This window comes from Triturus cristatus, chromosome 11 (assembly GCF_964204655.1).
Source record: "Triturus cristatus chromosome 11, aTriCri1.1, whole genome shotgun sequence".
Lineage (NCBI taxonomy): Eukaryota > Metazoa > Chordata > Amphibia > Caudata > Salamandridae > Triturus > Triturus cristatus.
In genome coordinates this window covers 454,393,324-454,465,412 of record NC_140594.1, presented here as the reverse complement: position 1 = coordinate 454,465,412, position 72,089 = coordinate 454,393,324, and positions in this window count along the sequence as shown.

Below are 72,089 nucleotides of genomic sequence, written 5' to 3'. Positions count from 1 at the left end.
ATGCATAATGCTTTACGCATCGTACTATATTTAACCTATGGCTAAGATGCAAATAAAGTGCCTGCACTGCATTATAATGCTACAAATGCATTGGGTAGAACTTAATCCCTATACATGGGAAAATACTCCTCCCCAATACTGTGCAAAAAACGCAAATCATGTGCAAATATAGCAAATTGTTGATCTGTGCAAATACAGCGAACTGTGCAAATCTGCAAAATAAGGTGCAAATCTAGCAAGTTTTTGATATCTGTGCAAATACAGCAAAGTGTGCAACTCTACAAAATAATGTGCAAAAATTGCAAGACATTACATTGAGACCCACTAACATCGTAACATAAGGGACTGGAATTATACTTAAAACATATCTGGATAGATGTGAAAATATATACAGCCACATTATGTCTTAAAGAACACACTGGGTATCACACATAAATAACAAAATGCAATAAAAACGCAAACTACAAAAAATCAAATTTTTATAAATATTAGCCCAGAGGAAGCTAAGTTAATAAATCACCCTTATCTATATTCAAAAATATTGTAATGTAATAAAAAAGGATTCTTCAATATCTAAAGGTCACATATTCTTACAATTCATGAAAACAAAGGACATCATCAAGTATGTGAGCATTTCTGAGCTTATATATGACGGAAAGAGAACCTAACTTACATATCTAGCTATATTACGTACCATCCTTCTATGTAATGTGACTACCATAAGCATTCATAAAAAATGGTGTAAATCCTCCCCATTATTCAAACCTCCTGGAATACGTGTGTCCAACTCCAATATATACTTGCATTCCAATTGCCTTAGAGCTTTTTCCCGGTTACCTCCTCTCTTCAGTTTGGGTACTGAGTCTATAATAAAATAGCTCAAGCACCTCAGATTGTTATTATGGCAAGCTTTGAAATGCCTAGCTACCGGGTAAGTTGGATCCGAATTAACTATGGCTCGTAAATGCTGCAAGATTCTATTATATGCTTGCAGTTTTGTACTCCCAACATATTTAAGTTTGCATGTGCATTGCAATACATATACCACATGGTCAGTACGACATGTATAGTGTCCTTTTAGGCATTTAGGGCTATCACTGAAAGGTGTGGTATATTGGTTAGTATTTATTCCAAATGTACACGCTCTACAGGAGGAGCATTTAAAGAATCCTTTTACGGGGGTTAACCAGGTACCACTGACAGATATTTACGGACTGCTGGATACCAGTTCATCCCTCATAGAAAATGCTCGCCTGTATGTAATAGTGGGATTATTGGGAAGCACTGCCTTCAGGGTTGGATCTGTTAACACAATGGGCCACTCTTTACAGATAATGTTCTTAATTTTTTTAGCCTGTCTACTGTAAGTAGTGATAAGTCTCATTTCACTTCCATTTGAATCATTGTCAGGGATATTATTGGTGGACGCTAGAGTTTCCTGATTTATTATATTTTTAGATACCAATAGGTCATTTCTATTCCTAAGATTCGCTTTCATCATCGCTCTAATCAAGCTTTTTTCCTCATAGCCTCGCGCTAGTAGCCTATTTTTGGCATCCAACTGATGTTTGTCGCGCGCTGCTATGGTACTACATGCTCTGTGGATGCGCAGAAATTCCCCATATGGTATACTATTTATTGTGTGTTGCGGGTGGAAGCTCTCTGCATGTAACACCGTATTCCCTGATGTGCTTTTACGAAACAGGCTCGTCTCCAAGTTTCCGTCTTTCAAATGAACTGTTACATCTAGGAAGTTTACAACACTGGTGCTGAGTTTAGCTGAAAATTCCAGATTCAAATCATTATCATTAATATCATTAACAAAACCAAGTGCCTCTTGTTTAGTTCCTTTCCAAATGACAAAAATGTCATCTATATAACGCCACCATGATATAATATTGGTGGACCACTGTTCCGCATGACGGGCCATGAGGACATGCCTCTCCCACCAGCCTACATGTAAACATGCATAGCTGGGAGAGAAGCATGCCCCCATAGCCACGCCTCTCAGTTGTTGGAATATCTCATTATTGAATTGAAACATGTTGTTACTTAAACAAATACGGATCATACTCACTAGCATGGTATTGTGTTTATAAAATTCGATGTTTCTTTCACCCAAAAAATATTCTACAGCCCTCAAACCATCATTATGGGCTATACTAGTATACAACGCTGTGATGTCCATAGTCATTAAAATCACATCAGGAGGTAGGGTGAGGTTATTGAGTATATATATCACAATTTTCACCAAAGCTGCCGAACTCCAGGATGGGTGCACCGCTCGTGAGGGTGAAACTCATGCAATATTTATTTTACAATTCTGAAAGTAAAGATGGGCACTCACAGGGCAATATTGCACTCATTTATCATTGAAGACAGACAGACGCCTTTCAGCAATCTCTTTATCAATGCCTGTTAATTCCAAATGAGCACCATAATGCTTGATCCATTTATACTTTATTACTGCACATTCCCAGTGGCTCATCTTTTTTAAATAAACAATGAAGAAGGGCTACCACCATCCCACATAACCTTCATTTTCGCAGCCGCCATTGCTGTGTGGGCGTAGTTGTTAAATACATGTAGCAACACCACGTTATCCACTCTTGATGTTCACAAACCAATGTTCACGATAAGTCATTAGCCTCTCATAGGCATATTGTAATGGATAAAAGGCGGTAATGACAAGATGTTGATGTTGATCCAGGATGGTGATTGCAGTAAAGTCGATCTCCAGCATCAACCCCCGCAGTGTCCTGCACTGACCTACAAGGTAACTGTAATATTGGCACATTAGATTTCTCAACATCTCTTTTCTTGACGGGGAGCCAGTGGAGGTCTCTTAGGTGCTGGGTGATGTGCTCATGTCGTGGGATGCTGAGGACGAGTCTGGCTGTGGTGTTCTGGATGGTCTGGAGTTTGCGTAGCAGGGATTTGTTGATTCCAGCTTAGAGGACATTTCTGTAGTCCAGTCTGCTTGTTATGAGTGTGTGAGTGATGATCTTTCTAGATTCGGAGGGAATACATTTGAAGGTCTTGCAAAGGATGCAGATGGTGTTGAAGCAGGTAGAGGTGACAGCGTTGATCTTCTGGGTCATGGTGAGGGAGGAGTTGAGTACGATGCCAAGGTTTGAGGTGTGGCCTGTGGGGGTGGGCGGTTGCCAAGGGTGGTGGGCCACCAGGTGTTGTCCCAAGCTGAGGGGGTGGGTCTGAGGACGAGGAGCTTTGTCTTCTACGAGTTGAGTTTCAGATAGCTGTTGCTCATCCAGGATGCGACGTCTTTCATTCCTTCCTGGAAGCTGAGTCTGGTGGCTTCGGGGTCCTTCATGGTGGCAAGGTGAGCCATGTAGATGTTTAAATGCGTGGGACTAAGTGATGATGCTTGGCGTACCTAGAAAACAAATTCCTAAAAAGCAAGCTCTTAAGGGATTTTCAAAAAGACAGCTCATTGATTGTGGATCAGATGGCCAAGAGAGGGCACTCCAGAACTTCGCTGCTTTAAAGCAAAAAGACCATCCTCTACTTCTAGCTCTTCTGATAGTAGGGACGGGGGCCAGGTATGAGTTGGTGGATCTAAGAAGCCTTGTGGGGGAGTAGGGGATAACAAGTTGGCAGGAAATAGGGTGGCCAGGTGCATGGAGGGCTCTGTCAACTATGCACAAGGATTTGAATTCAATTCTTTGGGCAACAGGTAGCAAGTGGAGTTCCATCAAGCCCTGCCAGGCTGACTCAATCCTACAGTTCCCTAACAGCGTGCATGCAGCAGCATTTTGCCCGACTTGTCATTTTTGAGTAACTGCCTTAGGAGCATCCAGGTAGAGCAAGTTTCCATTGTCCAGTCAGGAGAGAATCAAAGCCTGGACTACCAGCAACCACGCGCGCCAAGGGAGCAAAGGCAAAATCTTGCACAGCATATGCTGGATTCCAAAGCAAATGGCAGAAAGTTTAGTAGTTCGGGTCTCCATAGACAGTGTTTTCCAGCCACACTCCCAAACTTTTGATAGCTGGTTTCGGCGTCAGAGGGGAGTCGAGACAAACCAGCCAACCCAGAGCCCTAGAGAGAAAGGAATTGTTCCCAAGGATCATGAGTTCAGTTTCAGCTCCATTCAGCTTAAGCCACAATTTATTCATCCCGCTGGCTACTTGCTCCAGTAGCTGGCTATTTGCTCCAGTAGCAAGTAGCTCTCCCCTTTGGATGCTTTTTGGTTACAATCCTGTATCAAGAAGGGCTTTATTTGTGCCAATGGTTTCAAGTCAGGGGCGCAGGCACTAATTTTGAAGGACCATGACTTATTTTTCATCATCAAACTTTAGCAGAGATCAAAAGAGAGAAGGCAAAAAGGAAGAAGCGAGGAAGAAAGAGGAGGAGAGGAAAACAGTGATAAAGGGAGAAGCAGGGATGAAAAAGAACCTGCAAGAGTGGAGTAAATAAACAATACGTTAAGGGTAAAAATAAGAGGCATGAAGTGGTATGAAGACATCACAACCTTGGTATTCCGTATCACTGGTATTCATAAGGGCTAGTGCAGGCCTCCAAAGTAACACTTGTGCCATTGCAGTTATTTTCTTATTTTCAAATTTTGGGCCAGGTGTACTATCCATTTAGGTGGTCGCATTCACTTAGAATCGAAGTGTCACAAGCGACCCCTTCACTTTTGCGAATGGGTTGTCACCTCCTTTGAGGTACTGGTCACAATTCAATTGAGCTCACAAACCACTGAAACATATTATACTGAGTTGCAATTTGGAAGGGATGCCCTAAGCGCCACCCTTTCAAATTGCGTTTCGTTATCCATTTCTAATATCCTTTTGCGGTTTACTAAGACTTTACTGAGTCTCAAACTGCATTTAGGGAATACAAGTAAGCCATTTTGTGATCATAAACCATCTAATTTTGTGGTTCACAATGTTTTCAACCATAAAATGACTCAGAATATTTGGGCCCTTGCACTGGGTTAATGGAGATGGTTGGTCTGAGCCTGTGTGTGTGCACACCCTCCCTCACAAATAAGGTAGTTTACAGGTGTTTTCCACTATCGAAGAGGAATTATTTTCTTGGTATGGGTATTTTTTATATTTGCAACTTTTATGCCTGAATAATTTTCCTCTGTTAGGGTGATGCATCATTTATATAACAACTATACTCCTTTGTTACTCCGACACAGGTACTCTTTCTGAGTGGTCTCTTGTGCCTGATGGGAGAATGACAACTCTGGCCATATCCCCCGGCTAAGAAGTGCCCCCATTCAGCCATTCATTCATGATTGTGGCACAGAACTACATGGGAAACAAGAAAATGGATTAGAAGTAACTCAAAACAAACGAGTGGCGCTAATTAGCATACCCAAAGAGGGTAATTATAACATCTGTTATTACCGGGCTCAGGCACTGGAGGGTTTGAGCGAAGTATAGAAAACAAAACTAGTTATTTTCATTTGATGCAAGTACAGCACGAGGCTAAGTGCGTCTCAGCGTATTCCTGAATGGGAGCAAAGCCCAGGTGCCCAACGCACAGGCCCCCAGCCGCCTCTGCAGTATGCACTCTGTACCAATACGTGATCCATACTGCTCATCTGCAGTGTTGATGCAGCCCCCAGTAGGGGTCCGCCCACAGGCACATAATGATCCCAGCGACGCTGCTGTTTTTGAGTTGCCCCGTGGGGACTTCCGCTTAATTGTCTTCTCCAGCCCTCGGCGTCTCTTTCGTGCTTCCGCTGAGACAGCCACATAATCACTTGCATTCGCCTCACGTGTGGGTGCTAGGGCAGTCACTCACTGGTGCACTTGTTCCAGTTCCATGAATAAGCCACCAGAGTCTGGCCTTGTGCAGCCCTGGATGAGAAAAAAAAATCCTTTAATATTGAAATGATAACATGTTTTATTCATAGGTTTCTGTAACCTGTGGTGGCTGGGATTTAGACCTCCTATTTTTCTTGTTTGCCTAATTTCATCATGTACACTTTTATAATTTTTCATGAAAAATAGAATAAAGTTCTACTTTACAGAAATTATGGAATAAAGTTATTTGGTGGACTTTTTGTCAGCATGCTTTCCTTATGACTACGTGGGCATCCTCAAGGAAGCCTGGCCACCTGGAGAGTGTGAATTATATGTTTCCTCTGCGCTCCCGCCCTGCTTCAATATAGGCTCATTCTAAAGTACTTATGAATAAATTAAAGTTTCCCCGTAGCACTTGTGAGCGACTACCTCACAAGCACGCAAAAAAGGCAAGGACGTACGGCCACGCACAGTTACACAGAAGTGTACAGGCGCAACCTCCTGAAGGGGGCGCCCCACACCCTGATGGTAATCTTTACTTTCAAACTCTTACTTTTGTCTCCACTTTTTAGGTCTAATTTTCTTCTCTTGAGATATATGCTTTACTTTCAGGACACCACTATGAAACTCTCAGAGGATAGAAAAATGGGAAATCTTGTATTTTGGCATTACGTAATCCCGGGCGCCCAGGCGCCTTCTCTCTGGCATATTTGATTCCCAGAGATGTAGCTCAGTTGGTTTGAGTGCCCTGAAGAAATCAAACAGTAACCTATCTGGTGCAGGTTTGAATTCCAACAGGAAGGACCCCGGTTCATCCAAAAACATCCGGCACCCCAAGCCCTCTCCTGCAGACCCGGCTCTGCTTGTATGGGAGAAGCGTTCTCAGCTAGCACCACCAACTCCCCCTCTCACAAACCTGGCACTGGCTGGAGGGATCCTCAGCCAGTACTGAGCCCTCACCTGGCTCCCCGAACCCTCCCTGAAGTCCCGGCTCAGGCCAGAAAGGAGAGGAGCCCTCCGCCAACGCTGAGCCCTCTCGTGCAGCCCAGGCACCGGAAGAGGCTGGGGTCTGTGTGCGGCTCAGCTCCCCGTCGCCCGGGCTCCACCGTCTCCCCCTCTGCACACATCTCTCCATCTCCCCCTGCTTCCAGCAGGACTATATTGAGTGGAGAGGCTCTGCAATCACGTGGTCCGGAGGAGCCGCCCCCCCCCAAATACTTTTGAAAAGCCCTGGGGGGTGGTGGTCCCCGGGGCTGGGGAGCCCCTTAGGGCCCCCCATTTTAATATAAACATTGCCCCCGGGACCCTGCCCACCCGGGGGCTTTAATTAAACGAAGTGCAGGAGCCCGCGCTTCGTTTTCAAAAAATTTCCGGCCGAAATTCGCGCTGGGTGCGCGAATCTCGCCGATTTTTAAAAAAATGCTTTTTTTGCCCTAGGGGTCCTTGTGGGACCCCCTGAGCAGCCCTAGGGGGTCAGGGTGATTCTACCCTGCCCCCTTGTCTTGTTTTTTGTGTTTCTTTTTCTGTTTTCTTGTGCCTCGGTTCTACCGAGGCACAAGATGGCTGCCAACACTTCCTGGTTTGGAGTGTTGACAGCCAAATTAGAATAAAGCTCGTGGTCAGGAGGGTGCGCGGATCCACCATGCCTCTAGATAGCACTATCTTTATTTCTTAATTTCTCAAAAACGACTCAACGGATTTACACCATTTTTAAAAATGTCATTTTCGGAGCCAAGCAGTTCCTTTTTGCCACATTTGGTGTAATTCCGTTCGGCAGTTTTTGCTATAACCGTGTCTAAAGTTTCCTATGGTGAAATGATTTTTTGACCACTATTTATTGAATTTCTCAGGAACTACTGAACGGATTTACAAAATTTTTTTTTTTTTTAAAGGGCACTTTCTGAACCAAGGGCTACCTTTTTGCAAAGTTTGGGGCAATTCCGTTCAGCAGTTCGGGCTGTAGCCGTGTCTAAAATTTTCTAGGGGAAATAACATGGGGAAAACGCATTTTGGGACCCCCCCTTTTCTCTCGGCCCCCGCTTGACGAATCACCCCCAAACTTTCAGGATAGGAGCTGACCGAAACAGGCCCTTAGTTTTGAAAATTCCGCGAACATACGTCAACCGGCGCCAAAGTTATTGGGAATAACATGTTACCATTTTCCTATGGATAATAGGTCCTAACTATAACTACCTACTGGCGACCGCCAGTTGGTTATATATATATATATATATATATTTATTATCTACTGGCGGTCGCCAGTAGATAGTTATAGTTACAACCTATTTTCCATAGGAAATCTCAAAATTCTATTTTGAATAACTTTGGCGCCGGTTGACGAATCGTCGCAAAATTTTCAAAACAAATGGGGCGCTCCGTTCAGCTCCTACCCTGAAAGTCTCGGGGTGATTCGTCAAGCGGGGGCCGAGAAAGAGGGGGGGCCCAAAACGCGTTTTCCCCATGCATTTTTCCATAGGACATTTAGTCGCAGCTACAGCCCGAACGGCTGAACAGAATTACGTGAAATTTGGCAGAGAGGTAGCCATAAGGTCAAGGAAGTGCCTTTTGAAGGTCTCGTGTAAATCTGTTCAGTATTTCCTGAGAAAATAGCATTTAAAACCATATCAATATCTATACGCGCGCACCGTGCGCGCACCCGTACGTGCGCGAGCGCAATTCTGATTGGTTGTTAGATGTCGGTAAACATTCGAATCGGTCGAAACCAGGAAGTGTCGGCCGCCATTTTGTCTCTCGCAGTCTGAGGGGGTGAAAAACAAAGGTGGAGAACGTGGAAAGGGGGCAGGGTGGACAATTCCTGCCTTTGTCAGGGGGTCCCAGAAGGACCCCCAAGGGCAAAAAAAAGATTTATTTTTTTTTCGAAAAATCGCGGAGTGCACGCACCCTGCGCGCACGGTGAAAAAACGGAAAAAAATCCGTGAAGTTAGCGAGTGCGCGCACGGTGTGCGCACGGTGCGCACAAGCTGAAAATTCCATTAAAAAAAAAATACATACATAAATTAGCATTTAAAAAACCTTTGAAATTCACTGAAAAAACCATAGGTTTCACACACGTTATAGTTATGAATTAGCATTTAAAAAACCTTCAAATTCACTTAAAAAACCATAGGTTTCACACATGTTATAGTTACCTGGACATTTCACTCGTAAAAAACCAATAAAATTCCCCCGTTATAGTTAGTGCAGGCAACTATAACTCACGCGACCGCAATCTTCTGCTGATGACGTCAGATATTACATCACTGATGACATATGTGTCTTTCTGAAAAATAAATATTTGTAATATATGCATAGCTAAAGATTAATGGAAGAAGACATGGGTAAATAAGTGTCTAAATACAGTGATGTAATATCTGCGATAATTTGACATTTTTGCGTTCCGTGGAGAGCGCGAAAATGTCAAAATTTCCGCAATCCGCATGTTACCGGAAATTTTTTGCTTGCTCGCGCTGTAAAATAATACATTCTCGCGTGCGCGTGATCGCCTTACCTGAATCCCCGCGTTGGCCGACAAGTTTTCCCAATCCGGTCGCGTTGTATTGTTGGTAGCCATTTGCGCTGTCTTGTTTTATAAATATAATATATCTTTGTACATTATATTTACCGAAAAAAAAAAATCTTAGAAATTAGGTAATTGTTAAGAGAAATTAATTTTTATTTGTGTGATCAAGGATGATTATATATTTCAAATGTTTTATAATGAATGCATTGTATTTTAAATATATAATCTGAAAATGGTCTGTAATTTTGTATTTGTTTATTCATTTTTAATGTGTCACTTTATGTAGTATTTTTAATAATCTATAATTATCTAGTTAAACTAGATTCTGATGTTAATTTATTTGTTGTTTGCAAATATTTCTTTAGATAATTTGTACTTTTGGTTTTATTATAAATATTTATAGGTGATAGTGAGTTATACGTTATTTTGTTTGCATACTATTTAAAAACTTATGTAAAATGTCTTACTAAAGAGTGAAGATAGTAAATGTAACCCCTTTAGTGTCTCACACCTTCTCCAAAATGGTTAAGATTGTAGTGGGAATAGTAAATATAACCCCTTTAGAGCCCGATTATGAGTATAACGGTGCAGAGGCAGGTTCACCTGGCCGCCGCATTGTCATATCTGTTGTCAAGTCGCCCACCAGATTTCGAGTTTAACTCATGTCTTGGCGGGCTTTTTTTTTGGCGTTCTCATGGTGGTGCCTTTAAAAATAGACACTGTAACGGGAACGAGAAAAAACAGTTCCTGCACGACATGGACTCGAAAGTCCATGCCATTTTGGAACTGGTGTACATGCACACAGGAGGGCACATGAACATGGACTTGAGGCCATGCCATTCAGGAACTGGTACCCATGCACACAGGGCATGAGGCACAAGGAGCCATTTCCTCTCCGCCAGGGTTTCCCTAAAATGGTGTAAATTGCAGTGTGATTGGTCAATGAAAAAACCCTTCAGTGTCAAACATCTTACCCTAAATGGTTTAGATGGGAGCTGGGATTGCATTTCTCACATAATTTATTTTTATTTTTTTTAATAATAATGTCTATAACACAGTTTGTAATTTTAATTTTTTTAACATTCATTTAATGTAGATGTATAAATATTTAACTACATATATAAAATTCATTCTTATACCTAAACAATATTTTAGTACTTTAATATTAAATAAAACATGCACATAACTTTTAAACAATGTTGTTCATATCAAAATCATTCTTTCATTTTTTCCAGTGTGGTACATCTATTTTTATACATATATATACTTGTTTCACATAATTGTTTTGTTACAAATGTTTTATTCCTTTTTAAATTATATCATAAATAATACTATATTAATTATTTCTATAGTATTATTTATTTTATACTTTACATGAGTGCTTCCTATTTTCGTATAACTTTAAAAACTTTTTTTACATTATTTAAACATTTGTACATTTTTATAAATATTTTTTTTTCTTTTCTATTTATATCCCCATTGTTTGATATAGAGAGAGAGTTTTTTTTAACTTCCTTTTAATGGCCACTTTTTTCCCGCTAACAAATTTTGTACTCAATTTGTGTAATTTTTCAATCATTTGGCTGGAAGTCAGTCGTAGAAAGATGTTGCTGTTCATCGAATCAGGTAACACCTTTTTAAAGGTTTGCTAAAGGCTTTTGTGGGTTGGGGGCTGTAGGGAGTACTAGTCAATGATAATTTTAGTGCTTCTTTCTAGTTTTTTAAATGCTTGGGAGCCTCTTAGGATGGCGGGCGGATCGCCCCCGCCGGGCCGGCGGTGGGCCACCGCCGGCGGGGGTGATCGGCCTGCCATCCATGCATGAATGACCCCCCACCATATTAGGATGGCTGGGGAGCCCGCGGCGGACAGCAAGACCGTCCGCCGCATTTCCGCCCGTCGACAAGTCGACTCGGCGGAAAAGGGGCATAATATGGTGGCGGTGTCTGCAAGACACCGCCATCCAGATTATCATGCTGGCAGAGATTGGCCTTTCCATGGCGGCGACTTTTGGGAGAGTGGGGGCTGCACATGTGGGGTACCTATGGTACCCCCCTGCATTTGCATGCACAAGGTGGCAAGCACCGCGCAGTGCCTGTCACGTCGTGCAGGCAAATGCCCTACATGCTTTTTTACATTGCTGCGGGTGCTGCTTACAGCACCGCCCGCCCCAATGTAAAAAATGCAGGATGCGCCTGCCAGTGTGGCAGGCACATCCTAATGTGTATGGTGGGACCGCTGCATCTATGGCAGGCAGTCTCTTTTGCTGTTGCGGCGGCCCGCCATTGTAATAGACCCCTTAATTGTGGTTTGTGTTATTTTATTTATTGGTGTTTTGTGTTAGGCCTAGTTAGAGTTTGATAGTAATGTATCATTATTTTATATTCTGTTATGCTGGTCTATATGTGTTATATGGTTTAATTCTAATGTTTATAACACCTTTGAAGATAGTGTTTTTTACAGGTTTACAGATACAAAGTTATTGTATGGATGTTTGGATGTTGCATTTTTTTAAAAGAAATAATTTTGGCTTCTATTAAATCAATTTGTCGTATTGTGATTTCCTTTGATGTTTCACATAATTGTTTTGTTACAAATGTTTTATTCCTTTTTAAATTATATCATAAATAATACTATATTAATTATTTCTATAGTATTATTTATTTTATACTTTACATGAGTGCTTCCTATTTTCGTATAACTTTAAAAACTTTTTTTACATTATTTAAACATTTGTACATTTTTATAAATATTATTTTTTCTTTTCTATTTATATCCCCATTGTTTGATATAGAGAGAGAATTTTTTTTAACTTCCTTTTAATGGCCACTTTTTTCCCGCTAACAACTTTTGTACTCAATTTGTGTAATTTTTCAATCATTTGGCTGGAAGTCAGTCGTAGAAAGATGTTGCTGTTCATCGAATCAGGTAACACCTTTTTAAAGGTTTGCTAAAGGTTTTTGTGGGTTGGGGGCTGTAGGGAGTACTAGTCAATGATAATTTTAGTGCTTCTTTCTAGTTTTTTAAATGCTTGGGAGCCTCTTAGGATGGCGGGCGGATCGCCCCCGCCGGGCCGGCGGTGGCCACCGCCGGCGGGGGTGATCCGCCTGCCATCCATGCATGAATGACCCCCCACCATATTAGGATGGCGAGGAGCCCGCGGCGGACAGCAAGACCGTCCGCCGCATTTCCGCCCGTCGACAAGTCGACTGGGCGGAAAAGGGGCATAATATGGTGGCGGTGTCTGCAAGACACCGCCATCCAGATTATCATGCTGGCAGAGATTGGCCTTTCCATGGCGGCGACTTTTGGGAGAGTGGGGGCTGCACATGGGGGTACCTATGGTACCCCCCTGCATTTGCATGCACAAGGTGGCAAGCACCGCGCAGTGCCTGTCACGTCGTGCAGGCAAATGCCCTACATGCTTTTTTACATTGCTGCGGGTGCTGCTTACAGCACCGCCCGCCCCAATGTAAAAAATGCAGGATGCGCCTGCCAGTGTGGCAGGCGCATCCTAATGTGTATGGCGGGACCGCCGCATCTATGGCAGGCAGTCTCTTTTGCTGTTGCGGCGGCCCGCCATTGTAATAGACCCCTTAATTGTGGTTTGTGTTATTTTATATATTGGTGTTTTGTGTTAAGCCTAGTTAGAGTTTGATAGTAATGTATCATTATTTTATATTCTGTTATGCTGGTCTATATGTGTTATATGGTTTAATTCTAATGTTTATAACACCTTTGAAGATAGTGTTTTTTACAGGTTTACAGATACAAAGTTATTGTATGGATGTTTGGATATTGCATTTTTTTAAAAGAAATAATTTTGGCTTCTATTAAATCAATTTGTCGTATTGTGATTTCCTTTGATGTTTTTGGGTATCCAGGATTGCTTTTTTAGTTTTTTAAACTTTTTTAGTTTCTTTTATGGTTACGGATGAAGATCGACATCTATGGAACAGTAGGTTTATTTTAAGTTATATTTTTGGCTAAGAAATATTATATTGTATTATGTATGTGTATTTGATGTGAATGGTAGTTGTTCTATTACATATTATGTGCTGTTTAATTGGTTACATTTGATTTTATTTGTAGTTTTGAGCTCTCTGGTTGTTGACCTTTATCACTTTTTAACTAATTAATATACAAATTATTTTGATGCATCACTCTTATTTGCTATTTTAAATGTATGTTATTTTGATTGATGTAAAAAATAATCTGTTCAATATCCAGTATTTTTTTTTTACTTGTGATGGTTTGAATGATGTTTTATGTTTATTTGTTACAATATAGATTGGTTGGTATTTTTTAATTACAGGGTGTTGGCTATTGATGATAAGCAATGTGTATTTGGTATTTGAGTTGTCATCTGTGTCCAGAGAGTGCGGTCTGCCAACCCAGCTGCCTTCAGAGTAGTCCATTAGAGGACTTAGTTTGTGTTCATTGTGTTGGTAGAATGGACTTTCTATTTGTAAGATATAGTGGTTAGCTACTTCTGTTACATGGACATAGTCTAGTGCAATCATTTTTTTATTTCAAAGACAAATTGACTTTTTGTTGCATGTTCCACACTTAGGGCCTTATTATATTCTGTCAGTCTTCGTCTTGGACCGCTATCTTGGGAATTACAGTAAGACTGCCAAGCCTGTGTTGCACCCTCCCACTGGATTAGTAGTTGAAACCAAGGCAGGACGGCGGTGCGGCAGCGGTGTCACAGCGGGGGTCTGTTAGACTCATAGGAGAACCTAGCAAGCAGACTGACTCTGTGACAGCACCTACTGCACATTCCTCCATGGTATGGCATTCACCATGGCATGCATGCCACACAAATGTGCAATTGCAAGGGGGAACTACATATGCCCCCCAGGATGCATGCCCATGCCCATATGCTTCTGGGGTCCCTGTCTGGGCCTCCTTACCTGATTTTCCACCACCCTGCCATGAAATGGGCGGTGGAATAGCAGCTTTTCCACCACCACTGCCATGTAATGGGTGGTGGAAAAGTAGGTTGTAATATACTGGCGGTGCCGGCATTGGCACCACTAGCATTTACTGCCCTTTTCCACCCCGCCACCACTGTGGGATCCTGGATCCTGGTGGCGGACTTGTGACAGTCCCACTGCCACCTTGGTAATAAAGTAGGTCGACCTGCCATGGTGGTGGTGATCAGACCAAGTCAGAAGGTACCGGAATCTCCACGGAAGCGGAATGGATGCTAATTTCCCAATGCCCTCCCACAGGTGCATCCACCAATATTTCCTGGTAAGATTCACCAGCAAGGGGGAAAGGGGAATGGGACAGAGTAGAGACAACTCCTGATGGACAACAGCATTCTCTCTTGCCTGGAATCTCACTTGGGTGCTTTTCCTTGGTGACAATCCGTATCAGTCCCAGGAAGGGGGAAAGACCTAATGCACAGAGGAAGAAAGAAGAAAACACGTATAATCCAAACTACTGTAATATTTCACTATACCTCTCGATGTCTCGATATTATTCTCCTACCAATGTCTGCTAGAGTTTTAGCTTCTCTACTGGATGAGTCTGAACTAGGAGTATAATTCACAACTGATAATTTCTATATCTCCTTATGGATCTTAAGCAACAAAAATCAATTTTCTTTCTTGATCCTGAAAGTTTCGATCAGTTCATTTGAACAAATTTTACTTCTCCAAGAGAGTCATCACTAAAATTAAGGAGGGCGCAAAAAGGAACATGGGAAGGGAAAATAGGAAGGAAAGAAAAGCAAAGGGAACCACAGAGAGGCAAGGAGATAACAGGTCAGAGATGCAATCCTCAAAAATGTTTCTAAGAATATTACTGACTTTTCAGGCTCTGAAGACCTCTGGGGAATTCCTGTCACTCACTGACTGAGCCGCTGTGATGAATAACTTCACAACTATGGATGACAGCTCACTCAGAAGTTCTTCTCTCGACGCTAGGAGACTGCACAGACAGAACTTTGCCACACAAGACAGTGACGGCTCTCTAATCACAGAGGCTGCGCCAACTGAAGACACAAGTCACAAGAGACTCCGCATGTGCAGCAGAGACTGCACTGACAGGAATCTTAGCTTACAGAAGAAAACCCTGGAACTGGAATGAAAGTTGCTAAGACTAGAGCGACTTTCACTGGAAACTGTGATTCAGAGTCTGAATTAGTCCTCAGACCACTCAGAAGTAACTGAGGTGTAACGGACACTAAAACAGTCTCTCCTCAAGGAATTCAAAATTGAAGTGCGTGTAGGAGCGCGCATGCGCTCGTCTTGAGCCACAAACTCTTGCAAGAATGTTCTCAAAGAAATGACTGCTCTGACTTGGCAAATGCAGCAGCCATCTTGCAAGGTTAACCCCTTCCATGCTGCGCAGATTCCGCCGCTGTGCTGACGGAATCTTGCGCGGGCGTGGTCATGACGGAACGGTTCCGTCATGAGCACAGCTCAACCGTGGCTCATGACGGAACCGTTCCGTCATGAGCACCGAAGGGGTTAAAACCCAATCTATCTCTGCAGGTTCTTCCAATGATTATTCATTGAAATCTTTATGAAAATTCTCTTCCCCTCTGATTCTTTCTCAACCTGTTCTGTGCAACAGAAACTACATTGATCTGATTCCTGAAAGTCCGCCACTGCCAGTATGGCAGTCCCAGGACTGCCATACTCATAGAAAGGCCCTTGCTGCAGAGTGTTGAAGGTCTCTCCATATGTTTTGGTTAAAATGGCAGCAACAGCATTGTATAGCTGTGTATGGGTAAAGTTTTAGGACAGTTTGGATCATGGATTAGACAATATCTAATATTATTTTATGTGGAGATTAGTTGTTTGTTTTAATTTTAATGTAGTTTAGTAGTTTGCAGTAAATGCTACTTTGTTTATTAGGTAGCAGGGCATCTGTGAAATGAATATTATTGTCCAACTCAACTCCGACAAAACTGAAATACTGTTCTTCGGGAAGAACACCTCCACATTGGAACACAGCTGTTGGCCTGCAGAACTCGGACCCTCACCCACTCCAACTGACCACGCTCGCACCCTTGGCATCATCCTTGACAGACAATTGACCATGAAATGACAAGCTACTGCAGTTGCCTCCTCCTGCTCCCACACACTTCACACAGAACCTTCAGATGCATATCACCCAACACCAGAAAAACCGTCACTCAGGCCCACATCACCAGCTGCCTCAACTACAGCAACGTCCTCCATGCTGGCATCTCCACTTAGCTCCTCAGAAGACTCCAGACCATACGGAATTCTGCAGCCAGGTTCATCCTGAACCCACTCAAATGAACCCACATTGCCTCTCAACTGAGAGACCTCCACTGGCTCCCCATCTGGAAAAGATGCCAGTTCAAGCATGCATACAAAGCCTCCTACGACCTAGGACCTGCCTACCTCAACCATCAACTGAACTTCTACCAACCCACAAGACACCTGCACTGCTCTTCACTCGCACACATTCCCCGCACCCATCTCAGCGGTGGCCGCTTCTTCTCCTACATCACTGCCATGACCTGGAACAATTCTTCTTCTCCAGCTCCAAACAGACCGCTCGCTGGCAGACTTCAGAAAGAGACTGAAGACTTGGCTCTTCAAAGGGGACACAGTGCCCAGATATCCCCAGGGTTGAAAGTTTTGCACTTTACAAATGCTTTCATTGTTAAGGTTATCATGTAAGAGGACGTTTTCCTAATTTCGGGTGGTGGTCAAGTGTTCAGGAATTTGGATATCTTGATATATTCTTGGGAAGAAGGGATATCACTGGTGGCTTTGTTAGTTTAGCCTTTTAAAGTGGGTATAGCATTTAGTTCGCCTGTGATGTGGTCATGGACTGTATTGAGCATATATTTTAGTATTTTAGATGTAGGCTCTTGGGAGCTAGTTTTTGCCTCTCAAATCTTGTGCTACATGCCTTACTTCAATTACGGTGTCGTTTGGGGGTGGTTGTATTATCTTACATTAATAACTGAATATTCTTTCGTACTTGCAGTCCCACAGCAAGCATTAGAATAATATTTATTGTACTTTCTTGGCTGTTAGTGTAACTTTTGTGAGAGAGTAATTATTTTCCTTTCTGTGACGTATCTTACTCTTTCTGTCATTAGCTCTGAAAATAGTATAATAATGCAAATAAATAAATGTCAAAATACTTATATTACATTTGCTATTGACATACAAATGTATGCTATTCATTTTCTGCTTTATACTTACATACGTTTTCTTGCTGGTAATTGCAGTTTTTGTTTTCGGGTTTTCCATTCGGGGTGTTATTATATGGGTCAGGTGGCTTCTTTTCTGTTTGGAAAAGTTGTTTTAATTTAAATATTTGTGAGTTGCTATCTATTGGGGGCTGATGTGTTTAGTGTTATTTTTAGCGTTTTACAGTGTGTTGGTCTTTAGAAATATGCTTTAGTTACTTATATTTGTATGCCTTTTTCCAGGTATGCATATGCTTTACTTTTTCTGTAGATTAGCTGTTTTTAATGGTGTAGTAACTTGTCTATAGGATTCTACAGTTTAAGAGATGAAGTAAGTGGAGAGTTTTGTTAATTAATTATTATTTCCGATTTCTAATTACTTGATTTATAAGTTAGTGCGAATAAAGGTTTTACTTACTTTAGAAGGTAGTTGTATGCATTTTTTCACTTCTGTTTTCAGTTTATCTTTGGCAAAACTGATATAGTATCGTCGTCTACCAGGTTTCGTAAATTTTGCTGAATTAAGTTTTTACATTTTTTGCGCCTTTAATATTGTAAGTTTAATTGATAATGTAAATGTATTGGTTACTTTGCAGTTTGTTTTTATTGATTAGTACTTGTTTAGTTCGAATTTTTTTCAGTGTTCTATGGTGACTGTTTATTAGTATTTTTTTATTATTTTGAATTCATATTTCTATTTTTTGTGTTATATTGGATGTAATGTCCATTTCTTTGGAATATTTTTATTGGCATTTCAGTAAAATACATTTCCAAATACTGCTAGAAATCTATGCACGAGAACAAGAACAAAGGACACCCTACTCACAAGGAACCAGGGTAATTTATAAGTAACAGAAACAATGGTTCCCCCGGAATAGTACAATGATCTATATTGATAAACATATGCATGATCGCAGTGGGTAAGGGTTAGGATGATGCCAAAAAAAAGAGGCGACGCAGGTGTAAATCTTAAAATGAATAGTTGATAAGGATCTGTGGGGCATGCCTCCGCTACGTGCACCAGTAGAACTGCAGATGTCCATCTACCGTGGTCATTCAGGCCACGGTAGATGAACATCTGCAGTTCTACCGGTGCGCGTAGCGGAGGCACACGCCACAGATCCCTATCAACTATTCATTTTAAGATTTACGCCTGCACCAACGGATTGATTGAATCCTCGGTTACACTTCAAAACGCACAGGTTGGAGCTGTCGCACCTCCTGAGCAATCAACATTGTCCTTGAGATTTACTCCGACCGCTTTGAGGCCGAGTTTCCACGTTAGTCTTCCGTTTATTCATTGGCATTCATCACGCAGTGCACACCCTTGGTTGCCAGCCCTCCCACCCCGACCTTCACACTGGGCACCCGGCTGGTTTACGTGTGAGTATTCTCTCTTCTTCTCGTTCACTGTACCAGTGTTTCACATTCTTCACGTGGCTGTGCAACCCCTTTCTCAGATGTCCCTACACCCTTAGGTCCTGAAGAGACACTACACTGCACAAAGGGTCGAAACGTCGTCGACAGATAGTTAAAGCGAACCATTTAACCAGCTCTTATTATTGTATAGAGAGGCTGCTCTTACTGTTGATTAATGGATGGTCGACTTAAAGAAATTGGTGAAACCTATTACATTTGTCACGATTATGTCACTCTAGCTTTAAGGTTCCAATCACACTGGGGACACTACGCACTACTGTTTTTCTTTTTTGTATATACTTGTATAAGTATTTGAAATATATAAAACAACTATTGTAAATAGAAACAGAGGTGTATATGGTCTCTTCTTCTTTTGGGATCATCCTAACCCTTCCCCACTGCGATTGTGCATATGTTTACAAATAACAAATAAGTAAACTTGGTCCCTCTGACACCGAAAAAAAGCTTCGTGAGGAAATGCTGATCCGGCTGTCCAGGGAGGAGGAGTCAATTAGGAAACGGAAGGCTTTCAAGTTTCAAAGGGACAAGATCGATTATCAGAACGGGCAAATATTTATGTTTGCACGAAAATTCGCTACCCTTAAACAGAAAGCATGCCAGTCGGCTGCAGTTGCAGCAACCAACAAGACTGGGGGCCATTCCTCATCCTCGAAGGCAACGCAGGCAACAGTACAGGATCAAGCAGCGGTCAAAGAGCACAGAGCAGCAAAAGGGGCCAGAAGCGTTGGGTTCGCAAACGCTAAACACGTCAATTGAACCCCGTGCAGTTATCAACCTTACCAACATGCAATTGAGTGCCAATGAGGAGAAGATTCTGGCCCTCGGACTCTCTTTCTGCCCAGTGGACGATTTTAACTATGCGCAAACTCGCATAGATACATACAAATTCGTACGGAAGCTCAAACTTAGGAAGTTCTTTGAGCTCAATAAAGACAAAATGAGAGCCAAACAAGGACAAACATCAACTGGATTTTCTGGTTCACCTGGGGGGACCGTGGGTGATTTCAATCTCCTCAGAGATCTCCAACTACTGCACGAAGAGGGCCGCACGTGTGACTCTACTCAAAGCGATGTTGCTCCCATCACTAATACACCAGGTACAACTTCTTTCAAACCTAAGTCCACCTTCAGTCCTGTCATGGTCCATGATAACATTGAGGTTTACAATGAAATGGTAACCGGCCAGTTAAAATCCTTGCACAAAACCGTCAAGAATACTCGGCGAAATCAACAGCATTGGAATCATGGCTATGGGAATCTGATGAAAAAGATCCAAGGTGATGATAACGTGATCGTCCGACAATCGGACAAGGGAGGCAATGTTGTTTTATGGCCCAGACAAATGTACGTGGAGGAAGCCCTGCTCCACCTGAATGACAGGTCATGTTATAAAAGGAGTGACTGGAAAGCAGTTAAAACAGCATGGGGTGACTTTTTTAACAACCTACTGGCATGGAAAAGTGCAGGTCTTCTTAGTTCAGATGAATATAAGTTCTTGAAAGTAAACCACCCGGTCATGCCAGTCTTCTACATTATCCCCAAGATACATAAGAACTTAGCTAAACCCCCAGGGAGGCCAATCATTTCGGCCAGGGGCAGTATCTTGGAGAAGACGTCACTGTATATAGACTTCTTTCTACAAAAACATGTGAGGGGTCTTCCTTCCTACATACAGGACACTAATGACTTTTTGAGGAGGATCAAGGATATGGAGTGGCATGAAGATTACTGGCTAATCACTCTTGACGTTGTTGCGTTATACATGAGTATTCAGCATCAGGATGGGATCAAGGTAGTGGAATACTTTTTAAGAACGGAACCTATGTACATGATGGACCATTGCAAGATGATTCTAGCCATGATTAACATCTGCCTTAACAACAATTTTTTTCTATTTCAGAACACAGTGTTCCAACAGTTAAGAGGCGTGGCAATGGGGGCTTGCTTCTCCCCAAGCTACGCTTGTTTACACATGGGCATGTGGGAGGAGCAAGTCCTCCGCAATGATTACAGCGATGTCATGGCAAACAACATCATTGCCTGGCATCGCTATATTGATGATCTCTTTGTCATCTGGAAGGGGTCAAAGACAGCAGCCTCTGACTGTATCCAGGCCATCAATATCAATCAGTTGAATTTACAGTTTACAGCTGAGTTAAGCCAGGAACATGTGAACTTTCTAGATGTTGAGGTTTTTGTTTTGGAGGGCCAGCTTCAAACCAAATTATTTCGCAAAGCCACTGCAGGGAACACTGTACTGCATGCTTTTAGTCACCATCCCAGTCATCTTATACGCAGTATTCCCTACGGGGAGATGCTGCGTATAAGGCGCATTTGCAGTACTGACTTACATTGTTGGGAAGCTCAGGAGCAGAGCAAGCTCAGATTCTTGGTAAGGGGTTATGCCCCGGCCATTATTTACAAGGCTATTTCTCGCACCAGATCTCTGGCTAGAGATCAAATTTTGAGTCCTTCCATAGTTGACCCCTCTACAGCAGTCACTCCTAGCCTTCCATCTGCACAGAATGATGTACCGAGACTGATTCTGACTTTTAGTCGCCAGCATTCTAACTTGCGTAGAATTTTTAAAAAGAACTGGTCCCTGATTCGACAGGACCCGATAATTGGCAACGGCATATCCTATTCCCCTGCCATAACTTTTCGCAAGGCCCGCTCGATGAGCGATATGCTGGTTAAAAGTAGTCCGGAATTGAGCAATACCAGTAATTGGTTACAGGCAAGCAAGGGGTTCATTAAATGTTCCTCTTGTAAGGCCTGTGTTCTTGGCAAGAGCACAACATCTTACATCTCTCCCTTCTTCAGTACCCCTGTAAGATCAACAGGAAACTTACGTGCAGGACAGACTTTGCAGTCTATGTGCTGGAGTGTACCTGTGGCCTGCAATATGTTGGGAGCACCAAGTTGCAGGCACACAAACGTATACTCCAGCACATGAGGGCTATCACCAATCAAGACGCGTCTTACCCGGTGGCAAGGCACTTCAGTGACAAGCATAACAGCAGCCTGGAACATCTGTGCTATTTCGTCATAGATGCAGTGCCTCCACTTAGACGGGGTGGTGATAGGGAAGCCTCCCTTAGAAAGCTAGAGACCAGGTATATCTTGGAGCTAGACTCCAAGGTCCCTAATGGATTGAACTCTAGCGAGGACTTCTTCACTTGGCTCTAAGTCTTCATGTGTGCTGCATGTTCAGTTCTTGTCATTTTATGAATTTTCCTGTCATTTATTAACTAGACTGTGTGGCACAGGTTCCTCCTGAATTTAGAAAAATGAATTATGATGTAACCGATATCTATACAGGTTGAATTGTCTCCTTTTTTCACTTTATAGTTTATTATTTTTTCACATGTTCTTGCTTCCTCTTTCACCTATTATTCATACATTTTTCTCACGTGTTTTTAACGTGGGTTCTCTTGATACATGACTTGTGGTACAGTGGACGTTACAATGTTTGGATAACCTTTATGATCAGTCAGGTTAACCATGGGGCATGATGCGGGTTTTTGGCACTGGATTTAACCAGACACATAGAGCTACCCTAATTTGCATAAGTCTATTACAATAGACTTTGATAGCCGGCTTCTCCTCCCATTTAATTTAAATTTTATTAGTGGGGTGATGCTATTTGGCGCTTATGGCTAGGTCGATGTTTATGTTTAAGTTGGTAACTATGCTCATCATATAACTAGACTTGGCCTTTGGGGGTTCCAGTATGTTGCCCCATACAACTCTAAACAGTAGGGGAATAATAACAATGTATTTACATATGAAATTTGATTTCTGATTGTGGTCCGATCCTGGAATTATCACGTATTTTACATGTATAAGCAGGATTAATTTATACAATGAATACATAGTTGTTTGTGTATTTTGCACGATCATTTTTTATCCCACAGCGCTATCCCCAAGCTGTTTTCTATGTCCATTGCTATGATGTCATTGATTTTGTATGCACTTGCACTTTAAAAGGTCAGGCTTCTGACAGCAGCATCATGTGATCAAGGCCTCCTGTAGGCCGAAACGCATCATGGCGGCTGTGTAAAGTTCTTGTCCGAATAAAGACTTGCAGCACTTACTTTGGGTCCGTGTTCGTCTCTGCGCATTGAAGCTGCGTGTTTGAGGAGGCGATTCTTGGTGACATAGATGTTTACCAATATGAATGAATGAATGAATGAAGTTATATTTATATAGCGCGTAGCTACCCGGAGGCCTCCTAGCGCTTGTGGACACGGAGAGCATAAAAGAGAGAATTACTGAAATGCTGACAGAGAGAGGTAGGTCTTGAGAAGTTTACGGAAGAGTGAGATGTTGGGTTCACTGCGGAGCATGAGTGGGAAGGTGTTCCAAAGGTTAGAGGCATTCAAAGTGAAGGAACGTCCGCACCACCTAGCTCTTTGGACTTTAGGCGGCGCGATAAGGAAAGTAGCACTAGAACGAAGCGTCCTGGACGGTTGATAGCGCACAACCAAGGATTGGATAATTTGGGAGCCATATTTCCAGAAGGCTTTGTCTGCTAAGCACATGGCTTTGAACTGGATCCAGGCGCGGATAGGCAGCCAATGTAGGTTTATTAAGGCAGGCTTAGCAGATTGTCTTCGGGGAATCTGTGTTAGGTGACGTGCAGCGCAGTTTTGAATCACCTGTAGTTTATTTAGGGTGGACTGAGGAGCGCCCAAATAAAGTGCGTTCCCATAGTCCAAACGGGACAGAATCAAGCCTTGGACCATGATTCTCCTAGCTTGGAAAGGGAGTAGGGGAAGGATTTTCCTGAGCATACGCAACAGTCCAAAGCAAATGGCCGAAAGCTTCATGGTCTGATAATTAAAACAGAGGGAGTAGTCAAGCCATATGCCAAGACTTTTAATTTGTTGCTTAGGGGTCGGCATAGGTCCCATACATGGTGGCCAGGTGAAGGAAGGAGATGGAGAAGGGGACTTTCCTAGGAACATTAGTTCAGATTTTTCCCCATTTAATTTAAGGTGAGAGTGGCGCATCCATTGGGCGACTGCCTCTAAGCAGAGGCCTAGGACGTCAGATGAGCCCTCAGGATGGTTTAGTGCTACCACCAGTTGGGTGTCGTCGGTATAGGTGATTATTTTAATGCCGAAGGGAAGCACTATTTCAGCTAGTGGGGCCATGTAGGAATTAAAGAGAGTCGGGCTTAGTGAGGATCCCTGTGGGACCCCGCAGTTAAGGTGCCACTGCTTGGACATGGCTGACCCCTCAAAAACCTGGTAGAAGCGATCCTCTAGATAGGACTGAATCCAGGTCAGCGCTGTCTTTGCTATCCCCATGTTAGTTAGCCGTTCAAGAAGAATGTTATGGTTGACAGTGTCGAAGGCGGCACTAAGGTCAAGTAAGATAATGGCTACAGAGCCGCCCTGATCTAAAAGTCTTCTGGCTTCTTCCGTGACAGCAAGCAAGGCTGTCTCGGTGCCTAACTGGGGACGGAAGCCTGTTTTGGAAACATGCAATAGCTTATTGGTTTCGAAGTAATTGACTAGTGTAGAATTAATGTGACATTCAATCAGTTTGCTTAGCCATGGGAGGAGAGAGATGGGGCGATAGTTAGCCAAGTTGGAACAGTCCAGATTCGGTTTCTTTAGAAGAGCTCTAACCTGGGCACATTTCCAGGCCCGGGGGACTCTACCAGAGGTAATGGAGGAGTTAAGTATGTCCATGATAACTGGGCCTATCGTGTGCTGGACCAGGGAAAGTTGTTGGGGAGGGGCCGGGTCCGTTGGAGAACCAGAAGTAACCCTGGTAATTAGAGTGTCCAAAGCTTTTGCGTCCAGCAGGGGGAAATCTTCTAAAGAATTCGTCAAACTGGTTCTGGAGCTAGAATCAGATGGATCAGGCACATAAGGAGAGAATGACTGATGAATTAGTTGAATTTTCTGAAGGAAGTATTCGGCTAGCTTGTTGCAGTGGTGGGAAGCATCCTCCATTTTGGGAGGTTCCTGGGGAAGGGCACAGAGGGATTTAGCTATTCTGAAAATTTCTTTGGGGGCAGAAGCGGCGGCATTGATCTTGTCCTCGTAAAAGTGTAATTGGGTTGATTTGATCTCTGCTTTGTAGGACCTTAAAGCTTCTTTGTATTCGGATTTCCTATCCTCCTCGAAGTTTTGCCTCCATCTTCTCTCTAGTCGTCTGCAAGATTCTTTGATTTTCCTTAGGCTAGGAGTATACCATGGTGCCGATTTCTCCCTAAATTTCTTGAGGGCCGGTACTTTAGGCAGGAGCGAGTCCAGCGAGTTAGAAATTCATATATTGAAGTTAGTGTTAGCCAGATCAGGATTGGGATCGTGGGGGGGTATGTTGGTGGAGAGTGTAGTGGACCAGGTGCTGGCAGAGAGCTTTGCCCATTTTCTCTCCAGTGTGATTGTAGGTTGCCGAACGGGATTAGGGGACGCAGTCTACCAAGTCATGGGAACTAGGAAGTGGTCAGTCCAAGGAAGTCGAATGGGTGAGGCCACTGCTAGTGTAGGAGAAAGACATTTTTGGATAATTTGTAGGGCAGAGAGGCAGGTAGAAAGCTCTACAGCGGAGGGATTAGAGGGGTCATCTAAGTGGATGTTAAGGTCACCTAACAAAGTAAAATTGGTGAGATTTACAGCTCGTTCCGCCACAAATGACGGAAGGAGCTTAAGAAATTGACCTATGGGTCCAGGAGGTCGATAAATTAGAAGACCCGAAAAGGTACAGGTGGGGGAGATTTCCAGAGCAAACTGCATACTTTCGCTGTCGGGAGGACCCTCTGAAAATGAGCGACAGCTAATATGCTTTTTATAAATTATGGCTAATCCTCCGCCTCTGGAGGTCATACGGTCAGCTCTACAAATAAGATAACCGGGAGGAAGGGTCTGGACGATATCTGGCTCAGAGTTATTATGTAGCCAGGTTTCCGTTAGGAACAGAACGTCAGGCTGACGGTCTTATAATAGAAGGTAGAGTTCCGTAGAATGTCTGGGGAGGGAGCGACAATTCAATAGGAACAGCAATTGAGGTGGGGTTGGTGTGTAGGGGACTTTAAGAATGGGTAACAGAGTGAAGTGACAGGCAGGGCAATCAGAAGACTCTTTAATAGGATTTATGGAGTGTGCGCACTGCGCAGGGATGGAGCCCCTTAGGGATTTAAGAAAGTGGCTGCTGTAACGGATAGAGGAGCAAAATATAGATCATTGTACTATTCCGCGGGAACCATTGTTTCTGTTACTTGGAAATCTGTGCACAGCATGATGTAATCCAGTGACACATCCCTCTACAGTAAATCAATATACACTGGATGGGTAATCGGAGCGTCCACCTCTCTTTTAAATACCACATGCCTTTAACTCCATTGGATTCGTGCTACAATTAGTTCTGTTGGGTTTCACAATTACTTTGTCACAATAGTAATTTGTATTCAAATTCATCATATAAAATGAATCAAAGATTGACCACACAATATACTTATATTAGCATATATATAGTATCTGAGCTTCTTGTCGTAAATATGGCTGCTATACAATCAAATTCATAACAACAAACTTTGAAAAGACTTTTTAGACAAACCAAAAAAATATTTGTGACATAAATAGTGACAGACATGTGCAAAATGATCCCATTTCACGATGACATAAAAAGTTTAATGAAAATCACGGTGTTCCGTCTTTTCAGATTCCAATGTGGTTCAACTCCAACCCTATACTACTTTCACAATTATTTTAGATGGGGGAGTGACTAAAAACGTGAAGTAGCTGTATGTCAATGATTTGACCCAGGATGTATGTGTTACGGTAAAGTCATCACAGAGGGTCTTCATCAGGACTGGCAACAAAGCATATAGGGTTCATCCTTGCAGTCCAGAATTAGACAATGAGAGGGCTATGTCCATGCCAATTCATTTAGTATTGGGACTGCCATTTCCTCGATTAATCGCAGGCTGTAATACTGGAATCAATTGAGCAGACGGAAATCACACATGGAGAACAAGCACACCTCTTTCACTAAATAAGGACCATATCTGAATAATTGCAATCGGGCTCAATCTAACCTTTGGAAGAGTTCACTACCTTCATTGGCTCTCTATATGCTTTGCCACCAGTCCTGATGAAGACCCACTGTGAGGGTCTGGACTGTTCCCATGAGGCACAGGGTCAAAACTGATTTGCATATAGCTGGGTCTGAATTGAGGAGGCGAAGTGAGCTAAAGAACGATGATGGATTCAACTCAGATCTGTGACTAGGGGTGAGTGGCTGAAAAGTTTCAGCACTCGATCTATCATCCCATTGTGTTTGCTTTGTTCACCCTAAGTTGGCAGGGTCTGCCCAGAAGTGGGTCCCTTACTCACTTTGCCACTGGATTCAAGCTAGCCTGGCTGCTGATGGGTGTTACCCCTAAACCGGTCCCAGGATTCTTGTTTCTGGTTTAGGGAAGACCTGGCTTCGCAGTTTGGGCTGAACTGTTCCCATGAGGCACAGGGTCAAAACTGATTTGCATATAGCTGGGTCTGAACTGAGGTGGCAAAGTGAGCTAAAGAACGATGATGGATTCAACCCAGATCTGTGATTGGGGTTGAGTGTCTGAAAAGTATCAGTCCTCCATCCATCATCTCCTTCTGTTTGCTTTGTTCACCCTAAGTTGGCAGGGTATACCCAGATGTAGTTCCCTTGCTCACCTTGTCAGTGGATTCAAGTTAGACTGGCTGATGAGAGGTGTTACCCCAAAACCGGTCCCAGGAGGCTTGTTTCCGGTTCAGGGAAGATCTGGCTCGGCCGTTCGGGATGGACTGTTTCCATGAGGCACAGGGTCAAGACTGATTTGCTTATAGCTCGGTCTCAACTGAGGTGGCAAAGTGAGCTAAAGAACGATTATGGATTCAACCCAGACCTGTGACTGGGGTTGTGTGTCTGAAAGGTTTCAGTGCTCTGTCCATCATCTCCTTGTGGTATTCATGTATAGAAGTCATTAGTGACAATAAGAGATAAAATTGCATAGTGTATCTTTGTATAAAAAAAAACAAGATCAATAGTATAGAGGGTATCCTCACTTTCAATAACAATTAATTGATCCCAGCCACCTAGGATCACTTCCAGTTTTGACCTTAATTTTGGCATACTAAAGGAACAGACGCCTCCCCAGGCCAAACATCCATAAACCCCATCCCTGCCAGCAGTCTATGGCCCTGGTCTGTGCTATTTGCTTGAAAGGCCAGACCTTCCAGATCTCCAGCTCCAGAGCATAGGGCGCCCTATGGAGCACCCCTCACACTGCTTGTTCCCAGAGTCTGCACACCATTCTAATTACATGTGGCAATGTCCCAGGTGTTCTGTTGATATGCAACAGTAAGGGCTCCCAGGCTATTGCCCTCATATGTGCGAGCCAGCAGAAAGGTCTCCCAATTGGGTTATTTATCGACTCGATAGGCAGCGTGCTGTAGTTGTGATGGAAAGTAGTACATTTCGAGGTCAGTCACCTCGATCTCACTTTTATCCCAGCCCACTTTTAGCATGGCAAGCCCCTGACTGCATCACTTCCCTGCATACAGCAATTACACCAGGAGCCTAGCCAGCTCCTAAAAGATACTCCACAGACTCTCATATATAGTGCCCTGCGGGCTAGCAAAACCATTTTAATTAGGGCTATCTTCCCCATCAGGGAGAGCTTCAGAGTATTCCAAAAATGTATGGATGGGCAGAGATTTGCTGTCGTGCATCCTAAGTTTAAAGTATGACATTGCAGTACTCCGTGTGATATGTACATGCCTGAGGTATCAGCCGCTTTCTGTTTTCCAGGGCAAACCATACTCAGGGAGCAGTGCGATCTCCACCCCCCTCAGCTGATCCACAGGGAACAATGCAGACTACAGTCGATTTATATGCAGTGCAGAGAGCTCCCCAACTTTCCTCATCACGTTCAAGAGGATCAGAACTGATATATCTGACTGATGCAAATAAACCTTGCTGTCATCTCGATGTAACAACACAACATGGGTCGTCTGTGCCACCTGTCTCCCCAGCAATGTGACACCTTTTGCAACCTGCATGCCACCTGCTCCAACACCAGGGCAAACATGAAAGGGGATAGGGGCACCCATCTCAGGTATCCTGTTGTAGCTGGATCGGATCCAACATGTGGCAATCTGCTCGCCGCTGTGCCAGTGGCTCTGTGTATAGCAACTTTATCCAGGTGACAAATCTGGGACACAGGGTTAGGACTGATTTGCATATAGTTGGGTCTGAACTGAGGTGGTGGAGTCAAAGAACGATGATGGATTCAACCCAGATTTGTGACTGGGGGTGAGTGCCTGAAAAGTTTCAGTGCTCTATCCATGATTTCCTTGTGTTTACCTTGTTCATGCTAAGTTGGCAGGGTATGCCCAGATGTGGGTCTCTTGCTCACTTTGCCACTGGATTCAAGCTAGCCTGGCTGATGAGGGGTGTTACCCTAACTGGTCCCAGGAGGCTTGTTTCCGGTTCAGGGAAAACCTGTCTCACTGTTTCCATGAAGCACAGGGTCAAGACTGATTTGCAAATAGCTGGGTCTGAACTGGGGTGGGGAAGTGAGCTAAAGAACGATGATGGATTCAACCCAGATCTGTGACAGAGGGTGTGTGTCTGAAATGTTTCAGTGCTCTGTCCATCAACTTCTTGTGTTATTAATGTATAGAGGTCATTAGTGACAATAAGAGACATGATTGTACAGTGTATCTTTGTATAGAAAAAAACAAGATCGATGGTTAAGAGGGTACCCTCACTTTCAATAACAATTAATTGATCCCAGCCTCCTAGGTCCATAACAGGATCACTCCCCGTTTTGACCTTAATTTTGGCATACTGAAGGAACTGACGCCTCCCCAGGCCAAACGTCTCTAACCTCCTCCCTGCCAGCAGTCTATGGCCCTTGTCTGTGCTATTTGCTTGAAAGGCCAGACCTTCCAGATCTCCAGTTCCAGAGCATGAGGCGCCCTATGGAGCACCCCTCGCACTGCTTGTTCTCAGAGTCTGCACACCAATCTAATTACATGTGGCAATGTCCCAGGTGGTCTGTTGCTGTGCAACAGTAGGGATCCCAGGCCATTGCCTTCATATGTGCGAGCGAGCAGAAAGGTCTCCCAGTTTGGTACTTCATCGAACTATTAGACAATGTGCTGCAGTTGTGATGCAAAGTAGTACATTTCGTGGTCCGTTACCTCCATCCCACCTTTATCCCAGCCCACATTTAGCATGGCAAGCCCCTGATTGCATTGCTTCCCCGCCTATAGCAATTCCACCAGGAGCCTAGCCAGCTCCTAAAAGATACTCCACAGACTCTCATACATAGTGCCCTGCAATATATAAAAACAACGGGCAAGCATAACCATTTTAATTAGGGCTATCTTCCCCATCAGTGAGAGCTTCAGAGTATTCCAAAATGTAATGGATGGGCAGAGATTTGCTATCGCGCATCCTAGGTTTAAAGTATGACATTGCCGTATTCTGTGTGCTTTGTACATGCCGAGGTATCAGCCACATTCAATTTTACAGGGCAAACCAGACTCAGGGAGCCGTGCGATCTCCACCCCCTTCAGCTGATCCACAAGGAACAATGCATACTACAGTTGATTTACATGCAGTGCAGAGAGCTCCCCGAATTTCCTCATCACGTTCAAGAAGATCAGATTCAAGATATCCGACTGGCACAAATAGACCATGTCATCATCTCTATGTAATGACACAACATGGGTTGTCTGTGACACCTGTCTACCCAGCAATGTGACACCTGTTGCAACCTGCATGCCATCTGCTCCATCACCAGGGCAAACAGGAAAGGGGATGGGGGCACCCATCTCGGGTATTCTGTTGTAGCTGGACTGCCTCCAACACAAGGCAATCTGCTCACCGCTGTGCCAGTAGCTCTGTGTATAGCAACTTTTTCCAGGTGACAGAAGCGGGACCTATCCCCACTCTGTCTAACACATGCCACATATATCCCTAGCTTACAGAATCAAATGCCTTCTCTATATCTAGGACGTCAAGGGAATTCTGGTCTGGAATCAGACAGGGCAACTAAAGCACGTGTGACAGTCTCTGTAAGTTGCAAAAAGCGTTTTTAAGTGGGATGAACCCCGACTGATTTGTATAGACCTGTTGCGGGTGGTAGCGGTACGAACATTTTGCCAATATTTGTCCAATAAGTTTTGGCTCTATATTTAATAAAAACAGGGAGTGGTAGAAGGCTGCATCAAATGCATGCTTCCATGGTTTAGGTATCTGCACAAAAAGAGCCGCTCTCATGGAATTGGGAGCACTCCCCTCTCTTGAGCTTCCTATTACACCAGTAGCAGTTTATTTGCCATAGTCTCTGGGAATGTTCTATAGCTCTTGGCAGGCAGGCAGTCCATCCCCACCCAAGACCTTAGCCATCTTGAGGGAGTTTATGGCCTGTAATATCTCTTGTTTAGTTAAAGGGGCCTCTAATTCCACCCGTACAGATCACTCCACTCGCATCATTGGCAACGAATCTAGGTAGATTGTCACCAAATGTTTTGGGGCCTCAACGGATGACGTATAAACCTCCGGAGGTGTTTTGTCAGCATCTCATTAATGGCCTGTTGTGCATGTACCTCTCTTTCCACATGGTCCATATTCTTCAACATGGGTTCAGTGTGTTGTTCTTGCTTTAGTGTCCCAGCCAATAACTGACCCACTCCGTCCCCGTCTAAGTGCAGTCAGAGTCTGTAAGAGAGCTACATATGTTTTTCCAGCTGCTCCCATAAGGAGTAGACCTCTTTTCTCATTTACTCCCACTCTGTGCACCGCCTGATTCTGTGGCTATGTTCTCTCCAAGTTTGCCACATTTTGCTTCTGTAATTTCAGGTCTCATTTTATTATTTGTCAGATGCCTGTGGTGGATGCAATACCTATTCCCCTGAGCACCACCTTCGTTACGTCCTACTCCGTCGCTCTGTGATGGGTGTTCTCCCAGTTATGGGTGAAGTAGTCCATCAGGACTATGTGATCATCACCTAGTAGACCAGGTCAGTGAGGTCCTCCACCTTCATCTGCCACAATGAGGCATGGGGTATTGTCTAGCCAATAAGTAAGCAAAATCAGGGGTGAATGGTCAGAGACGTACCTGGCCAAGTAAGTTGTGTCAGTCACCCTTTGTGTTGCTTCCACTGGGTGAGGTAGTGGTCCATCCTCCTGTGCAGGTCCACAGCTGGTGTGGTGTGTGACAGGTATATGCATGGGCCTGTGGATGCTAGACCCTCCAGGTGTCTATTTACCCCGCTCTCTTCACCATCGGCTTTAGGGTTTTAGTCATATTGGGCTTAGTACCCTGCTGTGGGGGGACCTATCCAGTTCTCCATCTAGCACACAGTTACAGCTGTTGGCCACAATCAACTTAGCAGGCAGAAATCCCTGTGCCTCCACCAGCAATTCCCCCAAAAAGGTCCCATCATCTATATTGGAAGCATATACATTAACCAAGCCGAGTTCGTACACGTCTACAGTGCCATGCAGAGCAAACATGCCTCCCTTCTGGGTCCACACACAGCTGCAGTTTCTGGAAAGGGACTACCAGGCCAAAAATATAAGGGTCCCTTGTACAAAACCAAAATATTAGGTGGCATAAACATTCCGTCACAGTGTGACTATACAATCACCCTATAAATGTGTATCCTGTTGGAATGCAATCGATATCCTCGAGCTTTTAAGGTGTGTATTCTGGCGCACTTCTCAGGCCTTTTCAGTCCTCAAACGTTCCATATAAGGAACTTGTATTCACTTTCTGGACCCTGCATGACCCTGTACACTATTCTTTGAGGTCCTCCCACTGGACGGTAGCATCTCTAGTAGTAGGCAGAGGTTCACAAGTAACAAGAGCACTTTCCCCTAAACTAAACTAAAGCCAACATCAAAAACAGTCAACATGTCAACATGTCTACATCCCCCCACCCCCAGGATTAACATGCAAAGCTCCCTCCAGCACAACTATTGGACAGCAGGGTAACGGACACCGCCCCAGCTCCCTCCCTTCTCCCCTCCCACTCCACAACTAGATCAGTAACTAGGTGTAATACAGGCCAAGGAGCCACGTCCCTCCCGAACCGTGAGACCAAAAAAGGTACTCAGTGGACTGCAAGAGGACGGGCCCTCCACCAGCTCCCGCTCCAAAGCAGTACAGTGACATACCCATCATGTATTTGCTAACAATCTGCATCAAGGGGAGAGGAGTTGGCATAACGGCTAGGGTGGTCGACCTGGAATCTGGGGAACTGGGTTTGAGTCTCGGCAATGACGCTGAACATCCTGTGATTCTGGGCAAATCACTTAATCTACCTGTGCCAAAGAAAAATGAATGTATCCTCATGTAATGCAACTGGTGCTATGTAAAGCGCTCTGATACCCGATTCGGGTCAAGTTCAAGCTATATAAAAAAAGGCAAGCCCCTGTATGCCCCCTGCCAACCCTCGAGGACCATCAAATAAACTTTCATTGAACAATAAAACTGAAAGTCAGTCATGCATGCAGTGGTTTAATGTTAAAGGTATTTGATCGGGCCACCATCCTCCACTAGTCCTCCCAGGGTTACCTTGACCCATTGGGCATTCATGTCACATCATGGGCATATCAGTGCCGTGAAGTGTTCTGCCACGATTTCCCCAGCCTGGGGACAATATCCATGCAGAAGCCCTGTGGCACCATACCTGGTATCCCCCAAAACTCACTAGAGGCAAGCTAGCATCCACACTGTCATTTAGTGTGTCAGACACCAGTCTGATCTGTGAGAAAGCACTGTGCCATAATGAACCAGAGACCTCTGACCTCAGAGTGCCATACGGGCAAACAAGAATGCGATCTCCAGTAGAAGCCCCCGGTCTCTGCAAACTCCCCAATGGCATTTTCCTGTTCTGGCCTGCACAAGACTCTTGTCTACCAGAAGCACCAGCAGAGCTTCTGCCCTAGGGTGTCTTGCCAGTCTTGGACTTCTTGCGAGGACATATGAAAATGAACGTGGCCATCATATTGAATGCATAGTTAGGCGGGGAACAACAGGCTACATTTGATGTTGTGGTCTCTCAGTTTTCTTTTAACAGATAGAAAGTTATTGAGTAAATTCTGGACACTGCAAGTATAATAGGGGGTATAGTCATAACTCATAATATCGATGTTTAAATATCGATATGCCATAATATCGATGTTTAAATACCGATGTGACACAATATCGACCTGCAAAAATATCGTCGAGCAGAATATTGACATGCAAGTAAGAAATATTGCTTTTTTAAATATCATTGTTAATAATATCAAAATTTATTTTAGTGTTCTCTATTTTAGCATATGTGTTAAAAGTATAGTTTATTTTTGTAATGTACGTTTGAAATTTTTAGAAGTAATTCATTTTATGTTGAGTAATTTTTGCGTATTTTAGTTACGTAGCAGATTGTGGGTTTATAGGGCAATAGGGTGGGAAGTAATATAATTATAATATATTTTATAATACATTTCTAGAAATTATTTTTTAAAGAAATTAAATATTGCGTTTTAGTTCCGTAGCAGGTTGTGGGTTTATAGGGGAATAGAGTGGTAAGTAATTAAATTAAAATTAATTAATTAATAATGTTAATTAATTCATATTTTTGTATTTAATAATTTATATTATTAATTGTGTTTATTATTTTGTTATTAATTAGGTATTACTTGGTTATTAATTAATAATAATTCATTGGTAAATATGTTAATTGTGTCATTTTTTTAGGAGTGGGTTGTCGGTTTATAGGGCAGTAGGGTGGGAAGTAATTTAATTATAATTAATTAATTAATAATTTTATTAATGAATATTTATGTGTTAATTTTTTTATCTTGTTAATTGTTTTAAATGTTTTGTTATTAAATAGTTATTAATTGGATATTAATTATTAACAATTAATTGGTAAATATTTTAAATGTGTTATTTTTTTAAGAGAGGGTTGTGGGTTTATAGGGGAGTGGGGGAAGTAATTCAATTATAATTCATTAATTAATCATTGTATTAATTAATATTTGTGTATTTAATATTTCATATTGTTAATTGTGTTACATAATTTGTTATTTATTATTAATTGGTAAATATATAAATTGTGTGCAATTTTATATGAGTTGTGTATTTAGAGGGGAGAAGTGAGGCAAGTAATAAAAAATGTATATAATTTGAAATTATTTCAGATAATATTTATGTATTGTTATTTTATAGTCTGAGGGGCAGATTCCGATTCCGGCCGCAAAACGAACTGACCGACATGGACCCGGACCGAATACCGACCGACACGGACCAGCGCCGTACGACCCGTGCAGTACGATGCAACGCGAGTGAATTACAACAGACACGTACGGAATACAAGCCGTACGACCGAGCTGGAGGGAAAATAGTGATCCGGACGGAATACCGACGCGATTTTCACTGACTGACACGAACCCGGAATCAACCCGACCGACCCATACCCGCGATGTACGATTAGCGCAGTACGATGCAATGCGTGTAAAACTAGACCGACTCGCACAGAGACCAAGCCGCACGACCGACATGCACAGACAACCCGGCACACAAGCAATAGAGACCGCCGCGAACGGCGAATACCAAACACAGAAGACAGGCAGCGTGAACGAGGCGGAGAAGCCCACACGAGACAACAGCAGCGTCCGTTTCCGTGACATGAACGTCTCCTACATGCCTACAAAACACAAAAAAAGGACCAAACTAGCAATGACTAAGCCAATAAATACCCAACACAAATTAATTGGACAAAAACACACCCACAACTACAACTATACAAAGGACTACAATCACTACCATCATCCCTTGCAAACAGGAGACACAGACAGCAGCAAACACCAGTACACAGCAACCACAGACACACTCACAACTCACCCATCACACAACTCACACACCATCAGCACCTCATACAAAAGCATACAAACAGCAAAACCAACACCAAACCAACATCACTTGCACCCTCACACACGCATCCCTCACCACCACCACCCATCACCATGCCCCCAAAGAAGAATACAAAGTTCACAGATAGTGAGTTAGAAGTGCTGGTAGACGAGATCATCAGAGTAGAGTCACATTTGTTTGGTACATTGGTTCAAAGGACCCCCATCTCACAGAAAACAAAGATGCGGGCGAGGATTGTGGACAAGGTAAACGCACAAGCACCAACGTTGCGCACAAAGGACGATATCCAGAACATGTGGTATGATGTGCGTAGGAGGGTCAAGAAACTCATCGAGAAAGATCACGCCTTGAGTCAGCGCACCGGCGGTGGCCCTCCTGCCAAACCAGTCTCCTTCAGGACCTGGGAGGAGAAGGTGAGGGACATCCTACCACCAGAGAGCGTCCATGGCCTAACAGACATCCCAGAGACTGGTGAGTACACAAACAACAAACCCAAGATTGTTTGGCAAGGGGACAGTGAAACCATGCACCCCAAGCAAACCTACACTAACCAATAAATAATCAACCAAAGATGTGTATGCCAGTAACACAAACACAATACCTGCCATCTCATAGTGACTGGGGACTTTGTCATGACATGCACCAACCTACAAACAAATAGAACAAGCTACTGGCACTAAGCCAAATACATCCAGCAAGACAGTTTGCCACCACAAACACACCACCTCACAGTGCAGCTGACTGTCAGGAAGGAATAGTGGGGATGCAGGTGAAGTGAGTGTAGCCAAAAGCAAGATGGGGCCTGTAGTCACAGATAATGCTCCCCCTCCTCATTGGCCCATCAAGACCTCTCTGAAACATGCCCACATCACAGGGAGTGGAAAATGACTGACAAGATGGCTGACACTGGCTCCTGCTAGGGGTTGTGTGCAAATCAGAAGCAGGACACCACTGACTGACATCCTGAAAGACAACTTGCATGCCCTACAATGGAAGCACGTGTCATGATAGGAAGGAGGACTGACAGCCCTGATCATACTAATCAGCATGGGGAGACACCCCCCCAACACAAACTCCACACAACTCACCGGGTACAATGCTTTAACACACACCTCATTGAAATATCAGCAAAAGATCCCCCGTACTGGCTGCTGCTGTGTGAAGCACAAGGGCTCACTTGGGACTTGTAGCCAAACAAACAGCAGGATTTCACAGTCAGCCATCTTGCCATTGCTGTTACACCCCCTCACAGGGAAGCAGAGTCAAGAGGGAGGAAGCATGGGCATGCTGGGTAGGGGGGTGTAGCCAAGAGTATGATAGGACTCGCAGTCACACCCAACCTACATCCACCCGCATGGCCCATCAAGATCAACCTGAACCATACTCGCCTCACAGGGAGTGGGAAGGGACAGACAAGATGTCTGACACTGGGCTCTGTTGTGGGGAGCACAAGGCCATGCTGGCAAATGGCCAACAACAAGATCAATCCACCAAAGGATTTGGCCAGGTTGTGGGGATCCTCAAGGACATGCAATAGGAGCAGTTCGCCCACCATGCCCGCATGGAGGCAAAGTGGGATTCCCTTACTGCTGTGCATCGGGGCATACTACAATGCCTCTGCCAGATCAAAACCAACCTGTCCCCACCCCCCTGTGTGCTCACAACATCTGTCGCAACACCATCTGCCAGCGCCACAGGGAGGGAGGAAGACTCTGGCGGAGAGTCCCCTGCACTGCAGAGGCCTGCACATGAGGATCCCCCCCCACCAGAAGAAGAGGGGTCGTCCGAAGAAGGACATGTGAGAGGCAGATGTCCCAGCACATCCCCCAGGGCCTCTAAACCTGTTCTGGACAATGTTCTTTGTGCGCAACCCGTTCACCTTGTCCAATCGCACACAACTCGCCCACATGACATGGAGGGTTCATGTTGGGCCAATGTATAAGATGACTGTGAACTTTACTCTTGACATTTCATCTACCAGCACATCCAACTCAAATGTGAACTTTGGATTCCCAAACCACTGTACAGCACCCAACATCCTGTGCACCTCACTCACACATGTTTGTAAATAAACTCACCAGTACACCATACTTGCCTCTGTTGTGATTCAAACTTGTCATGTTCAGGGCGAAGTCGATCTTCTACACAACACAGTGCATGCCAAATACTGCAACAATGTGACCAACGTAAGGTCAGTCATGGGAATGTGACACATGTGAGGGAGACACACCACTATGGCAACACAAAACATACTCACCATGGCCATATGACTCATCACACACAATGATGTTGACCTGAAACACATTGGCATGCACAGACACAACCCCAAGCACAGTCAGTGGTAACAAGTCCACAGGTGAGGTAAGCAGATGTCACTCAGATGTGGGAAGACAGACAACGCACATAACCAGCTACACGCTTATTACACAATAGTTGCACGGTAGTTCTACGTAACAGTGGACACGTGCTCACAATGTTTTGGAGAATGGATGTCCAGGGATGTGTGGTACATCAGTTGATGGAAATTCTCAACTTCCACACTTGTGTTGGCTTCTGGGTGTTGGGGGTCAGTGTTGACCACACAACAGGCAAAGGACCCTGGGAAGGACAGACAAGATACAGTCAAAAGCACAGACGAACAGGAGAGAAATGCAATACACATGCACAAAACATGTTGCAAAACACCTACACAAACAGTTAGTTAGCAGTACTACCCTATTGTGGAGTACACACCACCTGAATGGACACATCACAGCACGCATCTAGTCAAGTGGCACACAGACACACTCAGACAGCAACAGAGCTGGCTCAACACATTCCTGGAAACTCACTTTCAGGTGAAGAAGTTGTTGATGAGCTGGGAGCGGACGTCACCATCATCTTCATCATCACTGGCATCCTGGCCCAGGCCGGGATCCTCCACAGGTGCCGGACGTTGGTCATCGTCATCCTCATCCAGGATGAGAGGCACCTCCTTCCGCACCGCCATATTGTGTAGCATGCAGCAGACCAGTATTATTTTGCACACCTTTGCAGGCTCATATGGGAGGGCCCCTCCTGTCTTGTCCAGGCAGCGAAAGCGGCTTTTCAGGAGGCCGAATGTCCACTCAATCACCCTCCTGCTCTGACCATGTGCCTCATTGTAGCGCAGCTCGGCTGGTGTCACAGGGTTCCTGAGGGGTGTCAGCAACCACGGCATGTTGAGGTATCCGGAGTCACCTACACACACAAAAATGAACAAGTAGGTGAGTTTGGTAGGTGTGTGGAATACAACAATGACAAACACACACAATGAGAAACAGTCAGTACACACCGACAAGCCAGGCACGCTGAGCAGGCATCTGTGACATCAGCGTTGCAATGTGACTACTCCTCATTATGTAGGCATTGTGCGCTGAACCAGGGAACCGTGCACACACATCTGTGAACAACATGTCAGCAAGACAGACCACCAGAGCATTGATCGAATGGTAGTGCTTCCTGTTACGGTATGCCTGCTCATGTGCCTGTGGTGGTATCAGGGCAACATGTGTCCCGTCAATGGATCCAATGACGTTTGGCATCCTCCCCAGTGTATAAAAGGCATCCTTAATTTCAGGGACTTCATCTTGGCTTGGGAACTTGATATACAGGTCGAGGAATTGCAACATCCCCTCCAAAACATCGCGTAGCACCCGACTAAACATCGTTTGCGACATACCACCAGCAGTAGCCACAGTGTACTGGAAGGTACCAGTAGCAAAGAAGTGCAGGGCTGGCATCACCTTTACCTCTGGGGTCAGTGCTGTAGGGTATGTCCAGCCAGGTAGCAGATGTGGCGCCAACTGCTCCGCCAACTCCTCAATCAGTGGCCTGGTGAAGCGGTACCGTCTGATGCTGTTGCGTTCCTGCATGGTTGCAAGGCATGGGAACGGACAATGCTCAGCTGGTGCCCTGCAGTACAGAGATGCACAAAGGAAGATTGTCAGTACATCCCCCCATGTGGCCATGACCACGATCACTCTCACATGCTAGTTCATGACATTACACAATGTACTGAGGTGTGTGCTGTTGGTCATGGACACATATGTCACATACAAGACCACCACCTCACATCTCAATTCCACATGTCCACGAGTCCCATGTAGTGCAATGGGCTAATCATCTGGCTGTGTCACCCAACCTATGTGCTGCTGCAACATTTAAAAAAAACACCCCAGTGACTAATGAGGACTCATGTCTCCCAGGCATCACAGATCTTTGCCATGCAGGAACCCAGGCTCCCTGTATTGCCTCATCAACACAGCAATGGACATGGCGTAGCACGTGCACACCACAAGGCAAGCGTAAGTCCCACAGGTAGTGGCCACTGTTGGTCCTGCCGGCCCTACATGTATGTCTCTTAGACACACACCCCATCAAGGTTGATGCATATACCATATGGATGTGGAGACTGTCACCCATTGGTAACATGTGATCAGACACATCTGAGACACAACATGCACGCAGAATGTGGGTGCACATCAGTATTGGGGCTACAGGTCTCACTGTGACGTACATGCCATCACCCCCCAGGACTCAGGGTGTATGTGACATGCCCCAAACATATCCAACCTGACACTGTGGCCTCCACTCATGCCAATTACTGTCCAATTGCACATCACAGTGCAAATGTGCACAACACACAAAGGACTCTCCCCCATGTACAAGATAACAGCCTGGGAGTAGCTGCACAAAGTGCCAGACAAAAAAACTGCTGTGGCCCCTCAAACACCCAGGGAATGCAGCCTCACATGCCATGGGACAATGTGTGGCCAATGATATAGAGTGGCAGGTGTGTGCAGGTGTCCATGGCCAGTATATGTGTGTTGCATCCGTCTAATAGCCACACTAATGGGGTCCGACGCGGGTGACAATGCGTACGCATTGCACGGGTCATGTCCGAGCCGTGCGTAGGCCTTGTCATTGAATGCAATGATGTCCGAAGCGGGTGACAATGCGTATGCATTGCACGGTTCATGTTTGAGCCGTGCGCACGCATTGTCATTGAATGCAATGCGGTCCGACACGGGTGACAATGCGTACGCATTGCACGGGTCATGTTTGAGCCGTGCGAATGCATTGTCATTGAATGCAATGCGGTCCGACGCGGGTGACAATGCGTACGCATTACACGGGTCATGTTGGAGCTGTGCGTACGCATTGTCATTGAATGCAATGCGGTCCGACGCGGGTGACAATGTGTACGTATTGCACGGGTCATGTCCGAGCCGTGCGTAGGCCTTGTCATTGAATGCAATGAGGTCCGACGCGGGTGACAATGCGTATGCATTGCCCTGGTCATGTCTGAGCCGTGCGTACGAATTGTCATTGAATGCAATGCGGTCTGACGCGGGTGACAATGCGTACGCATTGCACGGGTCATGTTCGAGCCGTGCGTACGCATTGTCATTGAATGCAATGCGGTCTGACGCGGGTGACAATGCGTACGCATTGCACGGGTCATGTCCGAGCCGTGCGTTGGCCTTGTCATTGAATGCAATGAGGTCCAACGCGGGTGACAATGCGTACGCATTGCACGGGTCATGTTCGAGCCGTGCGTACGCATTGTCATTGAATGCAATGCGGTCCGACCCGGGTGACAATGCGTACGCATTGCACGGGTCATGTTTGAGCCGTGCGTACGCATTGTCATTGATTGCAATGCGGTCCGACGCGGGTGACAATGCGTACGCATTGCACGGGTCATGTCCGAGCCGTGCGTAAGCCTTGTCATTGAATGCAATGAGGTCCGACGCGGGTGACAATGCGTACGCATTGCACGGGTCATGTTCGAGCCATGCGTACGCATTGTCGTTGAATGCAATGCGGTCCGACGTGGGTGACAATGCGTACGCATTGCACGGGTCATGTTCGAGCCGTGCGTACGCATTGTCATTGAATGCAATGCGGTCTGACGCGGGTGACAATGTGTACGCATTGCATGGGTCATGTCCGAGCCGTGCGTACGCATTGTCATTGAATGCAATGACGTCCGACACGGGTGACAATGCGTACACATTGCACGGGTCATGTCCGAGCCGTGCGTATGCCTTGGCCATTGAATCGTATGGAGACGGGTGCATGTGTACATTCAAAATACGCATTGTACAATCAGTTGAACGAGCCGGGCGCACCCATTGGCTCAGGACTGTCATGGAGATGGAGGCGGATTCAAAACTTGTACGAGTTGTGCACTCGAAATTCAGTTGGATTCCTACAACAATGTTGCAATTTCAAGTGTTCCATGAAGGTAAAGATTTGAACGATGCGGAAGGCGTGTACGAGTCGTACTTTTAAATGGATTGGCCAGATTCATAGAATGCAACCGTGTTGGACCTATCACTTTGGACACATGGCACAGAGTCTGCCTCTGCAGCACAGATATAAGGCTGGCTGGACCCCAGGGAGCTCACTTGCCTGCACTACATGCTACTGGACCACATCCCTGCTACCACTGCTGCTGTCTCTACATCCTCTGGCTTCTGCTATGGCACGTACACTGGAGAGGGCCCCAGCCTTTACTGAGGAGGAGAACCAGGCCCTGCTGGACGGGCTCCTTCCAGAGTACAGAAAGCTCTATGGGACACCAGGGGAGCAGGTGAGTGTGCTGTCCACTGCCTTCCTAATTAAGCATGTTGTCTGACTAGCAGAACTAGCAGTGGGTACAGCAGTGGCAAGCATTAACACTGACTACTTTCACCCCCCAAAGTGTGTAGGGACATGTACTGAATATTTTTCCTGCTGCTAAAGTGCATTTTTGCCAGCTTAAACTATCCATACATTGTTAACATGTCAGACATGCATGTGAGTTTTCATTCCCCATGGTTGCACTATCTGTGTAAATATTATCCCTTTGTGATGATGACATGTATATCTAATTGTGTGCTGCACAAATCTGGGCATGTGTGTTAATGAACTTTTCACTTTGTCCTCCTCACAGGTTGATGCCCACCAGAAGCAGGAGATATGGCTGACAATCGCCCGGCCTGTTTGTTCTGTGGGGGTCTACAAGCGCCGCATCTGCAACTGCCAGAAGAGGTGGCAGGACCTTTGTGGCTGGACCCGGAGGATAGCTAGAGTCCAGCTGAAGCTGTCACCTCCACGCAGGAGGGGCAGACACCAGACCCTGACTCCCCACATGCTCCGGATTCTGGCGGTGGTCTTCCCGGACCTGGATATGCAGCTGAAGGCCAGACAGCAGCCGGAAGGGGTTAAGTCCATGCCTGATCTGTGTACTATGTCTGACATGCACATAGCAGTCTTTTGTCCGGGTCACACTTCCACATTACGTAGGTATTGTAGTCCCCATATCAGGTCCCTCATCTGTGTGATGCACCCTCCTCATCTGTTCCACAGGTGTGGCCCCTACAGTCTTTGGATTGTGTCACTAGGGCACTGTGTCCCTGCAGTCAGCTATGTATCAGGTACCAGTCAGCATCAGTTCCCGTGACTCTGTTGTGTGTGTCATGGGTGGATCAATTGTTTACACAATGCCTGAGATCTGACATGTGAACTGTGTGTGCCCTTGAGATGTGTACCAATTGCTGGTCTGACTCGCAGCATGTTTCTGGGGTATTCAATACAAAACCATGCAGTAGGGTAGTCAATTGTTTGGGCATCAGGAGTAGGTATGGCAAGTATGCTACAATTGCTTAGCCACCTGACTACTGTCCGGGGCAAAACATGGTTTCACTTAGTCCTGCCCCCTCAAGGGAATTCAGAAACACTCTGTAATCCGACTCCTGTGTGTGAAATTGCAGGTTGTGCTTCGTGACATGTGCCCTCAGGTGTGTGCCTCTGTGTCATTAGGGTGTGGCTTGTTGCTACGTACAACTGGGGTGTCCATGATTCCGAGGGTCAGCATGACATCTGCAATGTGACTGTGGGAGACAAGACCTGTGTGACATATAGGTGTGTGAGCATCTGACAGCGCACAATGGTGTATGCAACTCTGTCCCTCATGCAGCTGGGTTATATGCATGGCAGAATGTTATGTGTTAATGTACACGGAGTCGTGTTTGCTGAGACTCATATGTCTGATTTTCATGATGTGGGGTCTTCTGGGTCCTGGATATGTTGTTTGCATGGGATGGGCTAGTGCGCCGGTCATCTGCAGAGTCAGATTTGCCCCTGAGCTAGGATTGTGAGTCAGTGCATATTGTTGTCTGGATGCCCTGCCCCTGTGACAGGAAACACTGTTGACTGACTTACAGGGCATCCCAGTGCCATGGCATTGAACTTGTTATGAGTAAGCCTGCGTTGTGTTCAAGTGTGCACCATGCACCCCATTGTGGCCTTGCCCATCAGGACATGAGTACATCATAGTGTGTGTTGCTGGCATGCATCCCAAGCATGTGAAATGAGTCTCTGCCCATCCCTTCATCCGGACACCTGTGCTGAGTCAGTTGCAAGAGATGTGCTGTGGGTCTAGTGACATACTCCTACATGTTCACTTGCATGTACAACTAATGTGTGGGTGGTGCATGTTGGCACATTGGGGTATTAGCATCCAACATGCAACAGACATATGTGTGCAAATCAAGGAGGGATATGTGTGCCATGGTTGATGTTGGAAATGACAATTGTCTTATTCTAAACAGTGTTGACACTTTGAGCTGTGTTCAGCTGATGATGCCAGGGCTTGCCCTGTGATGTGATGTACTCACTGTGGTGTGTGCAGTCGGTGCAGGTGACTGATGTTGTTCTGTTACTTCCTATTCCTATCCAGATACATCCACGGCCACAGGAGGGGACAGCTCCACAGAACAGGAGGAGCGACAGAGCCTTACAGGGACAGAAGGAGAGGAGTCAGGTGGACCCAGTGACACGTAGGGCGATTTCAGCCACACAGAGGAGTCGTCAGCACCATCCCCCCCAGCAGAAGGCCTCAGCAGCTCCGAGGATGACTCCCCTGTGGAGGCAGGTGTCAACAGCCACCAAACCCCAGCTAGTGAGGCAGTCTCTGCCACCGCCACCACCACCACCACCACCCCCCTCCCATCGGCTCCCATCCCAGAGGTCCCTGTGGGCACCCGTGTTCGTGAGAATGTCTCCTTTGTGCCAGGCACCGCACCCCCTGCCCCTGTGTCCCCTGCTGCCCTGAGTGAGGAGTCTGTGGACTTACTTAGACAGATGTATGTGGGGCAGACGTCGATGCTGATTGTCCTCCATGCACACACTTGTCTGTTTTTACAACTGGTGTCATTCATGGAGGACATTTCCTCTGGCACGTCTGTCCTACAGAGGACCAACCAGTCCGTGGCCTCCTCCCTGACGGCAGCAGTGTCCCTCCTCCAACAGTCCCACACCCCTACTATCCCTGCAGCACCCACAATTCCTAGCACACTACCTGTCCAATGCCCCGAAACCCCCAAACCAAGGTCTAGACATGCACAAAAGCAAGCGCAGGGGACTGATTCCACACTCACAGGGGCTATTTTGCTGACACACACACAGTCATCCACAACCACTCCACAGTCCTCCGAGACCTTTCCCTCCCAGCCCCCTTCCCTTGCCTCACATGCAACCCTATCCCCCCAGAAGCTCTTCCTCTGTGACCTTGGCCTCTTCCCCACCTACCCAGCTGATCCTGATTACAAGGGGAAGAGGAAGTCCCCACACACAGAAGGGAGTGCCCCTCACACCCAGACACCCTCCCCCAGGCGCACTCAGACCGAGACGCCCACCCGCAAGTCCCCCCGGTGCAAGAAGAGCAAGACACCCCCCGCCAGCACGCAGCTCCAAGGCAAAGTCTCCGTCTTCCATTCCCCAGGCTACCACTCCAGAGGTTCCCCCGCCACTCCCTGCCCTGGGTTCCCCCACACACCGATACACCATCCCCAAAATGCTAAGGCCATCCCCCCCTAGCACTTGCTCCTCCACACCTGGTCAGACAGTTGCTGCCACTGATGTGGGGACTGTGTCACCACCCCCTGCCCTGCAGACCTCACCTGTCCCCCATTACGCTCCCATGGATGTAGGCACTGATTTGGAGTCCATGCCCACCCCATATGACTTGGGCACTGCAGTGGTGAGCCAATCCACTCCATCTGACCTGCCCACTGGAGTTGTGCCGACACCCACCCCATCTGACTTGTGCCCACAGTTGTGACAGCACCCACCACTTCAGTCATCTCCACTGCAGTTGCAAGTGTCTCGCCTGCATCCCCCACCTCTTCACTGCCTCCTTCTGCTGAGCCCTGATCTAGGCCCTGCGGTGCCTGGCCTGCCCCCATGTATGCCCCTCCGAGGGGATGACCCCGGTCCGTAGCAGTGCAGGCAAGCAAGGTGTGACAGTTGTCACTCTAGTTCACTCCTTGGCAATTTGACATGGACTGGCCAATGACCTTTTTGTTGCACAGACGTTTCGAATTTCATATACTGAATTTGTGACTCTAGTTCACTCATTGCCCTTTGGACATGGACTGGCCATTGGCCTTTTGTTGGAACAGACGTTTCACTTTTCATATGCTGAATAAAGCTTTTTACATTGTCCCTGTGAATTTGATTTAGCTGTACATCATGTTGAGGTTGTTTTAGATGCCCTTGCAACTGTAATGCTTGGTTTACAATGTTGCATACTGATGTGTTGATGTGAGGTACTCCCTGTGGTCCATGAGATATGTTTCCTATTGTGATGGGTATCCATGTCATCCTTTGCAGCTACCTGGGTGTGTCTGGATCAACCATTTGTGTACATCTCTATGTGAGCATTTAATTGCCATGGTCACATCTTTGGCTTGCACCCCTGCACATATGATGTGCTTCCCATTGTCCAAATTGTCACTTCCACATACTTCGTGCTCATCACTACTGGCCCTACAGGTGTGGGCATCATTGGTATAGGAGCAACTGGGTCCTCTGTGCAACTTGCTGTACATATGTATTGAGTATGTGCAGATGACTTAAGGGAGACTCACGTACCCAAGCTGTTGTGACCAGAGCCTTCATTGTGCGGTAACTGATGGCTGACTGACCAAGTGTTCTGCAGACTTGAGTGGGACTTGCGGTGAATATATTTGGCACAGCTGGGCTCCCACAGGAGTTGTGTCCCCTCAAGTTAGTGTGTTGTCTAGTGACATGGCCTGGGCCCATGGTGTGTATTGTATGTGCATGTGTGTGTGCCCACATCCCTGTTCATACACAGACAGTGTTCCCTTGATATGTTCGTGTTGTTGATGCTTGCTGAGTGGTACTGGGTTAATCCCACTACTTTTCCAATGGGATACCGGATGTGTGGGTGCATGACTCACTCCTGTTAATTGGTGTATCATCATTGGGATTTGTCAGTTCTGAGTGTTGATGATGTTGTCAGACACAGATGGGACAAAGTGAGGGTTCCTCAAGGCACTTTGTTGTTCGCAATATCATGTAGTTGTCCCTAGGTGGTAGTTTTCAGTGATTAAGACATGTGTATGTGTGTGTGACTGCTCCCACTTGTCGGGTTCACGGCAGCGATGCTGGCAGGTGTCAGCATGGGTGCCTTGTGTACCTCCTAGGCATCTGCATAGTCCTGGGACAGTGACAGTTATTGTGAAGGTCACATGAGCTTTGAGGTCATGGCCATGTACCGCATACTGTGCAGTGTGTCTGTCATTCCCCAGGGTTGTAAACAGTCCTTCTGTGATGTGTGTGTGCACCTTAGTTCCTGCCAACATTCCTGTGTTTGTCATGTGGGCATGTGCAATGTCACCTGTCCATGTGGGCTTCACAGATACACATTGTTGCAGTTCAGTTGAGGTGTTGATGGTGGACTGATGTGAATGTTTGCATGGATGGTCCATTTGTCCATGGATGAGGGGCCATACCGAGTGATTTGTGTATGTTTGATGTACGTTTGTGGCACAGGACACATGTCTGGGTTTCGCAGTTTGTACGACATCTATCTTTGTTATCACAGTGGAGTTGCCAAGCATGCTTGTGTCACACCAATGTCTTGTCCCTCGGGATTGTGCTGTTGTGTGTCAGTCTCTTGCTGTGTTAGTTGGTGTTCATTCCAGCTAGTGTGACATGTGTCTGTTGTGCTCCCTCTCATCTCCCAATGCCTGATTGCCCACTGAGGGTGTCCCAATGATGGTTACTTTTGTATGGTACTATGTCCACATCTGTGTCACTGTGGTTCAGCCCCTCTCATGTGTTGTGTAGTTACCTGTGGATACTGTGACACACACACACACATGCTGTGTCCGATGTGCAGTGTGAGTTTGCCTGTTTGTGTTTGTGCATCTGCACCAGTGCATTGGTATTGCTGTTGTGGGCCTTTGTCTGGATGCTGTTTCTGTGATTTTGCATGCTGTCCCTGTGAGTCATTTCACATCATTGTGCACATTCATCCTGGTTGTTGGGTGCCATTGCTGGCATGGAATGTGAGTTAGTGAGCTGACACCTACAGTCTACATGTGTTGTTTTGGTTGGTGTGTCTATTTTCGAGATGTGTGCATGCTTGGTGATGGTCACTTCTGCTGTTGTGTCATTGGACGCTGTGTGCATTGTCAGCCCCCATGTGTGGTGCTTGTCTGCACATGGCCGAGAGTGTTATGTTTTCACAGCACTGTTTGCCTCACCACATCTCTGTGTGTATGGGACACAACCACTATTTTCCCCCAGAAGTGTTTGATGTGTTGGGAGCAGGGATCATACATGCTGTTAGTTATTTGCAGCTTTGACCATGATGACACTTACCTTTTGGTCACTGTGTTGAGGGGGGGTTTGGTCCCCATCACCACAATGCTCCACATCTGCTGCATTTTGTGAGCCCCCACTTGACTTCTGTTCTACACATTGAGGGGGTGTTCTTTTTACATTGCCACAGTGCTATGGTGATGCTTGCCTTGTGTATGTCACACTCATGTGTTGGTCACACATGTGCTGTTACTTACATTGTATGCTCGTAGCCATATTCACTGTTGTGGGCATTTGTCACAGACTACACACTGTTTTCATGATGTCGTGGGGGATGTATTTTGCAGACATACCTGATGTTTGCGTATGCTGGATGTGTTGCGCATCACCCATCCTATGGCTGGGGGTGGCAGGGGTGATGGGCAACATTTCCCCTGTGAGTGGGGGTGGCAGGGGTGATGGGCAACAGGCTCCCTATGGGTGTGGGTGGCAGGGGTGATGGGCAACATAAGCCCTGTGAGTGGGGGTGGCAGAGGTGATGGGCAACATAAGCCCTGTGAGTAGGGGTGGCAGGGGTGATGGGCAACATAAGCCCTGTGAGTGGGGGTGGCAGGGGTGATGGGCAACAGTTCCCCTATGAGTGGGGGTGGCAGGGGTGATGGGCAACAGGTCCCCTGTGAGTAGAGGTGGCAGGGGTGATGGGCAACATGTCCCCTGTGAGTGGGGGTGGCAGGGGTGATGGGCAACATGTCCCCTGTGAGTGGGGGTGACAGGGGTGATGGGCAACAGGTCCCCTATGAGTGGGGGTGGCAGGGGGGATGGGCAACAGGTCCCCTGTGAGTGGGGGTGGCAGGGGTAATGGGCAACAGGCCCCCTATGGGTGTGGGTGGCAGAGGTGATGGGCAACATAAGCCCTGTGAGTGGGGGTGGCAGGGGTGATGGGAAACATAAACCCTGTGAGTGGGGGTGGCAGGGGTGATGGGAAACATAAGCCCTGTGAGTGGGGGTGGCAGGGGGATGGGAAACATAAGTCCTGTGAGTGGGGGTGGCAGAGGTGATGGGCAACAGGTCCCCTATGGCTGGGGGTGGCAGGGGTGATGGGCAACAGGTCCCCTATGGTTGGGGGTGGCAGGGGAGATGGGCAACAGGTCCCCTATGAGTGGGGGTGGCAGGGGTGATGGGCAACATAAGCCCTGTGAGTGGGGGTGGCAGGGTTGATGGGCAACAGGTCCCCTGTGAGTGGGGGTGGCAGGGGTGATGGGCAACAGGTCCACTATGAGTGGGGGTGGCAGGGGTGATGGGCAACAGGCCCCCTATGGGTGTGGGTGGCAGGGGTGATGGGCAACATAAGCCCTGTGAGTGGGGGTGGCAGGGGTGATGGGCAACATAAGCCCTGTGAGTGGGGGTGGCAGGGGTGATGGGAAACATAAGTCCTGTGAGTGGGGGTGGCAGGGGTGATGGGCAACAGGTCCCCTATGGCTGGGGGTGGCAGGGGTGATGGGCAACAGGTCCCCTATGTGGGGGTGGCAGGGGTGATGGGCAACAGGTCCCCTGTGAGTGGGGGTGGCATGGGTGATGGGCAACAGGCCCCCTATGGGTGGGGGTGGCAGGGGTGATGAGCAACATAAGCCCTGTGAGTGGGGGTGGCAGTGGTTATGGGCAACATAAGCCCTGTGAGTGGGGGTGGCAGGGGTGATGGGCAACAGGTCCCCTGTCAGTGGGGGTGGCAGGGGTGGTGGGCAACAGGTCCCCTATGAGTGGGGGTGGCAGGGGAGATGGGCAACAGGTCTCCTGTGAGTGGGGGTGGCAGGGGTGATGGGCAACAGGCCATGTATGGGTGTGGGTGGCAGGGGTGATGGGTAACATAAGCCCTGTGAGTGGGGGTGGCAGGGGTGATGGGCAACAGGTCCCCTGTGAGTGGGGGTGGCAGGAGTGATGGGCAACAGGCCCCCTATGGGTGGGGGTGTTAGTGGTGCTGGCCATGCAACCCCTATGGTGGGCTGTTGTTAGTGGCCAGGATATGTATCCCCTGTGTGTGTGTACCATTTTGCGGGTACGTGTCGTTTGTTTATGTGGTAGGTGTCTGACTTACCGTCTGCGCCGTCGGCGTCGGTCCCTGATCCGGTCATAGATGTAGAGTACAGTATGGCCTGCGCAATGGGATTTATGATGTGTTCGTGTCGTACACGCTGCTTGTTGCTCCGTCTCGTACCCACTGCAAGCTGTTCCATCTCGTAGCCGTGTATTGAGTTGTGGCGCGAATCGTAGCTGATATGCTTGTTTTCCGGATGCTGTGACGTCCCGTGCGTGATGACCCGTCCGGCGCGTAGGAAGGACGCATCGTACTTGTCATGCCGGAAACTGCTATGGATCCTGCTTCCGGGCGACATGGTTCCTCTTTGGGAGTTACGGCTCGGACGGGTAATGGGTCTTGATTCACAGCCTACGTGTCGGTCGTGTTTTTGGCAGTTATGCGCATCGTACTTCCTATACAGGACGGACCGGCTCCGGGTACGTGTCGGTCGCAGGGTAAGGCTACGGACAGCTGTCCAACCGGCCATCGGAATCGGCCCCTTAATAGTATGAATTAATGTATTACTCATTGTTTTAAATGTTATTGTTTACTGTTATTAGTTAATTAAGTGTTAAGCAATTATGTTAATTGTGTAATGTTTTACAATAGAGGTGGTGTTATTTATAGGGATATTTGGTGTGAAGTAAATAATTTTTTATTATTTAGGTATATTTAATTAATGTTTATTATTTTTCTGGAGTGGTAATAGTAAATTATCCCCCTCCGCATTGCAACACTTTCCCTACTGTTGCACTCGCTGGAGTGGGAATAGTAATTTTATCTCCTCCGCTATCCCACACCTTCCCTAATGTTGCACTTGCTGGAGTGGGAATAGTAAATATTCCCTTCCGCTATCCAACACTTTCTCTACTTTTGCACTCACTGGAGTAGGAATAGTAAATTGTACCCCTCCACTATCCAACACTTTCCCTACGGTTGCACTTGCTGGAGTGGGAATAGTAAATGATTCCCTTCCGCTATCCAACACTTTCCCTACTGTTGCACTCACTGGAGTGGGAATAGTAATTTTATCTCCTCCGCTATCCAACACTTTCCCTTCTGTTGCACTCACTGGAGTGCGAATAGTAATTTTTGCCCACCCACTATCCAACACTTTCCCTACTGTTGCATTTGCTGGAGTGGGAATAGTAATTTTCACCAACCCGCTATCCAATTCTTTCCCTAGGGAAACGGACACTACAACGCGGCCGTTTCCACGAATACACTTAACCACGCATGCTTTACAACACATGCGTGGTTACCACATATGAACTTCACCACGCATTCCCTTACTACGAGATACGTAGTAAAGGAATGTGAGTAAAAGGTAAAAATAAAAAAGGGGGGTTGGACAATAAAACTGAAAGTCAGTCATGCATGCAGTGGTTTAATGTTAAAGGTATTTGATCGGGCCACCATCCTCCACTAGTCCTCCCAGGGTTACCTTGACCCATTGGGCATTCATGTCACATCATGGGCATATCAGTGCCGTGAAGTGTTCTGCCACGATTTCCCCAGCCTGGGGACAATATCCATGCAGAAGCCCTGTGGCACCATACCTGGTATCCCCCAAAACTCACTAGAGGCAAGCTAGCATCCACACTGTCATTTAGTGTGTCAGACACCAGTCTGATCTGTGAGAAAGCACTGTGCCATAATGAACCAGAGACCTCTGACCTCAGAGTGCCATACGGGCAAACAAGAATGCGATCTCTAGTAGAAGCCCCGGTCTCTGCAAACTCCCCAATGGCATTTTCCTGTTCTGGCCTGCACTAGACTCTTGTCTACCAGAAGCACCAGCAGAGCTTCTGCCCTAGGGTGTCTTGCCAGTCCTGGACTTCTTGCGAGGACATATGAAAATGAACTTGGCCATCATATTGAATGCATAGTTAGGCGGGGAACAACAGGCTACATTTGATGTTGTGGTCTCTCAGTTTTCTTTTAACAGATAGAAAGTTATTGAGTAAATTCTGGACACTGCAAGTATAATAGGGGGTATAGAGTCATAACTCATAATATCGATGTTTAAATATTGATTTGCCATAATATCGATGTTTAAATACCGATGTGACACAATATCGACCTGCAAAAATATCGTCAAGCAGAATATTGACATGCAAGTAAGAAATATTGCTTTTTTAAATATCATTGTTAATAATATCAAAATTTATTTTAGTGTTCTGTATTTTAGCATAAGTGTTAAAAGTATAGTTTATTTTTGTAATGTATGTTTGAAATTTTTAGAAGTAATTCATTTTATGTTGAGTAATTTTTGCGTATTTTAGTTACGTAGCAGATTGTGGGTTTATAGGGGAATAGGGTGGGAAGTAATTTAATTATAATATATTTTATAATACATTTCTAGAAATTATTTTTTAAAGAAATTAAATATTGCGTTTTAGTTCCGTAGCAGGTTGTGGGTTTATAGGGGAATAGAGTGGGAAGTAATTAAATTAAAATTAATTAATTAATAATGTTAATTAATTCATATTTTTGTATTTAATAATTTATATTATTAATTGCGTTTATTATTTTGGTATTAATTAGGTATTACTTGGTTATTAATTAATAATAATTCATTGGTAAATATGTTAATTGTGTCATTTTTTTAGGAGTGGGTTGTTGGTTTATAGGGCAGTAGGGTGGGAAGTAATTTAATTATAATTAATTAATTAATAATTTTATTAATGAATATTTATGTGTTAATTTTTTTATCTTGTTAATTGTTTTAAATGTTTTGTTATTAAATAGTTATTAATTGGATATTAATTATTAACAATTAATTGGTAAATATTTTAAATGTGTTATTTTTTTAAGAGAAGGTTGTGGGTTTATAGGGGAGTGGGGGAAGTAATTCAATTATAATTCATTAATTAATCATTGTATTAATTAATATTTGTGTATTTAATATTTCATATTGTTAATTGTGTTACATAATTTGTTATTTATTATTAATTGGTAAATATATAAATTGTGTGCAATTTTATATGAGTTGTGTATTTAGAGGGGAGAAGTGAGGCAAGTAATTAAAAATTAATATAATTTGAAATTATTTCAGATAATATTTATGTATTGTTATTTTATAGTCTGAGGGGCAGATTCCGATTCCGGCCGCAAAACGAACTGACCGACATGGACCCGGACCGAATACCGACCGACACGGACCAGCGCCGTACGACCCGTGCAGTACCATGCAACGCAAGTGAATTACAACACACACGTACGGAATACAAGCCGTACGACCGAGCTGGAGGGAAAATAGTGATCCGGACGGAATACCGACGCGATTTTCACTGACCGACACGAACCCGGAATCAACCCGACCGACCCATACCCGCGATGTACGATTAGCGCAGTACGATGCAATGCGTGTAAAACCAGACCGACTCGCACGGAGACCAAGCCGCACGACCGACATGCACAGACAACCCGGCACACAAGCAATAGAGACCGCCGCGAACGGCGAATACCAAACACAGAAGATAGGCAGCGTGAACGAGGCGGAGAAGCCCACACGAGACAACAGCAGCGTCCGTTTCCGTCACATGAACGTCTCCTACATGCCTACAAAACACAAAAAAAGGACCAAACTAGCAATGACTAAGCCAATAAATACCCAACACAAATTAATTGGACAAAAACACACCCACAACTACAACTATATAAAGGACTACAATCACTACCATCATCCCTTGCAAACAGGAGACACAGACAGCAGCAAACACCAGTACACAGCAACCACAGACACACTCACAACTCACCCATCACACAACTCACACACCATCAGCACCTCATACAAAAGCATACACACAGCAAAACCAACACCAAACCAACATCACTTGCACCCTCACACACGCATCCCTCACCACCACCACCCATCACCATGCCCCCAAAGAAAAATCCAAAGTTCACAGATAGTGAGTTAGAAGTGCTGGTAGACGAGATCATCAGAGTAGAGTCACATTTGTTTGGTACATTGGTTCAAAGGACCCCCATCTCACAGAAAACAAAGATGTGGGCGAGGATTGTGGACAAGGTAAACGCACAAGCACCAATGTTGCGCACAAAGGACGATATCCAGAACATGTGGTATTATGTGCGTAGGAGGGTCAAGAAACTCATCGAGAAAGATCACGCCTTGAGTCAGCGCACCGGCGGTGGCCCTCCTTCCAAACCAGTCTCCTTCAGGACCTGGGAGGAGAAGGTGAGGGACATCCTACCACCAGAGAGCGTCCATGGCCTAACAGACATCCCAGAGACTGGTGAGTACACAAACAACAAACCCAAGATTGTTTGGCAAGGGGACAGTGAAACCATGCACCCCAAGCAAACCTACACTAACCAATAAATAATAAACCAAAGATGTGTATGCCAGTAACACAAACACAATACCTGCCATCTCATAGTGACTGGGGACTTTGTCATGACATGCACCAACCTACAAACAAATAGAACAAGCTACTGGCACTAAGCCAAATACATCCAGCAAGACAGTTTGCCACCACAAACACACCACCTCACAGTGCAGCTGACTGTCAGGAAGGAATAGTGGGGATGCAGGTGAAGTGAGTGTAGCCAAAAGCAAGATGGGGCCTGTAGTCACAGATAATGCTCCCCCTCCTCATTGGCCCATCAAGACCTCTCTGAAACATGCCCACATCACAGGGAGTGGAAAATGACTGACAAGATGGCTGACACTGGCTCCTGCTAGGGGTTGTGTGCAAATCAGAAGCAGGACACCACTGACTGACATCCTGAAAGACAACTTGCATGCCCTACAATGGAAGTACGTGTCATGATAGGAAGGAGGACTGACAGCCCTGATCATACTAATCAGCATGGGGAGACACCCCCCAACACAAACTCCACACAACTCACCGGGTACAATGCTTTAACACACACCTCATTGAAATATCAGCAAAAGATCCCCCGTACTGGCTGCTGCTGTGTGAAGCACAAGCGCTCACTTGGGACTTGTAGCAAAACAAACACCAGGATTTCACAGTCAGCCATCTTGCCATTGCTGTCACACCCCCTCACAGGGAAGCAGAGTCAAGAGGGAGGAAGCATGGGCATGCTGGGTAGGGGGGTGTAGCCAAGAGTATGATGGGACTCGCAGTCACACCCAACCTACATCCACCCACATGGCCCATCAAGATCAACCTGAACCATACTCGCCTCACAGGGAGTGGGAAGGGACAGACAAGATGTCTGATACTGGGCTCTGTTGTGGGGAGCACAAGGCCATGCTGGCAAATGGCCAACAACAAGATCAAACTCTGTCCGTGACAAGCTGGGAAAAAGCAGTGTACAGGCAGGCATCTGTTGTAAAAGTAGAAAATGTCATGTTTGTGAACCAACGATGCATGTAGAAACATAATTCACATTGTGTGTCTCTTCCAAACACAGGTCGTGTTGGGCACTCACTGACAAATGACGAGGATACCCAGTCCCAGACTCTGGTGGACAATGAGCTCTCTGGTCTGACTCTCTCACTGTCCTCTTCGGATGACGACGACCAACCTGGTCCCTCCGGTGTGAACCATCATGCAGCACCAGCAGCAGCAACATCTGCCCCCCCTGTACCCACGCATCCACCATCTGGACACTGACAGGGCACCCCCGCCAACAAGGACAGACCAAGGACAATCAACACCCACAGCACAGGGACACAGGACCCCCCGGAAGCTACAGGCAACACCACCAGCAACACCACCCAAGGGGTCCCAGAGTCACCAGTGCGTACCACCGCTGGTCCTGCCAGTGTGGAGAGGGGTGCAGGGAGGGGTGGGAGGCATAGGGCACGCCCTGCAGAGGGGTCTGGACTGCATGATGACCTCCAACTGGCACGCATCATAGATGCGTACCAGGATAGCACCGGAGGATTTGGCCAGGTTGTGGGGATCCTCAAGGACATGCAATAGGAGCAGTTCGCCCACCATGCCCGCATGGAGGCAAAGTGGGATGCCCTTACTGCTGTGCATCGGGGCATACTACAATGCCTCTGCCAGATCAACACCAACCTGTCCCCACCCCCCTGTGTGCCCACAGCATCTGTCGCAACACCATCTGCCAGCGCCACAGGGAGGGAGGAAGACTCTGGCGGAGAGTCCCCTGCACTGCAGAGGCCTGCACATGAGGATCCCCCCCCCCCGGAAGAAGAGGGGTCGTCCGAAGAAGGACATGTGAGAGGCAGATGTCCCAGCACATCCCCCAGGGCCTCTAAACCTGTTCTGGATAATGTTATTTGTGCGCAACCCGTTCACCTTGTCCAATCGCACACGACTCGCCCACATGACATGGAGGGTTCATGTTGGGCCAATGTATAAGATGACTGTGAACTTTACTCTTGACATTTCATCTACCAGCACGTCCAACTCAAATGTGAACTTTGGATTCCCAAACCACTGTACAGCACCCAACATCCTGTGCACCTCACTCACACATGTTTGTAAATAAACTCACCAGTACACCATACTTGCCTCTGTTGTGATTCAAACTTGTCATGTTCAGGGCGAAGTCGATCTTCTACACAACACAGTGCATGCCAAATACTGCAACAATGTGACCAACGTAAGGTCAGTCATGGGGATGTGACACATGTGATGGAGACACACCACTATGGCAACACAAAACATACTCACCATGGCCATATGACTCATCACACACAATGATGTTGACCTGAAACACATTGGCATGCACAGACACAACCCCAAGCACAGTCAGTGGTAACAAGTCCACAGGTGAGGTAAGCAGATGTCACTCAGATGTGGGAAGACAGACAACGCACATAACCAGCTACACGTTTATTCCACAATAGTTGCACGGTAGTTCTACGTAACAGTGGACACATGCTCACAATGTTTTGGAGAATGGATGTCCAGGGATGTGTGGTACATCAGTTGATGGGAATTCTCAACTTCCACACTTGTGTTGGCTTCTGGGTGTTGGAGGTCAGTGTTGACCACACAACAGGCAAAGGACCCTGGGAAGGACAGACAAGATACAGTCAAAAGCACAGACGAACAGGAGAGAAATGCAATACACATGCACAAAACATGTTGCAAAACACCTACAAAAACACTAGTTAGCAGTACTACCCTATTGTGGAGTACACACCACCTGAATGGACACATCACAGCACGCATCCAGTCAAGTGGCACACAGACACACTCAGACAGCAACAGAGCTGGCTCAACACATTCCTGGAAACTCACTTTCAGGTGAAGAAGTTGTTGGTGAGCTGGGAGCGGACGTCACCATCATCTTCATCATTACTGGCATCCTGTCTCAGGCCGGGATCCTCCACAGGTGCCGGACGTTGGTCATCGTCATCCTCATCCAGGATGAGAGGCACCTCCTTCTGCACCGCCATATTGTGTAGCATGCAGCAGACCAGTATTATTTTGCACACCTTTGCAGGCTCATATGGGAGGGCCCCTCCTGTCTTGTCCAGGCAGCGAAAGCGGCTTTTCAGGAGGCCGAATGTCCACTCAATCACCCTCCTGCTCCGACCATGTGCCTCATTGTAGCGCAGCTCCGCTGGTGTCACAGGGTTCCTGAGGGGTGTCAGCAACCACGGCATGTTGAGGTATCCGGAGTCACCTACACACACAAAAATGAACAAGTAGATGAGTTTGGTAGGAGTGTGGAATACAACAATGACAAACACACACAATGAGAAACAGTCAGTACACACCGACAATCCAGGCACGCTGAGCAGGCATCTGTGACATCAGCGTTGCAATGTGACTACTCCTCATTATGTAGGCATTGTGCGCTGAACCAGGGAACCGTGCACACACATCTGTGAACAACATGTCAGCAAGACAGACCACCAGAGCATTGATCGAATGGTAGTGCTTCCTGTTACGGTATGCCTGCTCATGTGCCTGTGGTGGTATCAGGGCAACATGTGTCCCGTCAATGGATCCAATGACGTTTGGCATCCTCCCCAGTGTATAAAAGGCATCCTTAATTTCAGGGACTTCATCTTGGCTCGGGAACTTGATATACAGATCGAGGAATTGCAACATCCCCTCCAAGACATCGCGTAGCACCCGACTAAACATCGTTTGCGACATACCACCAGCAGTAGCCACAGTGTACTGGAAGGTACCAGTAGCAAAGAAGTGCAGGGCTGGCATCACCTTTACCTCTGGGGTCAGTGCTGTAGGGTATGTCCAGCCAGGTAGCAGATGTGGCGCCAACTGCTCCGCCAACTCCTCAATCAGTGGCCTGGTAAAGCGGTACCGTCTGATGCTGTTGCATTCCTGCATGGTTGCAAGGCATGGGAACGGACAATGCACAGCTGGTGCCCTGCAGTACAGAGATGCACAAAGGAAGATTGTCAGTACATCCCCCCATGTCGCCATGACCACGATCACTCTCACATGCTAGTTCATGACATTACACAATGTACTGAGGTGTGTGCTGTTGGTCATGGACACATATGTCACATACAAGACCACCACCTCACATCTCAATTCCACATGTCCACGAGTCCCATGTAGTGCAATGGGCTAATCATCTGGCTGTGTCACCCAACCTATGTGCTGCTGCAACATTGAAAAAAAAACCACCCCAGTGACAAATGAGGACTAATGTCTCCCAGGCATCACAGATCTTTGCCATGCAGGAACCCAGGCTCCCTGTATTGCCTCATCAACACAGCAATGGACATGGCGTAGCACGTGCACACCACAAGGCAAGCGTAAGTCCCACAGGTAGTGGCCACTGTTGTTCCTGCCGGCCCTACATGTATGTCTCTTAGACACACACCCCATCAAGGTTGATGCATATACCACATGGATGTGGAGACTGTCACCCATTGGTAACATGTGATCAGACACATCTGAGACACAACATGCACGCAGACTGTGGGTGCACATCAGTATTGGGGCTACAGGTCTCACTGTGACGTACATGCCATCACCCCCAGGACTCAGGGTGTATGTGACATGCCCCAAACATATCCAACCTGACACTGTGGCCTTCACTCATGCCAATTACTGTCCAATTGCACATCACAGTGCAAATGTGCACAACACACAAAGGACTCTCCCCCCATGTACAAGATAACAGCCTGGGAGTAGCTGCACAAAGTGCCAGACAAAAAAACTGCTGTGGCCCCTCAAACACACAGGGAATGCAGCCTCAAATGCCATGGGACAATGTGTGGCCAATGATATAGAGTGGCAGGTGTGTGCAGGTGTCCATGGCCAGTATATGTGTGTTGCATCCGTCTAATAGCCACACTAATGCGGACCGACGCGGGTGAAAATGCGTACGCATTGCACGGGTCATGTCCGAGCCCTGCGTAGGCCTTGTCATTGAATGCAATGATGTCCGAAGCGGGTGACAATGCGTATGCATTGCACGGGTCATGTTTGAGCCGTGCGAATGCATTGTCATTGAATGCAATGCGGTCCGACGCGGGTGACAATGCGTACGCATTACACGGGTCATGTTCGAGCCGTGCGTACGCATTGTCATTGAATGCAATGCGGTCCAACGTGGGTTACAATGCGTACGTATTGCACGGGTCATGTCCGAGCCGTGCGTAGGCCTTGTCATTGAATGCAATGAGGTCCGACGCGGGTGACAATGCGTATGCATTGCACTGGTCATGTCTGAGCCGTGCGTACGAATTGTCATTGAATGCAATGCGACCCGACGCGGGTGACAATGCTTACGCATTGCACGGGTCATGTTCGAGCCATGCGTACGCATTGTCACTGAATGCAAAGCGGTCTGACGCGGGTGACAATGTGTACGCATTGCACGGGTCATGTCCGAGCCGTGCGTTGGCCTTGTCATTGAATGCAATGAGGTCCGACGCAGGTGACAATGCGTACGCATTGCACGGGTCATGTTCGAGCCGTGCGTATGCATTGTCATTAAATGCAATGCGGTCCGACGCGGGTGACAATGTGTACGCATTGCACGGGTCATGTCCGAGCTGTGCGTAGGCCTTGTCATTGAATGCAATGAGATCCGACGCGGGTGACAATGCGTACGCATTGCACGGGTAATGTCCGAGCCGTGCGTACGCATTGTCATTGAATGCAATGCGGTCCGACCCGGGTGACAATGCGTACGCATTGCACGGGTCATGTTTGAGCCGTGCATACGCATTGTCATTGATTGAAATGCGGTCCGACGCGGGTGACAATGCGTACGCATTGCACGGGTCATGTCCGAGCCGTGCGTAGGCCTTGTCATTGAATGCAATGAGGTCCGACGCGGGTGACAATGCGTACGCATTGCACGGGTCATGTTCGAGCCGTGCGTACGCAATGTCGTTGAATGCAATGCGGTCCGACGCGGGTGACAATGCGTACGCATTGCACGGGTCATGTTCGAGCCGTGCGTACGCATTGTCTTTGAATGCAATGCGGTCCGACGCGGGTGACAATGCGTACGCATTGCACGGGTCATGTCCGAGCCGTGCGTATGCATTGTCATTGAATGCAATGCGGTCCGACGCGGCTGACAATGTGTACGCATTGCACGGGTCATGTCCGAGCCGTGCATACGCATTGTCATTGAATGCAATGACGTCCGACACGGGTGACAATGTGTACACATTGCACGGGTCATGTCCGAGCCGTGTGTACGCTTTGGTAATTGAATCGTATGGAGACGGGTGCATGTGTACATTCAAAATACGCATTGTACAATCAGTTGAACGAGCCGGGCGCACCCATTGGCTCAGGACTGTCATGGAGATGGAGGCGGATTCAAAACTTGTACGAATTGTGCACTGGAAATTCAGTTAGATGCCTACAACAATGGTGCAATTTCAAGTGTTCCATGAAGGTAAAGATTTGAACGATGCGGAAGGCGTGTACGAGTCGTACTTTTAAATGGATTGGCCAGATTCATAGAATGCAACCGTGTTGGACCTATCACTTTGGACACATGGCACAGAGTCTGCCTCTGCAGCACAGATATAAGGCTGGCTGGACCCCAGGGAGCTCACTTGCCAGCACTACATGCTACTGGACCACATCCCTGCTACCACTGCTGCTGTCTCTACATCCTCTGGCTTCTGTTATGGCACGTACACTGGAGAGGGCCCCAGCCTTCACTGAGGAGGAGAACCAGGCTCTGCTGGACGGGCTCCTTCCAGAGTACAGAAAGCTCTATGGGACACCAGGGGAGCAGGTGAGTGTGCTGTCCATAGCCTTCCTAATTAAGCATATTGTCTGACTAGCAGAACTAGCAGTGGGTACAGCAGTGGCAAGCATTATCACTGACTACTTTCACCCCTCAAAGTGTGTAGGGACATGTACTGAATATTTTTCCTGCTGCTAAAGTGCATTTTTGCCAGCTTAAACTATCCATACATTGTTAACATGTCAGACATGCATGTGAGTTTTCATTCCCCATGGTTGCACTATCTGTGTAAATATTTTCCCTTTGTGATGATGACATGTATATCTAATTGTGTGCTGCACAAATCTGGGGCATGTGTGTTAATGAACTTTTCACTTTCTCCTCCTCACAGGTTGATGCCCACCAGAAGCAGGAGATATGGCTGACAATCGCCCGGCCTGTTTGTTCTGTGGGGGTCTACAAGCGCCGCATCTGCAACTGCCAGAAGAGGTGGCAGGACCTTTGTCGCTGGACCCGGAGGATAGCTAGAGTCCAGCTGAAGCTGTCACCTCAACGCAGGAGGGGCAGACACCGGACCCTGACTCCCCACATGCTCCGGATTCTGGCGGTGGTCTTCCCGGACCTGGATATGCAGCTGAAGGCCAGACAGCAGCCGGAAGGGGTTAAGTCCATGCCTGATCTGTGTACTATGTCTGACATGCACATAGCAGTCTTTTGTCCGGGTCACACTTCCACATTACGTAGGTCTTGTAGTCCCCATATCAGGTCCCTCATCTGTGTGATGCACCCTCCTCATCTGTTCCACAGGTGTGGCCCCTACAGTCTTTGGATTGTGTCACTAGGGCACTGTGTCCCTGCAGTCAGCTATGTATCAGGTGCCAGTCAGCATCAGTTCCCGTGACTCTGAGATCTGACATGTGAACTGTGTGTGCCCTTGAGATGTGTACCAATTGCTGGTCTGACTCGCAGCATGTTTCTGGGGTATTCAATACAAAACCATGCAGTAGGGTAGTCAATTGTTTGGGCATCAGGAGTAGGTATGGCAAGTATGCCACAATTGCTTAGCCACCTGACTACTGTCCGGGGCAAACATGGTTTCACTTAGTCCTGCCCCCTCAAGGGCATTCAGAAACACTCTGTAATCCCACTCCTGTGTGTGAAATTGCAGGTTGTGCTTCGTGACATTTGCCCTCAGGTGTGTGCCTCTGTGTCATTAGGGTGTGGCTTGTTGCTACGTACAACTGGGGTGTCCATGATTCCGAGGGTCAGCATGACATCTGCAATGTGACTGTGGGAGACAAGACCTGTGTGACATATAGGTGTGTGAGCATCTGACAGCGCACAATGGTGTATGCAACTCTGTCCCTCATGCAGCTGGGTTATATGCATGGCAGAATGTTATGTGTTAATGCACATGGAGTCGTGTTTGCTGAGACTCATATGTCTGATTTTCATGATGTGGGGTCTTCTGGGTCCTGGATATGTTGTTTGCATGGGATGGGCTAGTGCGCCGGTCATCTGCAGAGTCAGATTTGCCCCTGAGCTAGGATTGTGAGTCAGTGCATATTGTTGTCTGGATGCCCTGCCCCTGTGTCAGGAAACACTGTTGACTGACTTACAGGGCATCCCAGTGCCATGGCATTGAACTTGTTATGAGTGAGCCTGCGTTGTGTTAAAGTGTGCACCATGCACCCCATTGTGGCCTTGCCCATCAGGACATGAGTACATCATAGTGTGTGTTGCTGGCATGCATCCCAAGCATGTGAAATGAGTCTCTGCCCATCCCTTCATCCGGACACCTGTGCTGAGTCAGTTGCAAGAGATGTGCTGTGGGTCTAGTGACATACTCCTACATGTTCACTTGCATGTACAACTAATGTGTGGGTGGTGCATGTTGGCACATTAGGGTATTAGCATCCAACATGCAACAGACATATGTGTGCAAATCAAGGAGGGATATGTGTGCCATGGTTGATGTTGGAAATGACAATTGTCTTATTCTAAACAGTGTTGACACTTTGAGCTGTGTTCAGCTGATGATGCCAGGGCTTGCCCTGTGATGTGATGTACTCACTGTGGTGTGTGCAGTCGGTGCAGGTGACTGATGTTGTTCTGTTACTTCCTATTCCTATCCAGATACATCCACGGCCACAGGAGGGGACAGCTCCACAGAACAGGAGGAGCCACAGAGCCTTACAGGGACAGAAGGAGAGGAGTCAGGTGGACCCAGTGACACGTAGGGCGATTTCAGCCACACAGAGGAGTCGTCAGCACCATCCCCCCCAGCAGAAGGCCACAGCAGCTCCGAGGATGACTCCCCTGTGGAGGCAGGTGTCAGCAGCCACCAAACCCCAGCTAGTGAGGCAGTCTCTGCCACCGCCACCACCACCACCACCACCCCCCTCCCATCGGCTCCCATCCCAGAGGTCCCTGTGGGCACCCGTGTTCGTGAGCATGTCTCCTTTGTGCCAGGCACCGCACCCCCTGCCCCTGTGTCCCCTGCTGCCCTGAGTGAGGAGTCTGTGGACTTACTTAGACCGATGTATGTGGGGCAGACGTCGATGCTGATTGTCCTCCATGCACACACTTGTCTGTTTTTACAACTGGTGTCATTCATGGAGGACATTTCCTCTGGCACGTCTGTCCTACAGAGGACCAACCAGTCCGTGGCCTCCTCCCTGACGGCAGCAGTGTCCCTCCTCCAACAGTCCCACACCCCTACTATCCCTGCAGCACCCACAATTCCTAGCACACTACCTGTCCAATGCCCCGAAACCCCCAAACCAAGGTCTAGACATGCACAAAAGCAAGCGCAGGGGACTGATTCCACACTCACAGGGGCTATTTTGCTGACACACACACAGTCATCCACAACCACTCCACAGTCCTCCGAGACCTCTCCCTCCCAGCCCCCTTCCCTTGCCTCACATGCAACCCTATCCCCCCAGAAGCTCTTCCTCTGTGACCATGGCCTCTTCCCCACCGACCCAGCTGATCCTGATTACAAAGGGAAGAGGAATTCCCCACACACAGAAGGGAGTGCCCCTCACACCCGGACACCCTCCCCCAGGCACACTCAGACCGAGACGCCCACCCGCAAGTCCCCCCGGTGCAAGAAGAGCAAGACACCCCCCGCCAGCACGCAGCTCCAAGGCAAAGTCTCCATCTTCCATTCCCCAGGCTACCACTCCAGAGGTTCCCCCGCCACTCCCTGCCCCGGGTTCCCCCACCCACCGATACACCATCCCCAAAATGCTAAGGCCATCCCCCCCTAGCACTTGCTCCTCCACACCTGGTCAGACAGTTGCTGCCACTGATGTGGGGACCGTGTCACCACCCCCTGCCCTGCAGACCTCACCTGTCCCCCATTGCGCTCCCATGGATGTAGGCACTGATTTGGAGTCCATGCCCACCCCGTCTGACTTGGGCACTGCAGTGGTGAGCCAACCCACTCCATCTGACCTGCCCACTGGAGTTGTGCCGGCACCCACCCCATCTGACTTGTGCCCCACAGTTGTGACAGCACCCACCACTTCAGTCATCTCCACTGCAGTTGCAAGTGTCTCGCCTGCATCCCCCACCTCTTCACTGCCTCCTTCTGCTGAGCCCTTATCCTGGCCCTGCGGTGCCTGGCCTGCCCCCATGTATGCCCCTCCGAGGGGATGACCCCGGTCCGTAGCAGTGCAGGCAAGCAAGGTGTGACAGTTGTCACTCTAGTTCACTCCTTGGCAATTTGACATGGACTGGCCAATGACCTTTTGGTTGCACAGACGTTTCGAATTTCATATACTGAATTTGTGACTCTAGTTCACTCATTGCCCTTTGGACATGGACTGGCCATTGGCCTTTTGTTGAAACAGACGTTTCACTTTTCATATGCTGAATAAAGCTTTTTACTTTGTCCCTGTGAATTTGATTTAGCTGTACATCATGTTGAGGTTGTTTTAGATGCCCTTGCAACTGTAATGCTTGGTTTACAATGTTGCATACTGATGTGTTGATGTGAGGTACTCCCTGTGGTCCATGAGATATGTTTCCTATTGTGATGGGTATCCATGTCATCCTTTGCAGCTACCTGGGTGTGTCTGTATCAACCATTTGTGTACATCTCTATGTGAGCATTTAATTGCCATGGTCACATCTGTGGCTTGCACCCCTGCACATATGATGTGCTTCCCATTGTCCAAATTGTCACTTCCACATACTTCGTGCTCATCACTACTGGCCCTACAGGTGTGGGCATCATTGGTATAGGAGCAACTGGGTCCTCTGTGCAACTTGCTGTACATATGTATTAAGTATGTGCAGATGACTTAAGGGAGACTCACGTACCCAAGCTGTTGTGACCAGAGCCTTCATTGTGCGGTAACTGATGGCTGACTGACCAAGTGTTCTGCAGACTTGAGTGGGACTTGCGGTGAATATGTTTGGCACAGCTGGGCTCCCACAGGAGTTGTGTCCCCTCAAGTTAGTGTGTTGTCCAAAGACATGGCCTGGGCCCATGGTGTGTATTGTATGTGCATGTGTGTGTGCCCACATCCCTGTTCATACACAGACAGTGTTCCCTTGATATGTTCGTGTTGTTGATGCTTGCTGAGTGGTACTGGGTTAATCCCACTACTTTTCCAATGGGATACCGGATGTGTGGGTGCATGACTCACTCCTGTTAATTGGTGTATCATCATTGGGATTTGTCAGTTCTGAGTGTTGATGATGTTGTCAGACACAGATGGGACAAAGTGAGGGTTCCTCAAGGCACTTTTTTGTTCGCAATATCATGTAGTTGTCCCTAGGTGGTAGTTTTCAGTGATTGAGACATTTGTATGTGTGTGTGACTGCTCCCACTTGTCGGGTTCACGGCAGCGATGCTGGCAGGTGTCAGCATGGGTGCCTTGTGTACCTCCTTGTCATCTGCATAGTCCTGGGACAGTGACAGTTATTGTGAAGGTCACATGAGCTTTGAGGTCATGGCCATGTACCGCATACTGTGCAGTGTGTCTGTCATTCCCCAGGGTTGTAAACAGTCCTTCTGTGATGTGTGTGTGCACCTTAGTTCCTGCCAACATTCCTGTGTTTGTCATGTGGGCATGTGCAATGTCACCTGTCCATGTGGGCTTCACAGATACACATTGTTGCAGTTCAGTTGAGGTGTTGATGGTGGACTGATGTGAATGTTTGCATGGATGGTCCATTTGTCCATGGATGAGGGGCCATACTGAGTGATTTGTGTATGTGTGATGTACGTTTGTGGCACAGGACACATGTCTGGGTTTCGCAGTTTGTACGACATCTGTCTTTGTTATCACAGTGGAGGTGTCAAGCATGCTTGTGTCACACCAATGTCTTGTCCCTCGGGATTGTGCTGTTGTGTGTCAGTCTCTTGCTGTGTTAGTTGGTGTTCATTCCAGCTAGTGTGACATGTGTCTGTTGTGCTCCCTCTCATCTCCCAATGCCTGATTGCCCACTGAGGGTGTCCCAATGATGGTTACTTTTGTATGGTACTATGTCCACATCTGTGTCACTGTGGTTCAGCCCCTCTCATGTGTTGTGTAGTTACCTGTGGATACTGTGACACACACACACACATGCTGTGTCCGATGTGCAGTGTGAGTTTGCCTGTTTGTGTTTGTGCATCTGCACCAGTGCATTGGTATTGCTGTTGTGGGCCTTTGTCTGGATGCTGTTTCTGTGATTTTGCATGCTGTCCCTGTGAGTCATTTCACATCATTGTGCACATTCATCCTGGTTGTTGGGTGCCATTGCTGGCATGGAATGTGAGTTAGTGAGCTGACACCTACAGTCTACACGTGTTGTTTTGGTTGGTGTGTCTATTTTCGAGATGTGTGCATGCTTGGTGATGGTCACTTCTGCTGTTGTGTAATTGGACGCTGTGTGCATTGCCAGCCCCCATGTGTGGTGCTTGTCTGCACATGGCCGAGAGTGTTATGTTTTCACAGCACTGTTTGCCTCACCACATCTCTGTGTGTATGGGACACAACCACTATTTTCCCCCAGAAGTGTTTGATGTGTTGGGAGCAGGGATCATACATGCTGTTAGTTATTTGCAGCTTTGACCATGATGACACTTACCTTTTGGTCACTGTGTTGAGGGGGGGGTTTGGTCCCCATCACCACAATGCTCCACATCTGCTGGATTTTGTGAGCCCCCACTTGACTTCTGTTCTACACAGTGAGGGGGTGTTCTTTTTACATTGCCACAGTGCTATGGTGATGCTTGCCTTGTGTATGTCACACTCATGTGTTGGTCACACATGTGCTGTTACTTACATTGTATGCTCGTAGCCATATTCACTGTGGTGGGCATTTGTCACAGACTACACACTGTTTTCATGATGTCGTGGGGGATGTATTTTGCAGACATACCTGATGTTTGCGTATGCTGGATGTGTTGCGCATCACCCATCCTATGGCTGGGGGTGGCAGGGGTGATGGGCAACATTTCCCCTGTGAGTGGGGGTGGCAGGGGTGATGGGCAACAGGCTCCCTATGGGTGTGGGTGGCAGGGGTGATGGGCAACATAAGCCCTGTGAGTGGGGGTGGCAGAGGTGATGGGCAACATAAGCCCTGTGAGTAGGGGTGGCAGGGGTGATGGGCAACATAAGCCCTGTGAGTGGGGGTGGCAGGGGTGATGGGCAACAGGTCCCCTATGAGTGGGGGTGGCAGGGGTGATGGGCAATAGGTCCCCTGTGAGTAGAGGTGGCAGGGGTGATGGGCAACATGTCGCCTGTGAGTGGGGGTGGCAGGGGTGATGGGCAACATGTCCCCTGTGAGTGGGGGTGGCAGGGGTGATGGGCAACAGGTCCCCTATGAGTGGGGGTGGCAGGGGTGATGGGCAACAGGCTCCCTATGGGTGTGGGTGGCAGGGGTGATGGGCAACATAAGCCCTGTGAGTGGGGGTGGCAGAGGTGATGGGCAACATAAGCCCTGTGAGTAGGGGTGGCAGGGGTGATGGGCAACATAAGCCCTGTGAGTGGGGGTGGCAGGGGTGATGGGCAACAGGTCCCCTATGAGTGGGGGTGGCAGGGGTGATGGGCAACAGGTCCCCTGTGAGTAGAGGTGGCAAGGGTGATGGGCAACATGTCCCCTGTGAGTGGGGGTGGCAGGGGTGATGGGCAACATGTCCCCTGTGAGTGGGGGTGGCAGGGGTGATGGGCAACAGGTCCCCTATGAGTGGGGGTGGCAGGGGTGATGGGCAACATGTCCCCTGTGAGTGCGGGTGGCAGGGGTAATGGGCAACAGGCCCCCTATGGGTGTGGGTGGCAGAGGTGATGGGCAACATAAGCCCTGTGAGTGGGGGTGGCAGGGGTGATGGGAAACATAAACCCTGTGAGTGGGGGTGGCAGGGGTGATGGGAAACATAAGCCCTGTGAGTGGGGGTGGCAGGGGGATGGGAAACATAAGTCCTGTGAGTGGCAGAGGTGATGGGCAACAGGTCCCCTATGGCTGGGGGTGGCAGGGGTGATGGGCAACAGGTCCCCTATGGTTGGGGGTGGCAGGGGAGATGGGCAACAGGTCCCCTATGAGTGGGGGTGGCAGGGGTGATGGGCAACATAAGCCCTGTGAGTGGGGGTGGCAGGGTTGATGGGCAACAGGTCCCCTGTGAGTGGGGGTGGCAGGGGTGATGGGCAACAGGCCCCCTATGGGTGTGGGTGGCAGGGGTGATGGGCAACATAAGCCCTGTGAGTGGGGGTGGCAGGGGTGATGGGCAACATAAACCCTGTGAGTGGGGGTGGCAGGGGTGATGGGAAACATAAGCCCTGTGAGTGGGGGTGGCAGAGGTGATGGGCAACAGGTCCCCTATGGCTGGGGGTGGCAGGGGTGATGGGCAACAGGTCCCCTATGAGTGGGGGTGGCAGGGGTGATGGGCAACAGGTCCCCTGTGAGTGGGGGTGGCAGGGGTGATGGGCAACAGGCCCCCTATGGGTGGGGGTGGCAGGGGTGATGAGCAACATAAGCCCTGTGAGTGGGGGTGGCAGTGGTTATGGGCAACATAAGCCCTGTGAGTGGGGGTGGCAGGGGTGATGGGCAACAGGTCCCCTGTCAGTGGGGGTGGCAGGGGTGATGGGCAACAGGTCCCCTATGAGTGGGGGTGGCAGGGGAGATGGGCAACAGGTCTCCTGTGAGTGGGGGTGGCAGGAGTGATGGGCAACAGGCCCCCTATGGGTGGGGGTGTTAGTGGTGCTGGCCATGCAACCCCTATGGTGGGCTGTTGTTAATGGGCAGGATATGTATCCCCTGTGTGTGTGTACCATTTTGCGGGTACGTGTCGTTTGTTTATGTGGTAGGTGTCTGACTTACCGTCTGCGCCGTCGGCGTCGGTCCCTGATCCGGTCATAGATGTAGAGTACTGGTATGACCTGCGCAATGGGATTCATGATGTGTTCGTGTCGTACACGCTGCTTGTTGCTCCGTCTTGTACCCACTGCAAGCTGTTCCATCTCGTAGCTGTGTATTGAGTTGTGGCGCGAATCGTAGCTGATATGCTTGTTTTCCGGATGCTGTGACGTCCCATGCGTGATGAACCGTCCGGCGCGTAGGAAGGACGCATCGTACTTGTCATGCCCGAAACTGCTATGGATACTGCTTCCGGGCGACACGGTTCCTCTTTGGGAGTTACGGCTCGGACGGGGAATGGGTCTTGATGTACAGCCTACGTGTCGGTCGTGTTTTTGGCAGTTATGCGCATCGTACTTCCTATACAGGACGGACCGGCTCCGGGTACGTGTCGGTCGCAGGGTAAGGCTACAGACAGCTGTCCAACCGGCCATCGGAATCGGCCCCTTAATAGTATGAATTAATGTATTACTCATTGTTTTAAATGTTATTGTTTACTGATATTAGTTAATTAAGTGTTAAGCAATTATGTTAATTGTGTAATGTTTTACAATAGAGGTGGTGTTATTTATAGGGATATTTGGTGTGAAGTAAATAATTTTTTATTATTTAGGTATATGTTAATTAATGTTTATTATTTTTCTGGAGTGGTAATAGTAAATTATCCCCCTCCGCATTCCAACACTTTCCCTACTGTTGCACTCGCTGGAGTGGGAATAGTAATTTTATCTCCTCCGCTATCACACACCTTCCCTAATGTTGCGCTTGCTGGAGTGGGAATAGTAAATATTCCCTTCCGCTATCCAACACTTTCTCTACTTTTGCACTCACTGGAGTAGGAATAGTAAATTGTACCCCTCCACTATCCAACACTTTCCCTACGGTTGCACTTGCTGGAGTGGGAATAGTAAATTATTCCCTTCCGCTATCCAACACTTTCCCTACTGTTGCACTCACTGGAGTGGGAATAGTAATTTTATCTCCTCCGCTATCCAACACTTTCCCTTCTGTTGCACTCACTGGAGTGCGAATAGTAATTTTTGCCCACCCACTATCCAACATTTTCCCTACTGTTGCATTTGCTGGAGTGGGGATAGTAATTTTCACCGACCCGCTATCCAATACTTTCCCTAGGGAAACGGACACTACAACGCGGCCGTTTCCACGAATACACTTAACCACGCATGCTTTACAACGCATGCGTGGTTACCACATATGAACTTCACCACGCATTCCTTTACTACGAGATACGTTGTAAAGGAATGTGAGTAAAAGGTAAAAATAAAAAAGGGGGGTTGGGGGGGTTTCCCCCCAACAAAAAAAAGCATGGGTTTGAAAAAGGGGGCTGGGGGGTTCTCCCCCCCAAAATAAAGAAAAATGTTACCTGATAAACGCTCTTCTGTGCTTCTTGTCGATCGGGTGAGGAGCATCACTGAAAACGTTATTGCGTACGTGCGTCTACGTACTGCATTATCAGAAAAATAGAAAAAGGACAAAAGAAAACAGAGAAAGAAAAAGGAGGATTCTGTCAAAAGAAAGAAAAGAAAAACTGTGAGTATATACATTTATTGTAATTTTAAAACCTTAACCATGAAAATGCCATTATCATGCATACTTATACAACGAAAATCGTTGTAAAGGTATGCGTGGTAAAGGCATTTTCGTGGTAAAGGATATTCGTGGTAAAGGCATTCACGTTGTAACGCATGCGTGGAAAAGGCATACGTTGCAACGGAATGTGTTGAAACGTCATACAACCCTTTCCCTACTGTTGCACTGACTGGAGTAGGAATAGTAAATGTTACCCCTCCACTATACAACACTTTCCCTACTGTTACACATGTTGGAGTGGGAATATTAATTTATACCTCTCCACTATCCAAAACTTTCCCTACAGTTGCACTCACTGGAGTGGAAATAGTAATTTTTACCCACACGCTATCCACCACTTTCTCTACTGTTGCATTTGCTGGAGTGGGAATAGTAATTTTTACCCACCCGCTATCCAACACTTTCCCTACTGTTGCACTCACTGGAGTG